Raw genomic sequence first — 72,089 nt, 5'->3', positions numbered from 1 at the left:
ACACACTATAGTCTGTAATGATGTGCAAACTAGAGATGCGCGGTTTGCGGGCACAACCGCGGATTATCCGCGGATCGGGCGGATGAAATTTAAAAAAATTTGATTTTATCGTCGGGTGGTTAAAAATTTTTTTTTTATTTTAAATAGATTCAGGCGGGTGGCAGTTAAACCAATTCGGAAATATATATACATACCGTATTTTCCGCACTATAAGCCGCACCTAAAAACCACAAATTTTCTCAAAAGCTGACAGTGCGGCTAATAACCCGGTGCGCCTTATATATGGATTAATATTAATATTCATTTTCATAAAGTTTAGGTCTCGCAACTACGGTAAACAGCCGCCATCTTTTTTCCCCGTAGAAGAGGAAGCGCTTCTTCTATGGTAAGCAACCGCCAAGGTAAGCACCCGCCCCCATAGAACAGGAAGCGCTTCTTCTTCTACTGTAAGCAACCACCCGCCCCTGTAGAAGAAGAAGCCCCCGGATATTGCGTTTCATTTCATTTGTGTGTTTACATCTGTAAAGACCACAAAATGGCTCCTATTAAGAGACACGCGTACAACGCAGAATTCAAACTCAAGGCAATAAGTCACGCAGTAGAACACGGAAATAGAGCAGCAGCGAGAGAATTGAACATAAATGAATCAATGGTGCGTAGGTAGAGGAAGCAACAAGATGACCTGCGCCACTAAGACAGGGAGACAGCGCCGGACGACATACGCCAACATCTGCCAGTGGATTGTAAATGCCTGGCGGATATATCGGTCTCAACTGTGGTCCGAGCTTTCCGGAAGGCAGGATTCACGGAACTGCTGGACAACAACAGCGACATTGACTCTGATGACTTAGACGAGACGGAGCCGGCCATTTTGGATGCCGTATTCGCCCAACTTTTTAATTCAGACACTGAAGAAGAATTCAAGGGATTTATGGATGAGGAATAATTTCAGAAAGTGAGCTTTAAATCTTTATTTTGTGTGTTGTGTGACATTAACGTTCGAGCAACGTTGAGTTATTGATGTTACTATTGCTCTGCACTAATTTGAGTGTTACTATTTTTGTGATTGCACATTTGCACATTACATTTTGGGGGTGAACAGAGTTGTTAGAACGCTGGTTTGTAATATATTATTAAAGTTTGACTGACCTATCTGACTGTTTTTTTGACATTCCCTTTAGCGCAGCGTAGGCGCGGCTTATAACCCGGGGCGGCTTATAGATGGACAAAGTTTTGAAATATGCCATTCATTGAAGGTGCGGCTATTAACCTGGGGCGGCTTATAGTGCGGAAAATACGGTAGTTAAATGTTGTAACCCACATACGAAAAACGAGCAGGCACCTGCAGCATATGCCACAACAGAAGAAAGAAAAAAAAGAGATGGACACTTTTACGGAGCGGAGAAGGGACGCCTCGCCGGGGTCCGGGACCGAGGCCCCTTCCCCCGAGAGGGCCCCACCGGGAGCCGTAGCTGAGGCGATCCGCGAGAAGGGCCCGACGCACGCCACCCCTGTTGCCGGGGGCGCGTAACAGGGGTCACTCCGCGCGCAGTGCGCTCACGAAAGGGGTGGGGCTCACCCTGGTTGATATAGACAGCAGCTAGGACGGAGGCCATGGAAGTTGGAACCCGCTAAGGAGTGTGTAACAACCCACCTGCCGAATCAACTAGCCCTGAAAATGGATGGCGCTGGAGCGTCGGGCCCATATACCCGGCCGTCGCCGGCAGCGAGACGCGCTTGGAGGTGCGCTCAGCGCGGCTTCCATATGATTGCGCACTGGTGTGCGTCTGGGTCGTGACAGCGTGTCACGCGAATGTCTGTGCTGCATTGGATCAGTCTCCTTTCTTTAACAGGCAAAAGCTTTATAACCTCACTAATGCCTTGCATTGTCTATATTAGATATATAACAACGGGCGGATGCGGTTCTGATCAAATGTTAGATCGGGTGGATTGCGGATGGTTGACGACTTTCTGATGCGGTTGCGGATGAAATAATTGCCTATCCGCGCATCTCTAGTGCAAACATTTATTTTTATTTAGCAAATGTTTTAAAGGGGAACATTATCACAATTTCAGAATTGTTAAAACCATTAAAAATCAGTTCCCAGTGGCTTATTATATTTTTCGAAGTTTTTTTTCAAAATTTTACCCATCACGCAATATCCCTAAAAAAAGCTTCAAAGTGCCTGATTTTAACCACCCGTCCATTTTCCTGTGACGTCACATAGTGAAGCCAACACAAACAAACATGGCGGAAAGAACAGCAAGCTATAGCGACATTAGCTCGGATTCAGACTCGGATTTCAGCGGCTTAAGCGATTCAACAGATTACGCATGTATTGAAATGGATGGTTGTAGTGTGGAGGCAGGTAGCGAAAACGAAATTGAAGAAACTGAAGCTATTGAGCCATATCGGTTTGAACCGTATGCAAGCGAAACCGACGAAAACGAGGACGAATTCGGCAATCGCCTTCTAACGATTGGTATGTGTTTGTTTGGCATTAAAGGAAACTAACAACTATGAACTAGGTTTACAGCATATGAAATACATTTGGCAACAACATGCACTTTGAGAGTGCAGACAGCCCAATTTTCATCAATTAATATATTCTGTAGACATACCCTCATGTCAGCAGGCCAGGGAAGCTAGGGTCGATATTCTTCTCTTGATCATCTTCGGGACGGTGTGAGCCAAGACATCCAGGGGGTTTAGCTCGCTCGTCTGCGGGAACAAACTGCCGCCATTGCTTGCCGTGCTACCGAGGTCCTTTGTCCCTGAATTGCTCACACACTCCGGCAGATTCAATGGGGGTCTGGCGGCAGATTTCTTTGACTTTATCGTTGGAAATGCATCTGCTTTGAGTGTCGCAGGATATCCACACATTCTTGCCATCTCTGTCGTAGCATAGCTTTCGTCGGTAAAGTGTGCGGAACAAACGTCCAATTTCTTGCCACTTTCGCATCTTTGGGCCACTGGTGCAACTTGAATCCGTCCCTGTTCGTGTTGTTACACCCTCCGACAACACACCGACGAGGCATGATGTCTCCAAGGTACGGAAAACAGTCGAAAAAACAGAAAATAACAGAGCTAATTTGACTCGGTGTTTGAGAAAATGGCGGATTGCTTCCCGATGCGACGTCACATTGTGACGTCATCGCTCCGAGAGCGAATAATAGAAAGGCGTTTAATTCGCCAAAATTCACCCATTTAGAGTTCGGAAATCGGTTAAAAAATATATGGTCTTTTTTCTGCAACATCAAGGTATATTTTGACGCTTACATAGGTCTGGTGATAATGTTCCCCTTTAAATCTAAAAAACAGCCTTTGCTCAATATCTTATGCACCTTTGGCAGCAATTACAGCCGCAAGTCTTTTTGAATGCGATGCCATAAGGTTGGCACACATCACTTTGCGGCACCTCTCAAGCTCCGTCATGTTGGATGGGAAGCGTAGGTTTTTATCCATTTTGTCGTTGTACATCGAACTCTTTTTGGCGTGAATGCCAGACATCATGTTTTAAGGAAACCAGACACTGCTCATCACAAGACCAATACCATCCCTACAGTGAAGCATGGTGGTGACAGCATCATGCTGTGGGGCTGTATTTCAGCGGCAGGACCTGGGAGACTATTGAAGATAGTAGGAAAGATGAATGCAGCAATGTACAGAGACATGCTGGATGGAAACCTGCTGCAGAACGCTCTTGAACTAAGACTGGGGCGATGGTTCATCTTTTGGCAGGAGTACGACCTTCACACAGCCAAGATATCATAGGAATGGTTTCAGGACAACTCTCTCAATGTCTTTAATCTGATTGAATATCTCTGGAAAGATCTGAAAATGGCTATGCACCAATGCTTCCCATCCAACCTGATGGAGCTAGAAAGAGGTGTGCCTAGCTTGTGGCATCGTATTCAAAAAGTCTTGAGGCTGTAATTGCTGCCAAAGGTGCATCAACAAAGTATTGAGCAAAATGCTGTGTATACATGTGTTTTTTTTATGTCAAATAAAATGGCAAAATTAAAAAAAACAAAACATTGCATTGTCAATAAAGGGTATTGTGAGTTTATTCCATTTTGGAGCAAGATGAACATAAAAAATGGTAAATGTGAGGCGCTGTGAATACCCTTGAGCACTGCTCTGTCAGCATTTTCAAAGCCAACCATTTGTAAGGGTCCACCTTTCAAAATGCGCTAGCTCGATGCTAATTTGTGTGTATGCTACTGAATAGCATTAATGGTTATACATGGCAATGTCAACACCTCCAAATATGGTGATCAAACCTACAACTAAGACTGACAGTTAAACAGCTGGCGTGTAATAAAATACTTGGAGTTCAACAGAAGAATGGCACATTTGACCTAATAAATGACATAATGACCTACTCAGTGGTCTTGTGGTTGGAGTGACCTACCTGAGATCGGTAGGTTGTGAGTTCATACCAAAGACTAAAAATGGGGCTCATTACCTCCGTTTGGCATTCAGCATCAAGGGTTGGAATTAGGGTTAAATCACCAAAATTAATCCCGAGCGTGGCCAATGCTGCTGCTCACTGCTCCCATCACCTCCCAGGGGGTTGAACAAGGTAGGGTCAAATGCAGAGTAATTTCACCACACCTAGTGTGTGAGTGACTATCAGTGGTACTTTAACTTTAATGGTAAACACTACCTGACTACGATATTACACCAAGGACAAACTGGAATGAATGCATACTCACTGATATCTTAACACATCTACTCAAATATTAAAACATTAAAATTAAGTTTTGCAGACAAAGGTAACACAATTTAATTTTTTAATACATTGAAAAATATTAATGAAATTTAAGTGATTTTACACTATCTGATCAATTACATTTGTACTACCTTTTGAGTGGGTTTTGATATTGGAAGGTGCACCAGTTGTATAACCACAATACATCTGAAGGCCCATTAGATTTATAAAGTATTGCACAAGTGTGAAAGCCTACAGTAAATGATTTAAAGCCATGAACGGGGAGGTCCTAATGTGGCAGGGGCATGTTCCCGTGTTACTAACCCTGTTGTAGCTGCAGCAGTAGCTCACTGATGGGTCGGCAGGTTCGAAGTCACCTGGCGGTTTGATAAGCGCGTATGGCGCTGCTCGGGACCGGCCGTGCCGCCGGTGTCAGCGCTGGGAAAGTGACTAATGAGCAGCCAATGCTCAAAGCCCCTTTAGTAGAGAGAGGAGCAAAAAGGGACGCGAGCGATTCCAGAAATAAACGGTCGGAGGGATTAGTCACAATGTCCTGTTTGTCTGGAGGGCAGGGAAAAGTTAAATGAACATTTTGAGTCAGAGCAGCAGCGCTCAGTTAATAAACTTAACTTGAATGCAGAGTGTCTTTATTAGAGGGTAGGGTTCCCAGTAAATTAGTTTTGTTGTCATTGGTTTATGATTGTGTGGCAATACAAATGTCAACATTAAAATCAAACGGTGCTGCAAATACTTGGAGTATTACTAGTGCTATGTTGTTTTTGTTCTGAACTGCTACACACCAAAAGGTGATTTGTTAAAACATGCACCCAGACTGTTACTTAGGCCAGTGGTTCTCAACCTTTTTTCAGTGATGTATCCCCTGTGAATTGTTTTTAAATTCAAGTACCCCCTAATCAGAGAAAAGCATTTTTGGTTGAAAAAAGAGATAAAGAAGTAAAATACAGCACTATGTCATCAGTTTCTGATTTATTAAATTGTATAACAGTGCAAAATATTGCTCATTTGTAGTGGTCTTTCTTGAACTATTTGGGGAAAAAAAGTTTTTTTTAATTTATATTTATAAAGGATTTTTGAATTGTTGCTATTTTTTAGAATATTGTGAAAAAATCTCACGTACCCCTTGGCATACCTTCAAGTACCCTTGAAGGCTATTTCATTTATGACAAATATAGTTTGTCAGCCCCGTGACTTGGACTAACTTGAAATTGGTATTGGTCAGTTAATATGGTATACTTGACATTTCTAAAAGATCATTGAATCATTCAGTTTTTGATCACATTTATAATCGGACAATAACATGTGATGGCGGTGTAGCAATCAATTGTCTCTATGAAGGAGTGCAATTGTTCCATCTCGGTGGGTATTTTTGTAGTTGGTTTGTTAGTGAGCGCAGTTAAACTAACTCTTCATAGAAGGTAGAACTTTTGGTGAAGATTGGTTGAATTTTTTTTTTTTTTTTTTTTCATGCTGATTTAATGTTTCAGGATACAGTGCATCTGAAAAGTATTCACAGCACTTCACTTTTTCCACATTTTGTTACGGCCTTATTGAACAATTGTACACCCAATAGCACATAATTTCAATGTGAAATTTAGTTTTTAAAAACGAAACAAAAAAAAATCCCATGTACAGGGTTTCCCCCTGCACGTAATTGATCGTGGTGTGGCGCCACTGCTAAATAGAAGCCACCACGCCTCTAAAAATGAGTGTCTTTTATATGGAAACATAGTAATATATTGTATGAATAGATAGCCTATTTACGTACCAGTGATGCACAGACAATGTGACCACTGAAAAACTTCAATCAACTAAGTAGGACGGACACAAGTGTCGTGGTAAGACGAGGCGGATTTGCTACACCTTCGTTCTAACACACCAGGTTTATAGAGCAGTGGCAATTGCTAAAGACTGCAAGGGAAGTCCAGATTTCCCTAAAACATAAAAGTGGTCAAATATGTTCTTTTGTGTTTGCATTGCATTGACTAAATGCTTTAGGATGCATTCATCTTTTGTTTAGAATCAGCTACTTTGGCCACAGCGGGCACAGCTTTTTTTTCATTGATGTGGTAGCAAACTGGACGATCATTGGATAAACGCTCGACTTTGTCCCACCCACGGATGCTGAGCGCATGAATAAGAGTGTACGATTGGATGACCTGTCTGGGATGAATCCCTTTTTGATTGAATGAGGGAATCAGCAATCTGGAAAAATAAAACACTGCCAAAGCATTTTTCAACTTTTATTCAGTTGTTCCTGTTATGGAGAAATTTGTATTTTTTTTTAAGTGAAGTTTTCCTTGTAAAATCTAGCATGTTAATACCTTATGTTATTGTCATGTTTAAAGAGTAGCTGAAATGGCTTCCCCTACAGCTGCCACTGTTACATTGCACAATGAGAACAATTATAAAAAAATATGTAAATCATTTTTAGCATTCAAAAAAATCAATATGCATTAGCAACTATGCAAATTATGTGATGACATCATATTGACAATGTGATGCCCCCTCCGCCACATGTATATTGGCAAGCTGGGGGGGAAAAACCCTGAAGTATTCACAGCCTTTGCTCAATACTTGTTGATGCACCTTTGGCAGCAATTACAGCCTCGAGTCTTTTTAAATATATTGCCACAAGCTTGGCACACCTATCTTGGGGCAGTTTTGCCCGTTTCTCTTTGCAGCACCTCTCAAGCTCCCATCAGGTTGGATGGGAAGCGTTGGTTCAAGTATGGGCTCTGGCCGAGCCACTAAAGGACTGTTGGAGTTGTCCTGAATCCTGAAAAAATTTCCATCCAGGATGTCTCTGTACATTTCTGCATTCCTCTTTCCCTCTATCCTGACGAGTCTCCCACTTCCTGCCACTGGAAAAACATCCCCACAGCATGATGTTGCCACCACCATGCTCCACTTTAGGGATGGTATTGGCCTGGTGATCAGTGGTGCCTGGTTTCCTCCAACCGGGCATTTTCACCAAACAGTTTAATCTTTGTCTCATCAGATCATAGAATGTAGTTTCTCATTGTATTGAGTCTTTCTGGTGCATTTTAGCAAACTTTTACAAAGGGATTAGCTTCCGTCTGGCCGCCATACTACGAATGCGGTCACTCTGACAGTGACCATCAAGTTCTTGGTCAACTCCCTGTAGGGGGATCGTGATTAATTTGACTTTGATCACGATGATCAGCTGTTGGCATATTTCCTTGATCAAACATGGAAATGTCTGTTAGAAGTTACAACAGTAGTAAACGGTAGGGAAGCAACAATGCTTGGTATAATCCTGCACGGAACGATCCACCTTTATTGTTCCTGTTTGTATGCGCGACCATCTCGTTTCACTGTCGCGAAAGTCAAGTCTCCTCATGACGTAACATTAGACCGCGTTGTGCCTCGTCCCCTTACACAGCTGGAAGTGCAGCCCAGAAGAACAAAATAAAGAAATATTACTCTCACTAGCATCGAACTTGAAACACAACATTTAAAAGGAGCAAAAACTTAAGTTACACTATCTGCTGAAGCTCACCAGTAATCCTGCCCCGAATGCGAACATGCAGGCACTCACAGAACATCTGTGACTCTTCTGATCCCAACTGGGAGAATCAACACACATACTAATTTAGTCAAAGGCATTTTTATATCTAAATTTTTTTATCAGACTTTTTATTTGGGTCTGCAAAGATTCCACCCCTCTGATATAACCTCACTTTGTTCTTTTTCTTTGTGGATAAAATAAAACCTTGTTCCGGCCAATCATTAAACTTGTTTTGTGTTGGTACACGTTATTTTACAGTACCTCAAATTCAAACTGCACTTTAATGTATTTCCATTCAATATAAGTTACAGAATTTGAGTTTTAAAAACTCCAAAATCTGGGTCGCCGTGTGCTGTTTGCCAAAGCACTGGTGAGAAGCACTGATGTATACAAGTAATTAAAGAATACAAATAATTTACCATTTGAAAAGTGTTGTTTAGTAAATGTTAACTTGAAATAAAAGTAGTATTCTCTACAGCAATTATACTTTTACTGCTGAATGTTTGATCACAAGCAAAAATACAAAACTTTGGGAGGAAAAAATAAGTTATCTTTACACCCACAAAACGTACCGAAAAGGAAACAAAACAATGGCTCTAGAACAGTGGTTCTTAACCTTGTTGGAGGTACCGAACCCCACCAGTTTCATATGCGTATTCACCTAACCCTTCTTTAGTGAAAAATAAAGACAAATTCAAGACAAAGTTATGTTTTTGGTAACACTTTAGTATGGGGAACATATTCTAAGTAACAAATACTTAATTTATAGTTATTTGGTTAGGGTTTGGGTCAGGGTTAGAGGGTTAAGGTTATAATAAGACTATGCCGAATAAGGCATTAATAAGTACTTAATGACTAGTTAAGAGCCAATATGTTACTAATTTGCATGTTAATAAGCAACTAATTAATGGTGAATATGTTCCCCATACTAAAGTGTTACCATGTTTTTTACTGGTGCATGAACATCACCTTGTTCAAAGAACAAAACCAACACAGTGCATAAACTCACAACAAATTACACACCTGCAAATCAGTGTGACTTCTGCTGTTGCCGTATCCATAATACGCCGATAGGGAGAAGTTTGTATTTACACGATGAGTCGGGTGTGTTTTGACCTCCGCCGAACCCCTGAGCCCGACTCACCGAACCCAGGTTAAGAACCACTGCTCTAGAACCAAAGTACAGACCGTAGTGTGGGTTACTTGTACTGTGGCACCTCTAGTAGGCACGATTGTTTGTATGTATGTACCGTATTTTTCGGAGTATAAGTCGCACCTGGCAAAAATGCATAATAAAGAAGGAAAAAAACATATATAAATCGCACTAGAGCCCAGCCAAACTATGAAAAAAACTGCGACTTATAGTCCGAAAAATACGGTATGTATGTATGCAAACATACAAAATGACAATTGTCAGCTGTTATCATTTTTTCCCTCAATCAAACATGGCGGAAATGTCTGTTACAAGTTACTGCAGTAGTAAACAGTAGGGATTCGGTATATTCCTGCACAGGACTATCTGTTTTAATTAAAAATAAATAAATTGTGAGAATAGTCAAGGTCGGATGATATAAAAAAACATTTATCGTGATAATTTTTTTTGCCATATCGCCCTGACTAAAGCCCTTCGCCCCAGATCGCTCAGGAAGTGTCCTGGTGGTTCCAAACTTCTTCCATTTACAGACCTTCAAAGCAGCAGACATTTTTTCTGTGCCCTTCCCCAGATTTGGGCCTCAAGACAGTCCTGTCTTGGTGGTCTACAGACTATTCCTTTGACTTTGTGCATTGTTTGTGCTCTGCCATCCAGTATCAAGTGTGGGTCCTGTTTATATACCGTATTTTCCGCACTATAAGGCGCACCGGATTATTAGCCGCACCTTCTATGAATTACATATTTCATAATTTTGTCCACCAATAAGCCGCCCCGGACTATAAGCCGCGCCTACGCTGCGCTAAAGTGAATGTCAAAAAAACGCTGCGCTAAAGTGAATGTCAAAAAAACAGTCAGATAGTTCAGTCAAACTTTAATAATATATTGAAAACCAGCGTTCTAACAACTCTGTCCCAAAATGTACGCAAATGTGCAATCACAAACATAGTAAAATTCAAAATGGTGTAGAGCAATAAATAGCAACATAATGTTGCTCGAACGTTAATGTCACAACACACAAAATAAACATAGCGCTCACCTTCTGAAGTTATTCTTCATTCGTAAATCCTTCGAATTCTTCGTCTTCGGTGTCCGAATTGAAAAGTTGCGCAAGCGTGGGATCCAAAAATGGCCGGCTCCGCCTCGTCGAAGTCATCGGATTCAGTGTCGCTGTTGTTGTGCAGCAGTTCTGTGAATCCTGCCTTCCGGAAAGCTCGGACCACAGTTGTGACCGAAACTATCTGCCCAGGCATTTACGATCCACTGGCAGATGTTGGCGTATGTCGACCGGCGCTATCTGCCCGTCTTAGTGAAGGTGTGTTCGCCTTCGGAGCTGTGTGAAAAAAGCCACCCGGCCTCTTCGCGTAAACTTCCCTTAACCACTCGCTCATCTTTTCTTCATCCATCCATCCCTTCGAGTTAGCTTTTATGATGACGCCGGCTGGAAAGGTCTCTTTTGGCAAGGTCTTCCTTTTGAATATCACCATGGGAGGAAGTTAGCATGGCAAGCTAGAACCACAGTGAAGGATGACTTCTCATTCCCTGTGGTGCGAATATTCACCGTACGTGCTCCCGTTCCACAGTGCAGTTCACAGGAATATCAGTTGCTGTGAAATACGGTAGTAATCCGTGTGCGGATGGAGAGATTGCGTCTTTTTATGAACCGGATCCTTGTCGCGTAGTAGGAGCCATTTTGTGGTCTTTACAGATGTAAACAGGAAATGAAACGTACGGTGATATCCGCGCGTTTTTTCTTCTTCTTCCGGGGGCGGGTGAAGCGCTTCCTGTTCTATGGGGGCGGGTGAAGCGCTTCCTGTTCTATGGGGGCGGGTGCTTTCCTTGGCGGTTGCTTGCGTAGAAGAAGAAGCGCTTCCTGTTCTACCGGGAAAAAAGATGGCGGCTGTTTACCGAAGTTGCGAGACCGAAACTTTATGAAAATGAATCGTAATAAAGCGCACCGGGTTATAAGGCGCACTGTCAGCTTTTGAGAAAAATTGTGGTTTTTAGGTGCGCCTTATAGTGCGGAAAATACGGTAGACAGGTGTGTCTTGTCCAACCAACTCAATTTACCACAGGTGGACTCTTAAGCTGTAGGAACATCTCAAGGATGATCACTTTGTGCACCTAATATCACTCAAGGCTGTGATTACTTATTTACTTGTGATTTAAAATTTTTAATAAATTAGCAAAAACTTTTTTCTTCAGTCATTATGGGGTATTATAAATAATTGAGGACCAATATCAATTCCATTTTGGAATAAGGCTAACATAACAAATTGGGGGGAAAAGTGAAGCACTGTGAATAGATGGTGAGTTTTAGATTCAGATTTACATCTGATTGAAATGTTGACATCTGACCTTAAAGCTGATTGAATGCACAAATGGAGCTAATATTGAAAAGCTGCCGTCTGCCTGAATGAATTACATGTGTTTTCACCAACATGAGACTTGCTGTAATAAATCAAGGTCTCCTCATCCTTTTTTTTTTGTCGCAGTGACACGTTGCTCAGGAGCAGCGCAGGAGGCGGCCCCTTGTAAAGCCGTGGCTCGGGGCCCAGTTCTGGAGCCGCCGACAGTCCGGGCCGACCGCCAAGTGGACCCACAGGAGCCAGCTGATGTAGCGCAGGAAGAGAAGATTAGGCGAGCAGGACAAAGCTCTCAGCTGGCTCACCCTGGAACCTCTGAAGACTAATAATGAACTATTTCCCTTTTTTTTTTCCCCCTACTGATTTCTACCACCAAAGAGGCTGGAAATGTAGAAGTTCCACTTTGATGTGGTGTAAAATGAGCTCTCTTGTTATATAGGAAGCCGTGAAATAGTTTTTAATTCCAATGCAGTCAAACGAAGGGCGGGCGTGGCGTTTGAATTCCAAGTGTTTAATTGTTTAACATTCCATGTGAGTGCGCCTCGTCGCCACGTGAAATTAGACCTCGGCCTGGGAGAGTTTAAGCAGGCCTGCGGTGTGCAAATCAGCATCTCGGCAGACATCTCAGCCGCCCTGAGCATTGCACATGCTAATGCTGGGCCCCATTTGCATGTCCGATCCCCCCCCGACCGCCCCCTCCCCTCACACTTTTCAAAACCAACAGCACATTGCTCTCTTTGCGGCCAAGTATGCTAATGTAGCAAAGTGAAGATGCATGTGAGGGAGCAGGACAAAACACTCCATTTATAATTCATTCTTTTGATATTAGCACTGATGCTGATGCTACGTAAAAGGCTGAAACTCCTATTTCCTGAAGTGCTACTCTGACAAAACAAGTATGATTGTTTTAGATTACATTCCAAAGGAAGTGGCTCTCGGGATACGAACCATCGAAGATCTGCGGTCTTGAATGGTACCACAAGACTGCAATCAGTTTGTGGCAATGGCATCTTCTGGGGGAGGTATGTTGTGATATAATGGTTGAATTTGCATAATTAGCCTAAAAAAATTGGAACAAAAAACATGTCGACCAAAATTGAATGGATACGTTTTTCTTCGTCATTTTTATTCTTTCTGTAGCGTGAGATTTCTGGGATTTCTGATGGTCTGTGAGGGCGGCTGCGTGAAAAGAGGACAGGGAGTCTGCTGATGTTTCGTAGCCTATTCCGTTTTTCCCAATAAAGAGATTGATCGACTACCTCCTCGTCATCTTTACAATGTCCGGGTTGTCCGACGTTTCAGTGTTTTATATAGCGGTAACACAAATTAGCTCTTTATTCACTGGGACACCAGGTGTGTCATTATGTTAATGAGCTAAAACAATTGCAAATATATTTACTGAAATTTAAAGAGATTGACTGACTACATCCTCGTCATCGTTACAATGTCCGGGTTGTCCGACGTTTCAGTGTTTTATATAGCGGTAACACAAATTAGCTCTTTATTCACTGGGACACCAGGTGTGTCAATATGTTAATGAGCTAAAACAATCTTGCAAATATATTTACTGAAATTGAATTCAAATAAGTTGTTGCTTTGCTGGAAAATTAATGATGTATTTTAGTATTCTAGGTCAATTGTATCATTAAAATGTGCCATCAGCCAATTTAAAAAGACCCCTAAATGTAACATTTACTACAGTACGAGGTAATGAGAAACTCCCTGTTGACATGTGGCAAGTACTTTCAAATAAACTACTTAGAAGGCCACATTTCCAAAACTAAGGGCTGGGAGTCGGATGTCTTCCTTTGCCATTCGTGTCATTTTGTATATCCCGAAGAACAGGCGTCCTCTACAGTAGACATTTGAGTTTTGCCTATTTTGTCGAAGTTACTATTTTTAAGGACCTTATGCAAAAAAAAAAACTAGTCAAGATCATTTCCATGGCAACTAGTCTTATTTTTTTTAAGAATCTGCTGCAAAATTATAAAAAAAAAATTCTGAACTAGCAGTGCCACCAGTTCAATAGCCCGTATAATTACAGAACTCCTCCAGGTTCTGTAACTTCTTCCCTCAGGCCATAAGACTCTTAAACGCATCATAATAATCCTCTCAAAGACGTATTAACTCGCTGGACTATAAAGACCTTATAACATACATCCGTAAACGAGGATGCATATGCAAAAGTGCTATTATCTGTACAGTAATCTATTTATATCTGCACCTTATCGCTCTTTTATCCTGCACTACAGTAAGCTAATGCAAAGAAATTCCGTTCTTATCTGTACTGTAAAGGTCAAATTTGTATGACAAAGGAAGTCTTAAGTTTAAAGTCTCTAAGTCTAATGATATATAGAGGACCTAAGATGGAGCCTTGAGGAACACCACTAGCATAACTAGGGGACGACGTGGCGCTATTTTGGGAGAGTGGCCGTGCCAGCAACCTGAGGGTTCCTGGTTCGATCCCCACCTTCTACCAACCACGTTGTGTCCTTGAGGAAGACACCCTTGCTCCTGATGGGTCGTGGTTATTGTGTGAATGTGGAAATAGTGTCAAAGCGCTTTTGAGTACCTTGAAGGTAGAAAAGCGCTATACAAGTATAACCCATTTACCATTTATAACTATAATAGTTGAACAAATGACTACTGACTGCATCTGAAGGAAACAAGCTACAGTTCCATTAGTCAAATTATGGGGAAAATAACTACCGTATTTATAAGTATAAGTCGCTCCAGCCGAAAATGCATAATAAAGAAGGGAAAAAACATATATAAGTCGCACTGGAGTATAAGTCGAGTTTTTTGGGGAAATGTATTTGATAAAACCCAACACCAAGAATAGACATTTGAAAGGCAGTTTAAAATAAATAAAGAATAGTGAACAACAGGCTGAATAAGTGTACGTTATATGAGGCATAAATAACCAACTGGTATGTTAACGTAACATATTATGGTAAGAGTCATTCAAATAACTATAACATATAGAACATGCTATACGTTTACCAAACAATCTGTCACTCCTAATCGCTAAATCCCATGAAATCTTATACGTCTAGTCCAGTGTTTTTCAACCTTTTTTGAGCCAAGGCACATTTTGTTCATAAAAAAAAATACGAAGGCACACCACCGGCAGAAAAGGTTAAAAAATGAAACTCCACCAGGTTGTCATGCCTTATTTTGAGTTTGTTGTTGTTTCCTGTGTGTAGTGCTTTAGTTCCTGTCTTGCGCTGTTAATTTGGTGACCCTTCCTGTTTTGTTGGTGTTCTCCCGTAGCAGCTTCACGCCTTCCTTTGAGTTCCGTTGCCCGCACCTGCTTTGTTTTGGCAATCAAGACTATTTAAGTTGTGCGTACGCTATCCTTCTTTGTGGGGACCATGTTGATTGTCATGTCATGTACGGGATGTACTTTGTGGACGCCGTCTCCGCTCCACACGCTGTAAGTTTTTGCTGTCGTCCAGCATTCTGTTTTTTACTTTGTAGCCAGTTCAGTTTTACTTTTGTTTTGCATAGCCATCTCTATGCTTCAGTGCCTTTTCCTAGCGGGACTTGCCTTTTGTTCATTTTTGGTTTAAGCATTACATACCAAAAAAGGTTGAAAAACACTGCACTAGACAAGGGCACATTGTTATAATTATTGATTTGCAAAAAATATTTTTTGGACCAATTAGGTGAAGTTGCATAATTTCCCACAGCACACCAGACAATATCTCACGGCACACTGGTTGAAAAACACTGGTCTAGTCTCTTACGTGAATGAGCTAAATAATATTATTTGATATTTTACGGTAATGTGTTAATAATTTCACACATAAGTCGCTCCTGAGTATAAGTCGCACCCCCGGCCAAACTGAAAAAACTGCGACTTAAGTCCGAAAAATACGGTATATGTTTCACTTCTGCAGCTCATTGCACATAATTGTGGTGCGTTCAAGGTCTCCGGATTAAAGTTGGAAACAAAGGCGCACTATGTCGCACTCCCGGCCAATCTATGAAAAAACTGCGACTTACAGTCCGAAAAATACGGTCCCTAAAAGAAGAGGACTTAAAAAGGCGCCTTGAGGAACACCCCAGTTCTATAAATCTACAAGTTGACAGTGGTCTAAGTTCCTCTGTAGCAGAAGCACCACAGTGCTTTTAGGGATTTACCACAAAAATTTTGCTCCGCCGTGTTTTGAACTGAACTAAGCCCTGCCATGTATAGCGTGCCAAAATATACACGACCATCGGGTTAGGCCGCGGTAATAAAACGTGGAATTGTCCGATCTATCGAACGTCGTTTGTCAAAAATAATGATCCCTGCCCGTCCTGTAATGTAATGAAAGATAAGTGATGCAAGCCGCCTGCTTTTTGTTTCCAATCGATCCAAGTGTCGGGCGCAAGGGAGGAGCATAAAGTAAATGTTGCTCGTTGAAGGATCAATAAAGTCGGACGCGAGCCTTTTGTCTTCCCTGCTTCCTGCCGCGCTCGGCATGGCAGCAAGTGGGAGAGGAGCAAGGTGGAAGACAGCAGGCTCGGAGATGTGGAGGTGGATGTGTTGGAAGTGGGCGAGTGGAGAAGGGGCCGACAGCTGGATGGCATCTTCTGCTCCTCGCACCTTCGCGCCGTCGGAGGAACATCGCATCCTGGAGCCGGGCCACTGTTGATGCCGCCGTTGTCAAGGGCGACGTGCACAGAACCCTTCCATTATCTCTTTTTAAGATCGAGGCATACAGACGAGGAAGCCAAATGGGGTCTCGCAGGGTCATTGATTTGTTCAAAGCAAATTAACATAAGTCCTGAAAAAATATTCTCGAGTTTTCCAATAAATGATGACCCCGGTCCCCTGTGCAGTGTAGACTAAGGCTGGGACTATTTGGGCGCCACACGATTCGATTCAAAATCTATACATTTTTTTTAATAACATTGTCAGTTCTATGATAAACTACATTCCTCCATAAAATAGATTGGCAGCTCTGATCAATTTCTATATTAATTAAAATAAAACTGGGTTTGTTTAATACAATTCTACCCAAATATTTACTAATGTGGCTAGACGGGACAGAATTTAGGTAAAATCTGTTTTATTTTTTAAGAATTGTTACAAATAAGAATCATTATTCATTCCAAAAATATCTTTAATTTTTTTGACACCCCTTCTGTATACACCAAGTTTAGTAGTCATGGAGAGGATTTGCAAAAATTACAAAATCATGTAGAACAATGGTGCCTTAATAATAATAAATGTGTATTATATACAGTACAGGCCAAAAGTTTGGACACCTCATTCAATGCATTTTCTTTATTTTCATGACTATTTACATTGTAGATTGTCACTGAAGGCATCAAAACTATGAAGGAACACATGTGGAGTTATGTACTTAACAAAATAACTGAAAACATGTTATATAGTCTAGTTTCTTCAAAATAGCCACCCTTTGCGCTGATTACCGTTTTGCCCACTCTTGGCATTCTCTCGATGAGCTTCAAGAGGGTTTTCACTTCACAGGTGTCATAGTTTTGATGCCTTCAGTGACGATCTACAATGTAAATAGTCATGAAAATAAAGAAAACGCATTGAAATGAGAATTATATACTAGGGATGGGAATCTTGCAACAACTCACTATTCCATTCTGATTCTTGGGTTGAAGATTTGATTAAAAATAAACAAGTCTTGGTTCAAACAGGTTCTTGCTAAATATTATTTGGTATAAAAATTATTTAAAAACAGCTCCTCTTGGCTATATATGACGGACTTTATACACGCAGCGAGTAAGTGTGGAGATGGCCTAAAAATGCATTCTTAAAATATTTATTATTGGGAATAGGTAAGAATTGTGATTCGAATGTGAAGGTTTTTTTTTTCCAGCTCCAATCTTAATAATTAAAATTTAAGTATAATAACATTTTAAATATGAGAAAAAGAGACACATTATTGTGTAAATTGCGATGTAATAATAACAGCCATATTTAGCACCTTGTATTGTTTAATCCTGTTAATTAAATTTTGTTATATGTTATTGTCCCGGCATGATGAGGTGGCGACTTGTCCAGGGTGCACCCCGCCTTCCGCCCGTGTGCAGCTGGGATAGGCTCCCGCGACCCCCCCGTAAGGGACAAAAGGTAGAAAATGATTGGATGGATGGATGTTTGCAACTCTACGAGTTCGATTTTTTAAATATTATTAATCGATTTTGGATGCAAAAAAAAAAATACAATCGCGTTTCGGATGGACATTTATTTTTTTGAGCTCCCCCTACTTTACACAATTTATAATTCTACAAAATGTTATTGTACAAAAAACTGATGGACTTTTGAAATATTTTGCGCATCAAAAAATGCATAAAGTAATACAATATATGCTACATATCTGAACCAGAGCTTAGTGTTATAGCTAACAAAGAAAATTAGTGTAACATCTCGTAATTATGGCTGCAGCTAACAATTATCGATTAGTTTATTCGAATAATCGCGTAATTGGATATCACCCACTTTGTAGTCTTAATATACGGAGCCCCTAAAGGGACATGGGGGAATTTTATTTTTTTTAATTAATTTTTTTATTTTATTTTATTTTTTAGATATTTTTCTCGTGCGCACGAGATACATATCTAAAAATAAAATAATAATAAATAAAAAAAATCCCCCATGTCCCTTTAGGGGCTCTGTATTAGTACGTATTTTAGAGAAAATAGTGAAAATCCAAAATGTTTTTTTTCTGTGTGCCATACTTTATCAATTATTATTAATTTCACTCATTAAACCAGTGATTCTCAAACTGGTGCTCCATCCAGTAGTGCACCCAAATATTTGATTCATTATTCAGGTACGGTGTTCCCATATTCAAACACAGTGTTACCGTTCAAACGGTGTGTAAATGCTACAGTGGCCAAAAATATTAGATACACTTGTTATATAAAATTGTTTTTGATGAATACTTAAGCCTACTACGCGACTGTGTTTTAATGTTGGTCATTGTGGTGGTACTTGGAGGGCCAAGTGTTTTCAGGGGTGGTACTTGGTGAAAAAAGTTTAAGAACCACTGCGTTAAACTATTAATCAAAAGAACAAAATATAAATCAATAGCGTTTTTTTTAAATCCGATTAATCTTTGAAGCCCTACTGGTAATAAATAATTTTGCAATGACATAGTTTTTATTTGTATTTTTTTTAGAAAATACGCATTATTGGTCCAAACATAACCCAATGCCTCAACACCAATACACATATAAACATACATACAGAGGACATGTTTTGTGTCCAATCACCGCAGAGAAATCCTGTTAAATGTGATCGCCCTCCCACATGTGCCCGTGTTGATTTCTCCCCAATCCCCTGAGTGCGGATCAATACGATCAATACGCCTGACTGAAGCCAACCTTTGCTTTATTGTGCAGCTTACACACTACATGCACAGTGCAGGGGTGGGGATGTTGATAAGGCCAGGCAGCGACTGTGAGGCATCCTCTTTGTCTATTGCCATTAAACATAATGAACTCCTTAAAAAAAAAAATCAAAAAATCATTGAATTAAATATTCACACAAAATGTTACTGTTCAAACTGTGTGTGATGTGACAGTGTCCCGAAAAATATCAAATATATGTGTTAAATAAAACCCTTAACTTGTCTTTAATGAATATTTAGGCCGACTATGCTACTGTACACTGTTGGTGGCAGTTTTTTCCGGAAAAAGTTTGAGAACCACTGTTTTATTATAGTCCAAACATGTTTTTGTTTTTTTGTCCAAATAAAAATAAATACTTAAATTTTATTATAGTCCAAACATGTTTTTTTTTTTTTTTGTTCAAATAAAAATAAATACTTAAATTTTATTATAGTCCAAACATGTTTTTTTTTTTTTTGTTCAAATAAAAATAAATACTTACATTTTATTATAGTCCAAACATGTTTTTTTTTTTTTTTTTCTTTCAAAGAAAAATAAATACTGAGGTGGCGACTTGTCCAGGGTGTACACCGCCTTCCGCCCGATTGTAGCTGAGATAGGCTCCAGCGCCCCCCGCGACCCCAAAGGGAATAAGCGGTAGAAAATGGATGGATGGATAAAAATAAATACTTAAATATCATCTTAGCTCATGATTTTGAAGCAAGTTGCCATTTATTGTACACACTGTAGAAAGAACCGTGAAAACAGTGGGGCTGTTTTTCCATTTGTATTTACAGTATTTATTGTAAAAAACAAAAAAAGTTTGGCAACTGAACTGTAAAACTGTACAGTGTACGTAAAATAATAATAATAAAAAATTATACAATTTCTTGAATTAGTGATTGTACTGTTAAAAAAAATGATTACTCCCTATGTCTATATATTTTTTTTGTTTAATTATTATTTACTATCTAGAACAGGGGTCCCCAAAATCCGGCCCGCGGGAAGTCCCAAGTTAAAAATTTATTTTTTATTTATTTTTTATTATTTTTTTAAATTTGTCCTTACTACGGTAGTCCTTTTTCTACCGTCTCCTAGCCACTCATGCAATTCATATTTTCTGAAAATGCATTTGACCATCGATAACGTGACATGCAGCAAGTGCGCTCTTTAAGTCAATTAGTGCGCGAGGAATATATATGTATGAATACATATATATATATATATATATATATATATATATATATATATATATATATATATATATATATATATATATATATATATATATATATATATATATATATACACATATAGACACATATACATGTATACACATATTAGGGACGGCGTGGCGCAGTGGGAGAATGGCCGTGCACGACCCGAGGGTCCCTGGTTCAATCCCCACCTAGTACCTCGTCATGTCCGTTGTGTCCTGAGCAAAACACTTCACCCTTGCTCCTGATGGGTGCTGGTTAGCGCCTTGCATGGCAGCTCCCTCCATCAGTGTGTGAATGTGTGTGTGAATGGGTAAATGTGGAAGTAGTGTCAAAGCACTTTGAGTACCTTAAAGGTAGAAAAGCGCTATACAAGTACAACCCATTTATCATTTATTTATTTATATACATATATATACATATATACACATATATACACATACATATATACATATACATAGACATATACATATATACACACACATATATACACACACATATATACACGTTTACATATCCATATACACACACACACATTTACATATAATTAATATATATATATATATATATATATATATATATATATATATATATATATATATATATATATATATATATATATATATATATATAGTGCGGCCCCCAGCCAAATTGTTTTTCCCCAATGCAGCCCCGGAGTCAAAAAGTTTGGGGACCCCTGAACTAGAAAATGGATGGATGGATGTTTATATATATATATTTTTTATTTCTGATTATTATTATTATTTTTTTAATATATTTTTTTTCTTTTTCTTAATTTATTTGATTAATTTTTTAAATAATATTATTTAGTTTTCTTGCTGTTTCTTTCTTTTGGGGTGTGGGGGTGGCATCACTGGGATATAAACAAAAACATATTTTGACATTTAGGGCAGACAACAAATATATAATGTATGTAAATATGATGTAATGGATAGGAATGTCTGATGCTGGATATGTCAATAAAAATTAAATGAAAAAAATATGAGACTATTTGTATATATATATTTCTGTATTGGAGACAGCTCCATTAGGAGGTATTTTAGACTTGACACTTTTCCCTTTAAAATTAGTATAAATACATATTAACAATATTTTTCAAGCATTAAAAAGATATAAACACGCATTTATTCGTTACAATCACGATCATTGTAAATAAATTAAAATGATACGAACAATGTCTCATACTACAACTCCCAGAATGCCTTGCGCTACGCAGCTGTTGCAGATAGTCACCCCTTTCTCAATAATGCCCGGTGGAGTCAAGCCAAAATGAGGTAATTTTATTACACGTTGTACAAAAGTTATCGTTTAAAATTAATGTCGTATAACAGGCAATGTTTACATTTTAATGCCTTTCTAAAACGTTAGCCAACGCGGGCTCGTTTGCTCGCTTATCGTTTTGCTAGCTCGCTAACCAACATCAATCGGGTTTACGCCTGTGCCAATTTAGCGCTTATTGACCTACTAAAGGTGATTTAAAGTATTGTTTTTCTCTGTTGTTATTCGTTTGTTTTAATTACCCCGGGGCATATTAACTATTCTCGATATTAGTTCAGCAAATTAAGATTGTGAATTCAACTCCTCTCTAATTGAATTAAGTCTTGGTGATGCTAACATTGATTGAGTTCTCTTGTCAGTGGTGGATTTTTTTTTTAATATCATAAATATGATGCAATAATTGCTGCATTAATGTTTTAATTTGACTTCAAAACCACTCTATGTTTGAGATGGGAGTTATGGCTCTTTTGAAGAGAGATATTTTGTGGAGCCATTCATTTAAAAGAGCCGTGCGAAAGACTGGCTTGTTATTATCAATCAATCAATTAATCAAAGTTTACTTATATAGCCCTAAATCACGAGTGTCTCAAAGGGCTGCACAAGCCACAACGACATCCTCGGCTCAGATCCCACATCAGGGCAAGGAAAAACTCAACCCAATGGGATGATAACGAGAAACCTTGAGGGGGACGGCAGATGTGGGGACCGGTGCAATGGACGTCGAGTGGATCTAGCATAATAGTGTGAGACTCCAGTCCATAGTGGATCTAACATAATTGTGTGAGAGTCCAGTCCATAGTGGATCTAGTTAATAGAATGAAAGTCCAGTCCATAGTGGATCTAACATAATAGTGTGAAGAGTCCAGTCCATAGTGGATCTAACATAATAGTGTGAGAGTCCAGTCCATAGTGGATCTAGTTAATAGAGTGAGAGTCCAGTCCATAGTGGATCTAGTTAATAGTGTGAGAGTCCAGTCCATAGTGGATCTAACATAATAGTGTGAGAGTCCAGTCCATAGTGGATCTAACATAATAGTGTGAGAGTCCAGTCCATAGTGGATCTAGTTGATAGAGTGGGAGTCCAGTCCATAGTGGATCTAACATAATAGTGTGAGAGTCCAGTCCATAGTGGATCTAACATAATAGTGTGAGAGTCCAGTCCATAGTGGATCTAGTTAATAGTGTGAGAGTCCAGTCCATAGTAGATCTAACATAATAGTGTGAGAGTCCAGTCCATAGTGGATCTAACATAATAGAGTGAGTGTCCAGTCCATAGTGGATCTAACATAATAGTGTGAGAGTCCAGTCCATAGTAGATCTAACATAATAGTGTGAGAGTCCAGTCCATAGTGGATCTAACATAATAGTGTGAGAGTCCAGTCCATAGTGGATCTAACATAATAGTGTGAGAGTCCAGTCCATAGTGGATCTAACATAATAGTGTGAGAGTCCAGTCCATAGTGGATCTAACATAATAGTGTGAAGAGTCCAGTCCATAGTGGATCTAACATAATAGTGTGAGAGTCCAGTCCATAGTGGATCTAGTTAATAGAATGAAAGTCCAGTCCATAGTGGATCTAACATAATAGAGTGAGAGTCCAGTCCATAGTGGATCTAGTTAATAGTGTGAGAGTCCAGTCCATAGTGGATCTAACATAATAGTGTGAGAGTCCAGTCCATAGTGGATCTAACATAATAGTGTGAGAGTCCAGTCCATAGTGGAGCTAGTTAATAGAGTGAGAGTCCAGTCCATAGTGGATCTACCATAATAGTGTGAGAGTCCAGTCCATAGTGGATCTAACATAATAGTGTGAGAGTCCAGTCCATAGTGGATCTAGTTAATAGTGTGAGAGTCCAGTCCATAGTAGATCTAACATAATAGTGTGAGAGTCCAGTCCATAGTGGATCTAACATAATAGAGTGAGAGTCCAATCCATAGTGGATCTAACATAATAGTGTGAGAGTCCAGTCCATAGTAGATCTAACATAATAGTGTGAGAGTCCAGTCCATAGTGGATCTAACATAATAGTGTGAGAGTCCAGTCCATAGTGGATCTAACATAATTGTGTGAGAGTCCAGTCCATAGTGGATCTAGTTAATAGAATGAAAGTCCAGTCCATAGTGGATCAAACATAATAGTGTGAAGAGTCCAGTCCATAGTGGATCTAACATAATAGTGTGAGAGTCCAGTCCATAGTGGATCTAGTTAATAGAATGAAAGTCCAGTCCACAGTGGATCTAACATAATAGAGTGAGAGTCCAGTCCATAGTGGATCTAGTTAATAGTGTGAGAGTCCAGTCCATAGTGGATCTAACATAATAGTGTGAGAGTCCAGTCCATCGTGGATCTAACATAATAGTGTGAGAGTCCAGTCCATAGTGGATCTAGTTAATAGAGTGAGAGTCCAGTCCATAGTGGATCTAACATAATAGTGTGAGAGTCCAGTCCATAGTGGATCTAGTTAATAGTGTGAGAGTCCAGTCCATAGTAGATCTAACATAATAGTGTGAGAGTCCAGTCCATAGTGGATCTAACATAATAGTGTGAGAGTCCAGTCCATAGTGGATCTAACATAATAGTGTGAGAGTCCAGTCCATAGTGGATCTAACATAATAGTGTGAGAGTCCAGTCCATAGTGGATCTAACATAATAGTGTGAAGAGTCCAGTCCATAGTGGATCTAACATAATAGTGTGAGAGTCCAGTCCATAGTGGATCTAGTTAATAGAATGAAAGTCCAGTCCATAGTGGATCTAACATAATAGAGTGAGAGTCCAGTCCATAGTGGATCTAGTTAATAGTGTGAGAGTCCAGTCCATAGTGGATCTAACATAATAGTGTGAGAGTCCAGTCCATAGTGGATCTAACATAATAGTGTGAGAGTCCAGTCCATAGTGGATCTAGTTAATAGAGTGAGAGTCCAGTCCATAGTGGATCTACCATAATAGTGTGAGAGTCCAGTCCATAGTGGATCTAACATAATAGTGTGAGAGTCCAGTCCATAGTGGATCTAGTTAATAGTGTGAGAGTCCAGTCCATAGTAGATCTAACACAATAGTGTGAGAGTCCAGTCCATAGTGGATCTAACATAATAGAGTGAGAGTCCAGTCCATAGTGGATCTAACATAATAGTGTGAGAGTCCAGTCCATAGTAGATCTAACATAATAGTGTGAGAGTCCAGTCCATAGTGGATCTAACATAATAGTGTGAGAGTCCAGTCCATAGTGGATCTAACATAATTGTGTGAGAGTCCAGTCCATAGTGGATCTAGTTAATAGAATGAAAGTCCAGTCCATAGTGGATCAAACATAATAGTGTGAAGAGTCCAGTCCATAGTGGATCTAACATAATAGTGTGAGAGTCCAGTCCATAGTGGATCTAGTTAATAGAATGAAAGTCCAGTCCACAGTGGATCTAACATAATAGAGTGAGAGTCCAGTCCATAGTGGATCTAGTTAATAGTGTGAGAGTCCAGTCCATAGTGGATCTAACATAATAGTGTGAGAGTCCAGTCCATCGTGGATCTAACATAATAGTGTGAGAGTCCAGTCCATAGTGGATCTAGTTAATAGAGTGAGAGTCCAGTCCATAGTGGATCTAACATAATAGTGTGAGAGTCCAGTCCATAGTGGATCTAGTTAATAGTGTGAGAGTCCAGTCCATAGTAGATCTAACATAATAGTGTGAGAGTCCAGTCCATAGTGGATCTAACATAATAGAGTGAGAGTCCAGTCCATAGTGGATCTAACATAATAGTGTGAGAGTCCAGTCCATAGTAGATCTAACATAATAGTGTGAGAGTCCAGTCCATAGTGGATCTAACATAATAGTGTGAGAGTCCAGTCCATAGTGGATCTAACATAATAGTGTGAGAGTCCAGTCCATAGTGGATCTAACATAATAGTGTGAGAGTTCAGTCCATAGTGGTTCTAACATAATAGAGTGAGAGTCCAGTCCATAGTGGATTAAACATTATAGTGTGAGAGTCCAGCCCATAGTGGATCTAACATAATAGTGTGAGAGTCCAGTCCATAGTGGATCTAACATAATAGTGTGAGAGTCCAGTCCATAGTGGATCTAGTTAATAGTGTGAGAGTCCAGTCCATAGTAGATCTAACATAATAGTGTGAGAGTCCAGTCCATAGTGGATCTAACATAATAGTGTGAGAGTCCAGTCCATAGTGGATCTAACATAATAGTGTGAGAGTCCAGTCCATAGTGGATCTAGTTAATAGTGTGAGAGTCCAGTCCATAGTAGATCTAACATAATAGTGTGAGAGTCCAGTCCATAGTGAATCTAACATAATAGAGTGAGAGTCCAGTCCATAGTGGATCTAACATAATAGTGTGAGAGTCCAGTCCATAGTAGATCTAACATAATAGTGTGAGAGTCCAGTCCATAGTGGATCTAACATAATAGTGTGAGAGTCCAGTCCATAGTGGATCTAACATAATAGTGTGAGAGTCCAGTCCATAGTGGATCTAACATAATAGTGTGAGAGTCCAGTCCATAGTGGATCTAACATAATAGTGTGAGAGTTCAGTCCATAGTGGTTCTAACATAATAGAGTGAGAGTCCAGTCCATAGTGGATTAAACATTATAGTGTGAGAGTCCAGCCCATAGTGGATCTAACATAATAGTGTGAGAGTCCAGTCCATAGTGGATCTAACATAATAGTGTGAGAGTCCAGTCCATAGTGGATCTAACATAATAGTGTGAGAGTCCAGTCTATAGTGGATCTAACATAATAGTGTGAGAGTCCAGTCCATAGTGGATCTAACATAATAGTGTGAGAGTTCAGTCCATAGTGGTTCTAACATAATAGAGTGAGAGTCCAGTCCATAGTGGATTAAACATTATAGTGTGAGAGTCCAGCCCATAGTGGATCTAACATAATAGTGTGAGAGTCCAGTCCATAGTGGATCTAACATAATAGTGTGAGAGTCCAGTCCATAGTGGATCTAACATAATAGTGTGAGAGTCCAGTCCATAGTGGATCTAACATAATAGTGTGAGAGTCCAGTCCATAGTGGATCTAACATAATAGTGTGAGAGTCCAGTCCATAGTGGATCTAACATAATAGTGAGAGAGTCCAGTCCATAGTGGATCTAACATAATAGTGTGAGAGTCCAGTCCACAAGTACAAGTTTCATTGTACTTGTGCAATGACAATAAAGACCTATCTATCTATCTATCTATCTATCTATCTATCTATCTATCTATCTATCTATCTATCTATCTATCTATCTATCTATCTATCTATCTATCTTACATAATAGTGTGAGAGTCCAGTCCATAGTGGATCTAACATAATAGTGTGAGAGTCCAGTCCATAGTGGATCTAACATAATAGAGTGAGAGTCCAGTCCATACTGGATCTAACATAATAGTGTGAGAGTCCAGTCCATAGGGGATCTAGTTAATAGTGTGAGAGTCCAGTCCATAGTAGATCTAACATAATAGTGTGAGAGTCCAGTCCATAGTGGATCTAACATAATAGAGTAAGAGTCCAGTCCATAGTGGATCTAACATAATAGTGTGAGAGTCCAGTCCATAGTAGATCTAACATAATAGTGTGAGAGTCCAGTCCATAGTGGATCTAACATAATAGTGTGAGAGTCCAGTCCATAGTGGATCTAGTTAATAGTGTGAGAGTCCAGTCCATAGTGGATCTAACATAATAGTGTGAGAGTCCAGTCCATAGTGGTTCTAACATAATAGAGTGAGAGTCCAGTCCATAGTGGATTAAACATTATAGTGTGAGAGTCCAGCCCATAGTGGATCTAACATAATAGTGTGAGAGTCCAGTCCATAGTGGATCTAACATAATAGTGTGAGAGTCCAGTCCATAGTGGATCTAACATAATAGTGTGAGAGTCAAGTCCATAGTGGGGCCAGCAGGAGATCATCTTGAGTGGAGACAAGTCAGCAGCGCAGAGACGTCCCCAACTGATGCACAGATGAGTGGTCCACCCCGGGTCCCCACTTTGAACAGCTAGCGCTTCATCTGTGGTCATCTAATCTGTACCCCCCCCTCTCCTTCGTGGAGAGCAGAAAAGAGACGGCAGATCAACTGGCTTCAAAGGGGGGGGGGTCTATTTAAAGGCGTATAGAGTATACAAATGAGTTTTAAGATGGAACTTTAATGCTTCTACTAAGGTAGCATCTCTAACTGTTACCAGGAGGGCATTCCAGAGTACTGGAGCCCGAATAGAAAACGCTCTATAGCCCTCAGACTTTTTTTGGGCTCTGGTAATCACTAATAAGCTGGAGTTCTTTGAACGCAGATTTCTTTCCGGGACATATGGTACAATACAATCAGCAAGATAGGATGGAGCTCGACCGTGTAGTATTTTATACGTAAGTAGTAAAACCTTAAAGTCGCGTCTTAAGTGCACAGGAAGCCAGTGCAGGTGAGCCAGTATAGGCATAACATGATCAAACTTTCTTGTTCTTGTCAAAAGTCTAGCAGCCGCATTTTGTACCAACTGTAATCTTTTAATGCTAGACATAGGGAGACCCGTAAATAATACGTTACAGTAATCCAGACGAGATGTAACAAATTTGAATAAGGATCTCAGCGTCATTATAGTTATATTCTTATAGTTTTTTTTCAGCTGTGATATTTTAAAGCAACAAAACAATCAGTGATAGCCGTTATAAGATAAGAGAAGATAAGATGTAGATCAGAAGAATTTAAATTTACACAAATCTTACTGTATTGGTAAGAATTGTTCTAAAATATTGGCAATAATTCTATTTATTTTTTGTTTTTACTATAAATGTTCCTTACGGTGGTCCCATATCCCCCCATGAAATCATTATTTTGAATTTTCCCTAACCTAAATAACTTTGTTGCATTTTAATAATACAGATAAAAATATATTTAAAAGAAAAATAGGACATAATAAAAATGTAAATAGCAATTTGTACTATAACCTAGGGCTGGGCGATATGGACGAAAAAGTATATATATTTTTACTTAAACTCGATATTCGATATATATCCCGATATATTTTCCGGTGAAAGTATACATATAAAGATATTCATTTTTGAGCGAGATTCAGTGAAATTGGAGTGAATGACAACTGTACTGTAAACAGTCAGCTAACTAGTTAGTCAAGATGAGTTTTAACAGCGTAGAAAATAAACTGTATAAGTAGCACATAATTACATAACATGAATAAAATAGAAAAATATTCTTTCTACATAAAATAAATAACATTGCTGTGCAAATAATACAACATGTGTCAAACTCAGATAAAAAATAAATTTGCAGGCAGGCACTTTTTAATTCCCAGTCGACGATGTAATGGACTGTCACACACGTACGGTTCTGTGGTCCTACTAGACCACATGTCTATGGTAAGCGCCAAATAAGGGACTTGACTTAATTGTGCGACTATGTTCTTCCTCACTTCGGCATACATTTTTGGCAGGTTTCTCGTGCAAAATATGCAACTCGGGAACAGTTTTGATTTGGGCTTACATAGTGAACAACTCAAATGAATGTTTTATCCAGACGCATACATTTGTCCAAATGTGGCCAAGTGGACGCATTGTGGGTTTCCTGGACGTGGTCTACATTTTTAATATATAAATCGCCCGCTTGAATATTCCCTCTTTCTTTTCTACGACTCTCTGGTCGTCATTTGGGATGTCTTTTGTGATTTCCCTTCCTGGTTCCATGACCCGCCCTATCTTGCCTCTGATTAGCCTGTTCCTAATGTTTTGCCTTAATCTCAACCAATCGTGACTCATCATAGTAAACAACCAACTAGGGCTGGGCGATATATCGATATACGCGATATATCGCGGGTTTGTCTCTGTGCGATATAGAAAATGACTATATCGCGATATCGAGTATACGTTCTCACGCAGTTGCTTTTAGCTGCGGGCATTACACTACAGGCTCTCCTCGCTCTTTCCTGTGTCTCCTTCTCACAGAGATATAAAACATGAGCATCGTCTTACACACGTCACATGCTGTCACGTCATACGTCACATACGTATACGCCCTCCCCGAGCAGAGAGGTAGCAGCATGGCTAACGTTAGCTGTGATGCTAGCGGAGTGGTGTGAGTGCTAATACAAGAGAAAGAAGGTGCGAATCTGGTAACAAATGAAGGAATAATTAATTCCCCCAAAAAACAGCAGGGGGTCCATCGTCTGACGGTGGTTTGGCTTCAAGCGGGAATATGTCAAACAGACAACCGTAATTTGTCAAGTGTGGGGCAAAAGCGTTGCTATAAAAAGTAGCATTACTGCTGTAACAAACAGTTCAGGGTGTCCCAAGTTACCGGAGTGTGTTAGGTAAGGAGGAGGAGTTTTGTCCCTCCAGAGTTGTTGCCGTAGGGCTGTGATGTAGGGTGTGTGTGGTTGTGGAAGGAGGTGTGTGATGTTGACATTAAAGAAGCGGTGGCTACCGAACCTGCTCTAATGTCTCCCGTTTATTATTTTATTAGATAAGTACACTGTATAGGCGAACCCAGGACACTCGGCTACACTGCTAATATGTAGCATCATTTGAAAAGTCACCCGCTAGACAATGAAGAGGGCTTACTCCGCACGTCAATATCTCGGTTCGGTGCCACACACCCACTCCATCAAAATGCCGAGGCAAACATTTCCAGATCAACACCGTATGAAAAAAATAGTGATTTTTTTAGTTGTGATTTCCTTTTCTGCATGAAAGTTTAAAATGAGCATATATTAATGCAGTATGAAGAAGAATGTTTTAATGTAGACACAGAATCATCATACTGCTGTGATTATATACATCAAGTGTTCATTCAAGGCAAAGGCAAAATATCGAGATATATATCGTGTATCGCGATATGGCCTTAAAATATCGCGATATTAAAAAAAGGCAATATCGCCCAGCCCTACAACCAACCAATCATGGATGTTCTTATATGTGCTTGCAAGTCTTGGAAGGAAGAAGGGGAGGGCTATAGTAGGTAGTGGGAAGCGGGGGAGACCAAGGAATACAACAAATAGGCGGTCTTTGGTCATTTTAACGTGAAATAAATGATATCGATATTACGATATTTTCTTAATTCATATCTTGTTTAAAAATATATCGATATATCCTACAAACCCGATAAATCGCCGAGCCCTACTATAACCGATAGTGTGTACGTTTAACCTACATCACAACAATGAACCATAAAAATCAATCCAAATTTTAAAAAGTAACTAAATAAAACAAAACAATAGAAAATCACAACAATTATTCAGTCCAGTTGCCTGTCTGTATTTGCATGTGCATAAAAACAACTACCAAACTAACGCAAATCGGTTTTCGTCGTTCACCTGAAACAATTGTTCAAAAGACTTGATTTTTTCTCCCTATATGTCACATCTACTCTGTCACATCTTGGAATTGCTCACCTTTGCTCTGTATTTTGCATAAAAATGCAAAATTTAACCTTTTTCCTTTCTTTCTTTTAGCATCAAAGTCAGTAAAGGGTGGTGGCAAAGAGGCAAAAGGTGACCAAAACCATATAACAGGAAATTCATCACTTATTGCAAGGTATGGGGGGAAAAAGTGTAACATAACGCTCTGTCCTGGCTGTTTAGTACAATATGACTAAAACACCAGTAATATAAAACATGTTTTAATAATTTTGTCTAGGTATAGGATCTTATTGGCTAACTAAGCTTGATTTAACGTGATTTCCCTATGCTATTTCTTATGCATGATGATGACAAATTGCATTGATGTTTAGAAGCATAATTCGTTTTTCTTGATATCGTGTGGATCTGCTGCATGGTGCTTTAAAATGACTGCATATGAAACCATCCAGTATGGTTCCTCCTTGTAAAAAATGTTTAGATGGTAAAGTTTACTTTGAGACATTTGGCGTGAAGACTTGTCTCTGCGTGCGCTGACCACCGTTAGACCCGCAGACTGCAGCCGCTCAACGCCCACGCAAAGCCTCATTTAGTTTCTTCTGGAGAAATAAAAACATTTCAACTCTTTCTCCGCCGGTTCCTCCTGTTTCTGGTCTCTCTAATTTACGCCTCTCTTCTTCTCCCGGCTTTCCTTGTTAGCGCCGTTTGGGTCCCTCACCTCTCATTAGCCTTTTCCCCGCATGACTGCAGGCACCTGTCCCCGGGTTCCCCTGCGGACATCTCGGCTTCTCCTGAAATCAATGTTCATGTTAAATCTTGTCTGAGAGGTGTAGGTGGACTTACGGTCAGGAGACGTGACAGTGGACCACAACTCTTGCCAGCTATTGACCATCCATGCTGATCCACAGCCCATCCCTCGCACCCCCCATCTTTTCTCTCCTGCTTTGGCCTTTTATGGCCTCCATGCACTCCCCTTTGGCTTTTTTCTTTCACTTTATTTCCGCCTTTCTCCCTCCCTGCTGGGATGAGAGCTTAAGAGCAAATCTCACACAAACCTGTTTCGGCCCAAATAAAGGGTCTTGTGCGGAACGCTTGTCATCGGGTTGTTACGGAGAGTTGCTGTTTCCACCCCCCTTTTACTTTAGAAGCTTCTTTGTTGCCGTTGTCAAACGACACTCAGAAAGATCTGCACCGCTTTGCTGTCAAAATAATAGCTTTGAACACGTTTCGACTGACAGAATTACACAGTAAATGTCAGGTGCATTATAGCAAATGTCATTGTGTTCCAATTTCCTGGCCCTTTCTCCGAAAAATGCGCTGCATGCAAGGTTTAGTCTTTAAATCACAATCGTGGGACAAGTTGACAAGCGTCAAAATCCTTGTTTGTGTCATTTCTTTGGATCCTGTGGTTTAACGTTTTGCTGGACTACATTTGTCCATGACAGCAGGACAAAAAGGTGCCATTTTGGGCATACAGAACAAAAATATAAATTAACACTTGTTTTTGCTCCCATTTTTCACGAGTTGAACTCAAGGATCTCAAACTTTTACTATTTACACAAAATACAAGTTCCTCTCAAATATTGTTCACAAATCTGTCTAGATCTGTGTTAGTGAGCATTTCTTCTTTGCCAAGATAACCCATCCCTCCTCACAAATGTGGCATATCAAGATGCTGAACAGCATGATTATTGCACAGGTGTGCCTTAGGCTGCCCACAATGAAATATGCAGTTTTATCACACAGCACAATGCCACAGATGTTGCAAGTTTTGAGGGAGCGTGCAGTCGGCATGCTGACTTCAGGGATGTCCACCAGAGCTGTTTAACGTGAAATGGATGTTTAGTTCTCTACCATAAGCCGTCTTCAAAGGCGTTGCAGAGAATTGGCAGCACATCCACCCGGCCTCCCAACCGCAGACCACGTGTAACCACACCAGCCCAGGACCTCAACATCCAGCAGGTGCACTTCCATGACCGTATGAAACCAACCACCCGGACAGCTGCTGCTACAATTGGTTTGCATTTGCAAAGATTTCTGCACAAACTGTGAGAAACCGTCTTAGAGAAGCTCATCTACATGCTCCTCGTCTTCATTGGAGTCTCGACCTGAATGCAGTTCGTCATAGTAACCGACTTGAGTGGACAAATGCTCACATTCGATGGCGTTAAGCACGTTGGAGAAGTGTTGTCTTCACGGATGAATCCCAGTTTTCACTTTTCAGGGCGGATGGCAGACAGCGTGTGTGGAGTCGTGTGGTAGAGCGGTTTGCCAATGTCAACCTTGTAAATCGAGTGGCCCATGGTGGGGATGGGGTTATGGTATGGGGTGGCTAAGTGCATTTTATTGATGGCATTTAAAATGCACAGAGATACCATGACAATATCCTGAAAATGCACGGCCCCACGTTGCAAGGATATGTACACAATTCCTGGAAGCTGAAAACATTACAGTTCTTGCATGGCCAGCATACTCACCGGACAGGACATCCATTGAGCATGTTTAGAATGCTGTGGATCGACGTATACAACAGTGTGTTCCAGTTCCTGCCAATATCCAGCAACTTGGCACAACCATTTACCAACATTCCACAGGCCACAATCAACAACCTGATCAACTCTATGCCAATGAGATGTGTTGCACTGCGTGAGGCAAATGGTGGTTACACCAGATACAGACTGCTTTTTTAACCCCCCCCCCCGATCCCAATAAAGTAAAACTTCACATTTCAGAGTGGCCTTTTATTGTGGGCAGCTTAAGGCCATGTCTACACCAAGTCGTTTAACCCCTTAAATTAATAATTATTTAGCCTAAGCCCCGTTTCAGCCACACTAAACAAGCGTTTAAGGTCCCCCTCCTCGGACAAATTTTTACACGGGTAAGTCAGCCGTATATTTCTTGAATCTCTGGCACTTAGCTTTGTATGGACTCATTGATCGTTTACAAACTGAGTTCGGAGAGGAATTGATGCCAGAAAGACCACGTCCACACAGAAAGTGACATCAGAAAGAACGCGCCACAGCCAGCTTCATAATAAAGCGGGTTCGTAACTCTGCGCTAACCACTGGAAATATGAAGGCCAGTCATACAGTCATCTCCTTCCAACTGTACAGACGCTTGTGGAAATCACACATGAATACCTTAAGAGAAAGCGATTGAAGCTATTTTGGATACAACACTTCTCAGACGACAAGAGAACTTTCGAATGTCCGGCCGGGTTAGCTGTGATTCTACTTAGCGAAAAACTTTGTTCATTTGTCGAAGGAGAGACAACGAGAATGCGAGCGCCCGTGGATGTGATTTAAAAAAAAAAGGTAGCGTGTGCTTTGTATTACCTGGCCGTCGAGGAAAACGGCGAATGCATTTGGACTGGCAAAGCAGACTGTATCAGTTATTCTCCGCCATGTATGTCGCGGACTCGACGTCTAGGTCCAGAGTATATAAAGTCAGCAAAAAGGAATGGACAATGAAGGTGAAGGCAAAAGAGTGAAGAGTGAGGAGTGTCCTGGTATCCAGATATCTAGATCCATAGATTGATTAATGTTAAATGTTCTTTTAATGTTTACGTGTATAATAAAAATGTGATTAATTTCTGATGGCTCAGGTGTGATTCACTACAATAGGGCCCCACAGCACACTGGATTCCAGTTAATTGAAATACCACAACACTGGATATTGTTCAGATAAGTTACTTTTAAGAACTTGCACACAAAGCAACAGTGGAGGTGACTATGACGTGTACATGTAAACGGGGCTTAAGGCACATCTGAGCAAAAATTATGCTGTTTAATCAGCATCTTGATATGTCACACCTCTGACCAATCTATTTTTTTTCCTGTTTCCTTTCCTTTTTTTTTTTTCTGAGCAATCTAAATCTATGTGCACAAACTGATGAAGCCTACTCGGATGAGCGGCAAAACACCTTCGAACACAAACCAAATATTTGAGAGGAGTGTGTCTTTTGTGTAAATAGTAAAAGTTTGACAATTTTGAGGTCAACTCATGAAAAATGGGAACAAAAGCAAAAGTGTTGCGTTTATATTTTTGTTAAGTATAGTTTACCTTCCTGTTTTGAGATTGTTATGAAAAACCTACGGTGGGAGTAGGCAGTGACGTGCGGTGAGGTTCATGGCTGGTGAGGCACTGACTTCATCACAGTCAGATTTACAAACATATGAACCCTAAAGAGCATCTTATTCACCATTTGATTGGCAGCAGTTAACGGGTTATGTTTAAAAGCTCATACCAGCATTCTTCCCTGCTTGGCACTCAGCATCAAGGGTTGGAATTGGGGGTTAAATCACCAAAAATTATTCCCAGGCGCGGCGCCGCTGCTGCCCACTGCTCCCCTCACCTCCCAGGGGGTGAACAAGGGGATGGGTCAAATGCAGAGGACAACTTTCATTACATCTAGTGTGTGTGTGACAATCATTGGTACTTTAACTTAACTTTAACTTTACACATACAAACTGTAGCACACAAAAAAGCACATTTAATAAAAATTTTTTTTATTATGGTCTTACCTTTACTTATAAATGAAGTCCATGCGCCGCTGTTGTGCTGGATTAATGCACCCCCTGACGGGAGTGTTATATCAACTAAAGCCCTCACTTAAACTTTCCACGTGCAAGATTGAATCTATTTAAAAAAGTGTAACCGAGGGTTTATAAATGTCGCCTATACTGTAGGAAACTACAAAATAACAAACACGGAGGCTCCAGTTTACACGAGGACTACTTTATTTACCTTCTTTCAAAAACCTACGCCCAACTCCGTGTCATCACTTTCGCTCTTAGCGCCTTCAAAATAAGAGCTCAAGGCACATACTGTATAACAGCGCATAACAGGAACTTAACATCACAAAGAGGAAAGCCCATAAAAATAGGTTACAAAAGTTATTTAATAAGAAGCCAAAAAGTGCAAAAACAATAATGTTCGTGTTGGAGGAGTTGTGAATTAGGTACACCTGCAGTCTGCAGGTGTACCTAATGTTGTGGCCCTGCAGTCATTCACAACTCCTCCAACACGAACATTATTGTTTTTGCACTTTTTGGCTTCTTATGAAATAACTTTTTTAAATAGATTCAATCTTGCACGTGGAAAGTTTAAGTGTGGGCTTTAGTTGATATAACACTCCCGTCAGGGGTTCATTCTACGGCGGGGGTGCAGGAGGCGGATTACTGCGAGCCTCAGCCAGTGCGTCTTTTGCAGCCGTTTTATGATTGCTCAGCACAAGAAATACGTTACACACATACAGTTGTTGACAAAATACACTGTACATTATATACCTCAGCTAACTAAACTATGGAAATGTATAATATAGTTCATATAGCAATACGGTCTCACTGCACAGCAGGCCAGCAGTTAGCCGAGTCAGCAATCCGTGTTGAGGCACAACGCAGTGACGTGCCTCAACTGGCTGTTGTTCACCGCACCGTCTATTCTCAGTATTTGAACGGCAAATGTGAAAATTCAGCGATTTTAAATAAAAATAATCTAAAACTGGTGAAGTTAAATGGAAAATAACTTTATAGTATAATCACTGGATACATATAATAATTTAGTACAAAAAATATCTTTTTACATTTTTTTCTTTCCATGATGGCAGCTGAGGACCCGCCTCACCTGCCTCTAGTGACTGCACGTCACTGGGAGTAGGGATGGGTGATATAGTAGGGGGTATTAAAAAAAAGAAGAAAATGTTCGAATGAATCGTGATTCTTATTTGTAACGATTCATAATCGATAAAAAAAATATATATATCTATATATTTTTAATAAAAAATAAATACAATTGTGAATCGGTCTTCTCCATACACTCAGGCAAATCATATTGTTGATGTAGATGCCCATATCTGCTGTACAGATTTTATTTAGAATAGACAATTGTGGAATACTTCTCTTGTTGCATTATTTGTATTTGACTTTATTAAATGTTTGGGTCGATTTTTATTAATCAAAACTAGTTTTCTTTTAAGTAATACAAACATTTATCACAGCTGGTTATCTATTTTATGGAGGAATGTACTTAATCATAGAACTGGCACTCGGTGTGATTAACATGTATCAATTTTGAATCGAGAATCAATTCTGAATCAAATCCTTACCCGCAATATTCGAATCCCAATCATGTGGTGCCCAAAGATTCACAGCACTATGATATGGTCTAAAATGTATATCTCAATATATATTGTAGCCTTTTGCAATAAGGATATATATTACCATATACTATTTGGCAATAGGGCTGCACAAATGAATCGATGTAATCAATTCATTCCATTAGAAAAAAGATTATGTGGCTTTGATTAATTGTTTGAGTGTAACTAATATAAATTTATTAAATCTGGACCGCATAAAAGAAGGTGAAACAAGTTAAATAGAAAGTTAAAGAAAGTAAATGGTAAAATATAAGGTAATTAAAAGATCAATGATAGTAAAAAGGGAAAGTAGAAGGTTAAAAAAGGTCAACAGTAAGTAAAAGAAGGTAAAACAAGATAAATGAAACGTAAAAAGAAGGTAGAAGATGGTAAAAAAAGGTGTGGAGCAAGTTAAAACAGGTAAATAGAGGGGAAAGGGAAATTAAAATAGAGCAGGGCTTCTTAACCTTTTTGACCTCGGGCCCCAACTTTTCCACTACAGGCAGGCCCGGCACCCATTCAAATGTTAACACTGAATTAGTAATCTTACTCTTCATTTTAATCGTATTCAAAAAATATATTTAACGTACTTACGGTTAAACAGGATAAACCTTGTCATATGATATGAAAGCATGTTAATCACAAATATTAGCACAAGAAGGGACTCATGACTCATGAGTACAAGCGGTAGAGTGTCCGCCCTGAGATCGGTAGGTTGGGAGTTCATAGTCATACCAAAGACTATAAAAATGGGACGCATTACCTCCCTGCTTGGCACTCAGCATCAAGGGTTGGAATTGGGGGTTAAATCACCAAAAATGATTCCCGGGCGCGGCACCGCTGCTGCCCACTGCTCCCCTTACCTCCCAGGGGGTGATTAAGGGTGATGGGTCAAATGCAGAGGACAAATTTCACCACACCTAGTGTGTGAGTGACAATCATTGGTACTTTACCTTTAACTTTAAAATGGATGGATGGATGATATTGTCATTGCTGCCACAAGTGGTGGAAAAGTGTATTACAACCGAGTACCACTGCGACCTATACGAACCACAGCTGAGATACTGCACTAACGCGCTTCTTCTTCTATCGTGTGTCTTTAGATTTTCAGCTCTGTTGAGGCGAGCCAGGTCAACGTGTCATCGTCCAGGTCAATCAGACCATGTTCGCCATTCGGTGGCCGGTGTTTGGGGCAACTAGTTACTATATGCTCTACTGTCTGGACTGGGTCCCCACACTCGCAGGAGGCATCTGCCGCAAGTCCCCACCTCTTCATTGCTGCTCCGTTGCGTCCGACGCCGGTCCTCAAGCGGTTGAGGGTTGTCCACTGCTTCCGGGGCAGTTCTTGGCCGGAGACGTCTGTGAGGTGGTGCAGCCTAGATGGTTCTGCTAACTTCCACTGTTCTCTCCATCTCGTCTTGACCGCGGTGGCCTTGGAAGTATCAGCTGAAGTTGTGCTGAGCAGCTCGTGGGCTTGCATGGCAAAGGGGCGCCTTGACTTTAGGCGCACGCGTCGTGGTGTTTCTGTGACGATCTTATGGAGGAAGTGGGATTCGCTGGTCTGTGCCTTTCGGGAGAGGGCCAGTGTGGCTGCTTCTCGTCTGATGTTTGCCGGGGCGATGCCAGCGAGGATGGGCAGTTGGTTTCCTGGGGTCCTTCGCAGGCACCCGGAAACGGTCCGCAGGGTGCTGTTGAGGGCGACATCCGACTTCTTTACATGGGCGCTACGGCACCAAACCGGGGCACCGTACTCGGCGGCTGAGAACACCAGGGCCAGCGTGGACATGTGCAGTGTCTTCGTCGTAGCTCCCCATGTGGTGCCGGCTAGCCGCCGTATTAGGGCGGCACGGGCACTTGTCTTTGCCTTGGCACTGTGCAGGTTTGAATCAATCAATCAATCAATGTTTATTTATATAGCCCTAAATCACAAGTGTCTCAAAGGGCTGCACAAGCCACAACGACATCCTCGGTACAGAGCCCACATAAGGGCAAGGAAAACTCACCCCAGTGGGACGTCGATGTGAATGACTATAAGAAACCTTGGAGAGGACCGCATATGGCATATGTGGGTAACCCCCCCCCCCAGGGAGACCGAATGCAATGGATGTCGAGTGGGTGTAACATAATATTGTGAGAGTACAGTCCATAGTGGATCCAGCATAACAGTAAGAGTCCAGTCCACAGTGGGGTCAGCAGGAAACCATCCCGAGCGGAGACGGGTCAGCAGCGCAGAGATGTTCCCAACCGATACACAGGCGAGCGGTCCACTCCGGGTCCCGACCCCGGACAGCCAGCACCCCATCCATGGCCACCGGACCTGAGTGTCTCCCCCTCCACAAGGGATAGGGGGGAGCAGAGGAGAGAAGAAAAGAAACGGCAGACCAACTGGTCTAAAAAGGGGGTCTATTCAAAGGCTAGAGTATACAAATGAGTTTTAAGATGGGACTTAAATCCTTCTACTGAGGTAGCATCTCTAATTGTTACCGGGAGGGCATTCCATAGTACTGGAGCCCGAATAGAAAACGCTCTATAGCCCGCAGACTTTTTTTGGGCTCTGGGAATCACTAATAAGCCAGAGTTCTTTGAACGCAGATTTCTTGCCGGGACATATGGTACAATGCAATCAGCAAGATAGGATGGAGCTAGACCGTGTAGTATTTTATACGTAAGTAGTAAAACCTTAAAGTCACATCTTAAGTGCACAGGAAGCCAGTGCAGGTGAGCCAGTATAGGCGTAATATGATCAAACTTTCTTGTTCTTGTCAAAAGTCTAGCAGCCGCATTTTGTACCAATTGTAATCTTTTAATGCTAGACATAGGGAGACCCGAAAAGAATACGTTACAGTAGTCGAGACGAGACGTAACGAACGCATGAATAATGATCTCAGCGTCGCGAGTGGACAAAAATGGAACAAATTTTAGCAATATTACGGAGATGAAAGAAGGCCGTTTTAGTAACACTCTTAATGTGTGATTCAAACGAGAGAGTTGGGTCGAAGATAATACCCAGATTCTTTGCCGAGTCGCTTTGTGTAATTGTTTGGTTGTCAAATGTTAAGGTGGTATCATTAAACAAATGTCGGTGTTTAGCAGGACCGATAATCAGCATTTCCGTTTTCTTAGTGTTGAGTTGCAAGAAGTTAGCGGACATCCATTGTTTAATTTCATTAAGACACGCCTCCAGCTGACTACAATCCGGCGTGTTGGTCAGCTTTAGGGGCATGTAGAGTTGGGTGTCATCAGCATAACAATGAAAACTAACACCGTATTTGCGTATGATGTCGCCTAGCGGCAGCATGTAAGTACTAAAGAGTGCAGGGCCAAGAACCGAACCCTGAGGAACTCCGCACGTTACCTTAACATAGTCCGAGGTCACATTATTATGGGAGACGCACTGCATCCTGTCAGTAAGATAAGAGTTAAACCACGACAAGGCTAAGTCTGACATACCAATACGTGTTTTGATACGCTCTAATAAAATTTTATGATCGACGGTATCGAAAGCAGCGCTAAGATCAAGAAGCAGCAACATAGATGATGCATCAGAATCCATCGTTAGCAGTAGATCATTAGTCATTTTTGCGAGGGGTGTCTCCGTAGAGTGATTTGCCCTGAAACCGGATTGAAAAGGTTCACAGAGATTGTTAGACACTAAGTGTTCATTTAGCTGCTGTGCGACAATTTTTTCGAGGATTTTCGAGATAAACGGAAGGTGGGACACCGGCCGGTAGTTTACCATGAGGTCAGGATCAAGGTTAGGTCTTTTGAGCAGAGGATGAATAACCGCTTTTTTGAATGCTAGTGGAACAGTGCCAGAGGAAAGTGATAAGTTTATAATATTTAGCACTGATGGACCTAATAATACAAAAAGCTCCTTGATAAGTTTCCCAGGAAATGGGTCAAGTAAACATGTTGTTTGTTTTGTCCCATTAACACATCTTAACAATTTCTCTAATGTTATTTCATCAAAGAGAGAGAAACTATTTTGTATTGCAGTATCCGTCGTAGATACAGTCGTATCTGTGTTAATAGAACCCAGTTGTAGCTGCGATGCATTGTCTTTAATCTCCTTTCTAATGAGTTCAATTTTCTTATTAAAGAAATTCATAAAATCATCTGCCGAGTGGGTGGAGCTACTGGGAGGAGTCCCTTGTTGGGTTAGCGATGCTACTGTACTAAACAAAAATTTAGGATCATTTTTGTTGAGGTGGATGATATTTGAGTAATATTTAGCTTTAGCTAAGGTAAGCATGTGTTTATAAGTTATTAAACTATCACTCCATGCTTGATGGAAAACCTCAAGTTTAGTAACACGCCATTTGCGTTCCAGCTTTCTACACGATAATTTATGGGCTCTAGTTTATTCTGTAAACCATGGGGTGCGCCTTTTAGGAGCTCTTTTTAGCTTTAGCGGTGCTATACTATCAATGGTGTCGCGCAGGGCGTCGTTAAAGTTGTTAGTGAGGTTATCAATAGAGCCGACATAATTTGGGAATGGTGCCATTACCGAAGGCAGTACTCCAGCAAGAGTCATCGTTGTGGCAGCATTAATGTTGCGGCTGCTATAGTAGTTATTATTATTAGTAGTTTGTTGACAATGAGTCAGAACTTCAAATTTTATAAGGTAATGATCGGACATTACTTTAGTATACGGTAGTATCGTAACTTTGGAGGTGGTGACACCCCTGACAAGCACTAGATCTATCGTATTACCGTTGCGATGCGTAGGTTCATTTATTATTTGTGTAAGACCACAGCTATCAATTATAGTCTGGAGCGCCATGCACTGAGGGTCCGATGGGGTATTCATATGGATATTAAAGTCCCCCATTATGATTATATTGTCGGCGTGCGTCACTAAATCAGCAACAAACTCTGAAAATTCACTGATGAAGTCCGAATAGGGTCTTGGGGGGCGGTAGATAACAGCCAGGTGGAGAGGCAGCGGTGTGACAAACATCATAGTAAGCACCTCAAACGAGTTATATTTATTATTTAGGTTCGGGGTAAGGTTAAAGTTTTTGTTGTATATGAGTGCGACTCCCCCACCCCTTTTAATGGGACGGGCAATATGCGCTCCCGCATAGCCAGGAGGAGACGCCTCACCCAGCGCAAAGAAATCGTCTGGTTTGAGCCAGGTCTCGGCGAGACCAATGACGTCAAGATTATTGTCTCTATTGACCTCATTAACTAATAACGTTTTGGAAGATAATGATCTTATGTTTAAGAAGCCCATATTATAGGTAGTGGGCTGTTTTGAGGAGTTTTTGTTGAAATTATCCGTAGTAGCAATATTAATAATGTTGCGTTTATTATGCGTAGTGCACTTTAAATAATTTCGACCATATCTAGGAATTGATATGACGGAGATTTTCCGATTGTTTGCTTGATGTTGTGATAAACTGAACGCATCATAACTTGCTACCTCAGTAGAACGCATATCTACCTCTGACACAGTCATCACAGAAAAAACATTTTTTGAGTTGTGTATTGTTCTAAAATAGTTGCTATGTGTGCAGGGATTATCCAGCCTGGCGCTTACGTGTCTTCCGTTGACGGTCCCCGCTGGCACTTAACTCCGCTGCTTCAGAGGCCGCTGGATGTAGCCAGCGAAGTATCCCCATGCTAGCGAGGAGGTCGAAAGTACACGCATCTTTCAGCCTATAACGGCCCGATCTATCCACATCCAGAATCGTCTGTCGGTCGTATGTGATCACGAAGTGACCACACTGTGAGCCAGCCATGAAATAGACAGAATTGACGGGTATTTTTGCCAAATCGCTCTACACTTCCAAGAGCGTCTGCAAGCCGCTGCCATCAGGGCGCCGCCATTTTGTATAGAATGTCAGTGTTCTGTCAAGCTTCACACCGAGGTACGTGGGAATGGGCTGGGACTGTAACCGGGCATTAGGGCTGCAACAACTAATCGATTAAAATCGATTATAAACATATTTGGCGATTAATTTAGTCATTGATTTGTTGGATCTATGCGCATGCGCTGAGGCTACGTTTTTTTTTTTTTTTTAAATTTAAAAACTTTTTTTTTTTTAACCTTTATTTATAAACTGCAACATTTACAAACAGCTGAGAAACAATAATCAAAATAATAGGGGTGTAACGGTACGTGTATTTGTATCGAACCGTTTCGGTACGGGGGTTTCGGTTCGGTGCGGAGGTGCACCGAACGAGTTTCCACACGGACATATTACCGTATTTTCCGCACTATAAGGCGCACCGGATTATTAGCCGCACCTTCTATGAATTACATATTTCATAATTTTGTCCACCAATAAGCCGCCCCGGACTATAAGCCGCGCCTACGCTGCGCTAAAGTGAATGTCAAAAAAACGCTGCGCTAAAGTGAATGTCAAAAAAACAGTCAGATAGTTCAGTCAAACTTTAATAATATATTGAAAACCAGCGTTCTAACAACTCTGTCCCAAAATGTACGCAAATGTGCAATCACAAACATAGTAAAATTCAAAATGGTGTAGAGCAATAAATAGCAACATAATGTTGCTCGAACGTTAATGTCACAACACACAAAATAAACATAGCGCTCACCTTCTGAAGTTATTCTTCATTCGTAAATCCTTCGAATTCTTCGTCTTCGGTGTCCGAATTGAAAAGTTGCGCAAGCGTGGGATCCAAAAATGGCCGGCTCCGCCTCGTCGAAGTCATCGGATTCAGTGTCGCTGTTGTTGTGCAGCAGTTCTGTGAATCCTGCCTTCCGGAAAGCTCGGACCACAGTTGTGACCGAAACTATCTGCCCAGGCATTTACGATCCACTGGCAGATGTTGGCGTATGTCGACCGGCGCTATCTGCCCGTCTTAGTGAAGGTGTGTTCGCCTTCGGAGCTGTGTGAAAAAAGCCACCCGGCCTCTTCGCGTAAACTTCCCTTAACCACTCGCTCATCTTTTCTTCATCCATCCATCCCTTCGAGTTAGCTTTTATGATGACGCCGGCTGGAAAGGTCTCTTTTGGCAAGGTCTTCCTTTTGAATATCATCATGGGTGGAAGTTAGCATGGCAAGCTAGAACCACAGTGAAGGATGACTTCTCATTCCCTGTGGTGCGAATATTCACCGTACGTGCTCCCGTTCCACAGTGCGGTTCACAGGAATATCAGCTGTGAAATACGGTAGTAATCCGTGTGCGGATGGAGAGATTGCGTCTTTTTATGAACCGGATCGCTTAGTAGGAGCCATTTTGTGGTCTTTACAGATGTAAACAGGAAATGAAACGTACGGTGATATCCGCGCGTTTTTTCTTCTTCTTCCGGGGGCGGGTGAAGCGCTTCCTGTTCTATGGGGGCGGGTGCTTTCCTTGGCGGTTGCTTGCGTAGAAGAAGAAGCGCTTCCTGTTCTACCGGGAAAAAAGATGGCGGCTGTTTACCGAAGTTGCGAGACCGAAACTTTATGAAAATGAATCGTAATAAAGCGCACCGGGTTATAAGGCGCACTGTCAGCTTTTGAGAAAAATTGTGGTTTTTAGGTGCGCCTTATAGTGCGGAAAATACGGTAAGTAGCATACTGCACGTTGTGTAAACAATACTCAAAATGCCGGACATTTGAGGCATTTAAGAAACTCCGCCCTGACAGCTCCGCAAAAGAGGACATGTCCGGTGAAAAGAGGACGTATGGTCAGGCTATCCTAGCCCGTTAGCCCTAGCATGCTAGCAAAAGAGGACATGTCCGGTGAAACCGGTCGCTACTAGACCATACGTTCACCGGACATGTCCTCTTTTGCGGGGCTGTCCGGGCGGTGTTTCTTAAATGCCTCAAATGTCCGGCATTTTGAGTTAGAGTTGCGTGTATTTTCAATGTACGTTCAGGATTAAAAAGGATAAAAACAAAACAAATTGTGCGCGCAGCAGCATTGGTGAGGGAAGGGGAGCGACAGAGAGAGTTGTGATAAATGCGCATGCATCGTCAGGCTCTGCTTTTTATCGATAGATTTATCATATTTAATTTTTTATTATCTGTAGCAGGGGTGTCAAAAGTGTGCATTTTTGTAACATTTTCCTTGTTTTATTTGGCAAGTTGAAAGAACATGGCGCCAGTATGCTGTTTTTTTCTCCAATAAAATACTGGAAAGGATAGAAATGTAGTTAGTCTCTTTTAGCCGATTATTAATCGATTAATCTAAGTAATAATCGACAGATTAATTGATTATCAAATTAATCGTTAGTTGCATTATCCACCATGATGTTCATCTCACGGGCTGCTTCCATGTTGTTGAGATGGAACATTGAAGATGTTGTTTTATCCATGCTGAGCTTGAGACGCCATTTCCTCAGGTATGAGGACAGGGTGTTCAGGTCCTCAGAGAGGCCCTGTTCTGCTGCTTCCCAGGATGGCTTACTAAGTAGGATGGCCAGATCATCTGCATAGCCATACTTCTTTGACTGAGTTGCAGGCAGGTCATGGATATAAATGCACTAAGGCGCTCACGGCCCAACAATAAGCCGCGGCCCTGTGGTTAAGAAAAACTGAAATAAGTTAAATAGAAGGTAAAAATGAGGGGGAAAGAGTAAAACTATATAAAGGGTAAAATAAGGTATATAGAAGGTAAAAATGAATTAATAAATTATTAATAAATAAATGGTAAACAATGGTAAATAAAAGGAAGGCAAAAGAAGGTAAAACAAATTACATAGGGTTAAATGCAAATAGAAGGCGAGATAAGGTAAATATTAGAGATGTCCGATAAATGCGTTAAAATGTAATATCAGAAATTATCGGTATCGGTTTTTTATTATCGGTATCGGTTTTTATTTTATTTTATTTATTTTTGTTTTTTTATTAAATCAACATAAAAAACACAAGATACACTTACAATTAGTTCACCAACCCAAAAAACCTTCCTCCCCCAATTACACTCATTCACACAAAACGGTTGTTTCTTTCTGTTATTAATATTCTGGTTCCTACATTATATATCAATACAGTCTGCAAGGGATACAGTCCGTAAGCACACATGATTGTGCGTGCTGCTGGTCCACTAATAGTACTAACCTTTAACAGTTAATTTGACTAATTTTCATTAATTACTAGTTTCTATGTAACTGTTTTTATATTGTTTTACTTTCTTTTTTATTCAAGAAAATGTTTTTAATTTATGTACCTTATTTTATTATTTTTGAAAAAAAGTACCTTATCTTCACCATACCTGGTTGTCCAAATTAGGCATAATAATGTGTTAATTCCACGACTGCATATATCGGTTGATATCGGTATCGGTTGATATCGGTAATTAAAGAGTTGGACAATATCGGAATATCGGATATTGGCAAAAAGCTATTATCGGACATCTCTAGTAAATACAATTGGAGGCAGTTAATTTTAATTTAAATTAAAACATTTCATTTACCTTTATTTAACCAGGAAAAAAATCCCATTGAGATTAAAAACCTTTTTTTCAAGGGAGTCCTGGCCAAGAGGCAGCAAAGTTACCCGTAAAATGACATTCCCATTACAACTTAAAATGACAGGATGGACATCAAGTAAAACAGTTACAGATGACTGAGGCTCCTTCAAATGCTCTGTTTTAGATTTAAAAGCATTTAAGGATAACAATTCAGTCATCTTCCAGTCTCTTTGTAACATGTTCCTAGCCCAAAGAGCTGCATGGACAAAAGCTTTTTTCCCAGCTCAGTGTGAGCAAAAGGGACAGAGAGCAACAGCTGATCGTTGGATCTCAGTGCATAGGAGTTCGTACTTCTCTGTGAAATCAATGTACAAATGTAATCGGGTAATAGTCCCAGAAGAGCCTTGCAAATAAAAATGTACCAAAGACACTGTCTCCTAGTGGACAGAGAAGGCCATCCCACCCGAGAGTACAAGTCACAGTGGTGTGTCATGGCTCTACAGTTTGTGATAAACCTCAAAGAAGCATGGTAAACACAGTCCACCATCTGAAGACAGGAATGAGTAGCATTCATATAAAAATGATCACCATAATATAGCACAGATAAAAATGTGGTAGAGATTAGGCGCTTTCTTTCTTTTTTTCTTTAGTTTATTTGGAACATGAACACACTTACATCATAATACATCACACAATTTCATATCATTTCATTTACATCATGCCCGAAAAGGAGTAGGAAGAAGCAAAGCTTATTTAATCCTACCCCTTTCTCACTTCAAGCGTTTACAAATATATAGAGTCATTTACTGACCTTTTATATAATAAAATAACATCTATGAATTAGTATACAACAGTTTTGTAATATGTAATTAATTAATTAATTCAGTCATTATTAACATACTGAGATACTTTCAACCTTATTTTCAATAAGGTTGAAAGTATTTCTCATAATTCTTCTTTTTTGTACTCTGTAAGCACTATTATTTTGAACAACCTCTTAAACTGGATCATATCAGTACAATTTTTAACTTCTTTACTTAATCCATTCCATAATTTAATTCCACATACTGATATGCTAAAAGTTCTAAGTGTTGTACGTGCATATAAATGTTTTAAATTATTTTTTCCTCTAAGGTTATATTTCTCCTCTTTAGTTGAGAAGAATTGTTGTACATTCTTTGGTAGCAGGTTATAGTTTGCTTTGTACATCATTTTAGCTGTTTGCAATTTTACCAAATCACCAAACTTTAATATTTCTGACTTAATAAATAAAGGGTTTGTGTGTTCTCTATATCCAACATTATGTATTATTCTAACTGATCTTTTTTGTAACACGGTTAGCGAATGTAGCGCACATTTGTAGTTATTTCCCCATATTTCTGCACAATAACTCAGATATGGTAACACTAGCGAGCAGTAGAGAATATGCAGTGATTTTTGGCCCAGGACATATTTTGCTTTATTCATTATTGAAATGTTTTTTGCCACCTTATGTTGTATGTTTTGTATATGAGATTTCCAGTTCATTTGATCATCTATTAATACTCCCAAAAATCTAGTTTCTTTTACCCTTTCTATGTCTACTTCGTCTATTTGTATTTGTGTATGATGCTCTTTTCTACTATTACCAAATAGCATTATTTTAGTTTTACTGAGATTCAAAGATAGTCTGTTTTTGTCAAACCATCTTTTTAATTTGTTCATTTCTTCTGTTATTATTTGTATTATCTTCTGTGTGCTCTCTCCTGAACAGAAAGCAGTTGTGTCGTCTGCAAATAAAACCAACTTTAAGTCCTTCGTAACCTTACAAATGTCGTTTATATAAAGATTGAACAATCTTGGTCCCAGTATTGACCCCTGGGGTACACCACAGGATATATCTAGCCGTGTTGACATATTTTCACCCATCTTTACATATTGCTTCCTGTTGGTTAAATAACTTCTTACCCAATTCAATACCAAACCTCTGATGCCATATCGTTCTAATTTTCGTATTAAAATATCATGATTAATTGTGTCAAATGCTTTTGTTAAGTCCATGAATATTGCGGCCGCACATTCTTTACCATCTATTGCATTGGTAATTTCCTCTGTTATTTTGGTTAGTGCTATTGATGTTGAGATATTTGCTCGGAATCCATATTGGTTCTCCACAAGCGTCCCACTTTTGTTAATAAATAAATCTAATCGACTATTGAATAATTTTTCCAAGATTTTGGAGAATTGTGGAAGTAATGAAACTGGTCTGTAGTTAGTAAACTGGTGTACGTCTCCATTCTTATAAATTGGTACGACTTTTGCAATTTTCATTATATCAGGGAATTTACCGGTTAAAAATGATACATTGGTGATATATGTCAGAGGTTCTGAAATGTCTTGTATAACCTTTTTTATCGTTACCATATCTATTCCATGACAGTCGGTTGAGGTCTTGGATTTACAATTTTTTACAATTTTGATTATTTCTTCTTTTGTTACACTTTTAAGAAACATGGTATTGGGATTTCTGTCTATGAGCTCACTCAAGGCCTCAACTGACCCATCATCTGCATTTGGAATTCTTTGATCCAGATTTTTTCCGATATTAACAAAATAATCATTGAAACGTTCCGCTATTTGGTTCATATTGTCATTTTTTGTATTTCCATCTAGAAAGTACTGGGGGTAATCTTTCTTAGCACCATTTTTAATTATGCTATTTGGGATGCCCCATGTTGCTCTCATGTTGTTTTTGTTCTTGTTTAATAATTGACTGTAGTATTCCTTCTTACATGTTCGTAGTATACCAATTAGTTTGTTTTTATATTTCTTATACTTATTTTCTGCCTCTATAGATCTCTGTGTTATAAATATTCGATACAATGTGTTTTTTTTGTGACAAGCATTTTTCAGTCCTTTTGTCATCCATGGTTGGTTGTTTTTCTTTTGCTTCTTACTACGTTCTTTCCATGGGCAATGTTTATCATAGAGTGTAAGAAAGGTGTTAACAAAATTCCCATATGCATCATCTACATCATCTTCATTATATACGTTGTCCCAAATTTGTTTCCTCAGATCATTCCTGAAGGAAATCATTCCTTCCTCTGTGCATAGTCTTTGAAATGTCTTTTTGTCAATATTCTTCTTCCTGTAGTTCCCATCATAAATAGTAAAGACTGGCAGATGGTCGCTGATGTCGGTTGTTAACAGTCCACTTGTGTTATTTTCAAAGACATTAGTGAAGATATTGTCAATAAGTGTAGCACTGTGACTTGCAATTCTGGTTGGCCTTGTGATTTGGGGATACAAACTCATACTATACATTGTATCTGTGAAATCATTAATGGACTTTTGCTTGTTGGGGTTCAAGAGATCAATGTTGAAGTCTCCACATAAAAAAAGTACTTTTTGACTGATTCCAATGAAAGTTCCCTTAATCCAGTCTTCAAATCCTTCAATACTTGAGTTGGGTGCCCTATATATACAACTGATCAATACATTTCTACTTCTACCTCATGACATATCTCAATGGTTATACACTCTAAAACATTGTCAATAGCCAGTGACATGTTTTTTACCACCTTGTAATGGAAGTCCTTCATCACATATACAGCAACTCCGCCTCCATTCTTATTTACTCTATTAATATAATTGAGTTCATATCCTTCTAGTCCAAAGTCCATTCCTTTTTTTGGATCCATCCATGTCTCTCTTTAACACCAAAAGAAAAACATCTCTTATTATGGAAGTAACACCCCAATTTAAGTTTTAGTTTCTTCACCAATTGATCAATAAAAGGTTTAAAAGTGAGAGAGTCATCAATTAAAACACCAAGGTATTAATATTCATGCACCACTTCTATGATGTTCCCTTGGACACTACCGGGGGAGTTTGAGGCACCTTCCTATGTTAGGAAAACAGCATAATATTTGTCTTGTCAGCTTTGAGAACCAGTTTTAAGTCAATAAGCATACTGTTCAACAGATGATCCAGAGCAATAAATAATTGTATCTTCAGCATAAAAATGCATATTAGCATAAGATAAATGTTGTTCGAGATCATTGATGTATAAAATAAACAAGAGGGGCCCCAATACAGAGGCACCCCTTTATGAACAGTGACATATTCTGAACAAAGGCCCTCATATTTCATACACTGGGTGCTGTTTTCCAAATAATTTGAAAACCAAGTGACCATATGTTTGGACAGTCCAAAGAGAAACAGCCTGCGTTTTAAAATAGCGTGGTCTACTGCAGTGTTTTTCAACCTTTTTTGAGCCAAGGCACATTTTTTGCATTGAAAAAATGTGGAGGCACACCACCAGCAGAAATCATTAAAAAAACAAAACTCAGTTGACAGTAAAAAGTTGTTGTCACAATTATTGGATATGACTTTAAAGCATAACCAAGCATTCATAATATAGCTCTTTTCTCAAAGTAGGTGTACTGTCATGACTTATGAGTTTTTTGCTGTTTTCCTGTGTGTAGTATTTTAGTTCTTGTCTTGTGCTCCTATTTTGGTGGCGTTTTCTCTTTTTTTTTGGTATTTTCCTGTAGCAGTTTCATGTCTTCCTTTGAGCAATATTTCCCGCATCTACTTTGTTTTAGCAATCAAGAATATTTCACTTGGGGCACTCACCTTTTGTTTATTTTTGGTTTAAGCATTAGACACCTTTTTACCTGCACCCTGCCTCCCGCTGTTTCCCACATCTACAAAGCAATTAGCTGCCTGCTGATATGGAAGAGTATTACACGGTTACTCTGCCGAGCTCTAGACAGCACCGACACTCAACAACAAGACATTATTTGCGGATTATAATTACTGGTTTGCAAAAAATATTTTTAACCCAATTAGGTGAAATGACAATCTCCCACGGCACACCAGACAATATCTCACGGTACACTAGTGTGCCGCGGCACAGTGGTTGAAAAACACTGGTCTACTGTGTCAAACGCTTTGGAGAGATCAATAAAAAGTGAGGCACAGTACTGTTTTTTTATCAAGCGCTACAATTATGTCATTTACCACCTTCATTGTAGCAGTGATGGTGCTGTGCCGTTTCCTGAAACTTGATTGATATTTACAATTAATTTTATTTGATGAGAGGAACTCTTTCAGCTGATCACAAAAAATGAGATTCCAGAATTTTTGATAAGACACATAAATTTGATATTGGCCTATAATTAGAAACTGCTGGATCAGATTTCCAAACAGATGGAATGTCTTTGTTTTTAACTGACAGATTAAAAAAAAATGAAAGTGGCTCTGCTATAAAATCAGCTGCCAGCTTTAAAAAATAAGGCTCAATTAAGTCAGGTCCGAGGGACTTTTTGTGGTCTAATGTTTTTAGGGCTTTATGCCCTTCAAGACAAGTAAAAGGAGCAAAATTAAAAGGATCTCCAGAAAACACGGGGAAGTCTGCACAAGGATTCCCTAAAGTTGAGGAAGGCAAACAAAGGTAAAACAAATTAAACAGGGTTAAAGGCAAATAGAAGATGAAATAAGGTAAATACAAGGTGGAGGCAGTTAAAAAAAAAAGCTAAATTGAAGATAAATAAAGGTTAGAAAAGGTAAAACAAAGGTAAAATAAGGTAAACCTAGTTAAATAGAAAGTAAAATATTGTATACGGTAAATATAATGTAAATATAAGGGAAAGGAAAGTCAAACAAGGCAAAAGAAGGTAAAACAAGATAAAAAAGGGGAAATAAGGAAAATGTTAGGTAAATGATAAAAGAGAAAGTAACTAGAAGGTGAAAGAAGGTAAAACTAGTTTAAATAGAAGGTAAAATATGTTAAAAGATAAATAGAATTAAAAAAAAAAGGTAAAGGAAAGTCAAACAGTAAAATAAGGTAACATAAAAGGTACAAAAAGGCAAAAGAAAGTAAAACAAGATGAATAAAAGGTAAACAACGGTATAAGGAATAGACAATGAATCGATTTTGAATCGGAATAAATAAGAATCGTAATTCAGATGTGAATTGATTTATCTGATTTAAAAGTTAATCCATTGAGAGCACTAATGTTAATGTATTTCAGTATTGATTTATTGCGTATCTCGTAGGGGGCTATATAAATCCAAAGCGTTATCACAATTTTAGATCATTTGTTTTTATTTGAATATATATTTATATTTTAGGATTATATTTTAATAATAGTACTAATTATATAATTATTTGAATTATTATTTTTAAATAAAACAATGATGATAAGATTAAGTGTTAACGGCAAAGTCATCCCTATATAGAATTAATATGAAGAGGCTCGCCTGCCAGGCGCACACGCAATAAATTATTTACTTGTTCATTGTAGAGATGCTAATTTCTTTTTTTTTTACATTTTTATTTTAATTTCATTTGAAATTTATTTAATGGCATTTTACAGTGGCTTACTTTATTTTACGCTTGTATGATAAACTGTTACCTAAAGATAAGATAAGGCATAAATCATTGGGGAAGTTAAGGTAATAAAGGTTCCATGTTTGTGACATGTATGAACAGTATTTCCTGTGGGAAACATTTCTGTTAGTTTGCATACACGCTGTGCACGAAATGCGTCTAACAATACAATCATGTTAAACACTTCATTTTCATTTTCAGAGGGTTTGCATGCAAACACTGACTAATTAGCATTTAAAGGCACGTCACAACATAACCACAGGAACCTGTGCTGTGCACAACCTTGACGACTTGGCAGTTTTTAGAAGAAAGCAACTCCGTTGAGAACTGTTCGACTCTTTGAGGTATTTTGAGTAACTGGGACACTAGTTGAAGTTTTTATTTAGATACCCTCCGACACGCTCATTAGGTTACACTCGTGTCTATTTGTATTGCGAGCTGTACAGTATATCAGTATATCTGCAGAGAAGTGTTCTTTTAAAACAATCTTTATATTGTTGTGGTGCTCATACTGAAAGCTGTTTATAGTATTTGAGGTTATCTAATTCAGGGGCACTGTTAGAATTTCTGATCCAGCTCTTGTATTAGACACTCGACTTGAGTCATACAACAAACAGCCCGACAAGCTTTCAGTGCCAGTAATTGCAGTAATGGGCTGGTCTCAGATCAGTGCATGCACAGTACAAATTGCTCGTTAATGTCCTTTATGTGCATCTACTATGTTAGTCAGAGTCCTGAAGGCGTGACAGATTAGAGATTAATTACTCCCTCGCCCTTCAATCCCAACAAAACGGAAATATGCTCGTCATAGATCCTTTATATGCCAGGGGTGTTTTTAAGGACATTCTGCAAAAAACTAAGGCCATCCATTCATCCATCCATTTTCTACTGCTTGTCCCATTCCATATTTATTTTTTAAGACAATAACGATAACTTTCTGCTTCTCAAGATCTAATTTACTTATTTGGAATGATTCTTAATCGATTAAAATTTTTTTTTTTTTAAAGTTAAAAAATATTTATATATACAAAATACATATATATATATATATATATATATATATATATATATATATATATATATATATATATATATATATATATATATATATGTATGTATATATATGTATGTATATGTATATGTATATATGTATTAAGGCTGAAACGACGCGTCGACATAGTCGACGTCATCGGTTACGTAAATACGTCGACGCGGTTTTTGTGCGTCGATGCGTCGCATATTTACGTCACACTACTGTCATGGAGGAGCGCAAAGCAGACGATGCAAGCGGTGCGAGCGAGGGGAAAAAAGCACGGCAAAAGTCGTCAAAAGTGTGGGAGTATTTCAATAAACGGCCTAATAATGTTGTTGTATGCACACTGTGTCGAGCGGAAATGGCCTATCATAGCAGCACAACGGCTATGAACGAACATTTGAAAAGAAAACCGACAGCGTTCTTGCCATCACCATCAACTAGTCAATCGTCCGCTTGAGTATACGTTGTCATCATTACACAAAAACATGAATGTGTCATTTGTATCTGCGTTGTGAATTCATGAACTAAAGCACCGTTTCGCCCTGAGAGGCGCATTTGGCGTGCCTGTTCAGTGTTTACAAAGACGCGCTCCTCTTTAACACTGTGGAGAGGCGGGGCCGGCGAGTGAGCGGCGAGGCGGGGAGCGACGCCACAATCGTGCTATGGCGTCACATTAGTGCCAAAAATCCGAGCGCATAAAAACTGTTATCGCGCGCTGATTCTCCACTTCGTGCGCGCGCGCGACACCCGTTTGCGCGCGCGTGGTGCCTTTTTGCGCGCGCGCGACGCCTTTCTGTGCACTCTCTGTGTACTCCTGACATCTCTCCTCGCGCTGTCATGTTTCTTTTTGGCACTTTGGGGGCGGGTATGCTTAGACGGCCTCTTCTTTCTGATTGGTCAGGTGAAAAATGCTGATTAATGCTCAGAGCCAATCAGAAGTATAGCAGGGCGGGTCATCGTCAATATGTATCAAGATTTACGGAGGAAGAAGTGGATAAAAAAATGTTGCGCGCTGATGAAGGTTATTTCATAGCACATAAACACAATACAGGCTAATACAAAATGTGACCCAAATAAATAATAAGACAACAAACACCATAATCACATCTTTCAGCCAGAACTGGTCCACCAGCAATAACATCCAACCATAACATTATTTTATATTTTCACTTCTTCTTGAACATTTGTTTTCTAATTTATGGAATTTCAGCCATAACATTAATGAAATCATCTTTGAATTTTGTTTTTAAAATGTTAAAAATAGCTTTTAATAATGTATTCTGAAACAGTTTAAAATAATCAGAGAACTGACTAACACTGACCCTACACAACTATGTTGCACAATTAATTCTTTTTTTTTTTAAAGCGAAAGAGGTAATTTCAACAGGTACAGCATCCTATGTCATATCTACATGTAATAAGATTTGTAACAAGGCAAACCGTTTGTAAATTGGTCGAAAATCGAGCAAGTTATGGTAATTTAATTAGTACATGTACCATTGACATCAATGTAATGATTGAGGCTAGATGTCCGAGGTAAGATGGCTACAACGTTGCTACACTGGAGAATGATTGGTCATATGAAAAATGCTCACAGCCAATCAGAAAGGAGGGGCCATCTAAGCATACCCGCCCCCAGAAGTGCCAAAAAGAAACATGACAGCGCGAGGAGAGATGTCAGGAGTACACAGAGAGCGCGCAGAAAGGCATCGCGCGCGCAAAAAGGCACCACGCGCGCGCAAAATGGTGTCGCGCGTGCACACGAAGTGGAGAATTAGCGCGCGATAACAGTTTTTATGCGCTCGGATTTTTGGCACTAATGTGACGCCATAGAGGAGAGCCAGAGACAGAGGACGACGAGCGGGCGAGGAAGAGGAGCTGAAAAGCGAGGAAAGAAAGAGAAAAGAGTTGGAAGAGAAAAGACTTTGTGTAAAATTAAAAGATTGTAAACCTGGCAAAGCCGTCTGGCGTTCAGTCTGTCGGTCCTGAAAGAACCCCACGGCACAAGACGTGTCACAAACGCTAACGTTAATTAGTTGTGCAAATACCTTTTACAACATTAACAGTTACATATACTATGTACAAACCAACAATTAACTTTCACTTTAATCATACTATCATTGTTGTGTTATTAAGCAAAATAAGCAATACTTTTACTTTTGTTGAAATGTTTACACTGTACACTTTTTTGTATTGGATGTTTATCTTTATTTTTGCACATTTTAGCAAATAAGCAATACTTCTACTTTTGTTGAAATGTTTACACTGTTGTTACAGAATATTTCCGTTTGCACTTTTTTGTATTGGATGTTTATCTTTATTTTTGCACATTTTAAAGCAAAATAAGCAATACTTTTACTTTTGAAATGCTTATACTATTGCAGAATATTAAGATTTGCACTGGATGTTTACTTTTATATTTGCACATTAAAAAGCAAATAAGCTACTTTTAATTTTGTCAAATGTTAAAAGTTTTAAATGTTTACATTGTTACAGAATATTTTGTCATGTTGTTGTCAATGTTGACTGAGTGGCCATACCTTTTTTTTTGTAAATAAAAGGCATGCCTTTTGAAAAAACTGGCCTACATTTATTTTTTCATCTTCATTTTAAATTAAAAAAATAATCGGTAAAAGGAAAAATAATCTGTAGATTAATCGAAAAAAATAATCTATAGATTAACCGATTAATCGAAAAAAAATAATCTATAGATTAATCGATAGAAAAATAATCGTTAGCTGCAGCCCTAATATGTATGTATATGTATATATATATATATATATATATATATATATATAAATATATATGTATATTTCCGTGTTTGTGTGAATGTATGTGTGTGTGTGCGTGCGTGTGTGTGTGAGTGTGTGTATATATATATATATATATGTGTGTGTATATATATATATATATATATATATATATATATATATATATATATATATATATATATGTGTGTGTGTGTGTATATATGTATGTATATGTATGTATATGTACAGTACAGACCAATAGTTTGGACACACCTTCTCATTCAATGCATTTTCTTTATTTTCATGACTCTTTACAGTGTCGATTGTCAATGAAGGCATCAAAACTATGAATGAACATGTGGAGTTACGTACTTAACAAAAAAAGGTGAAATAACTGAAAACATGTTTTATATTCTAGTTTCTTCAAAATAGCCACCCTTTGCTCTGATTATTTTTTCGCACACCCTTGGCATTCTCTCGATCAGTGTGACCTGTATGGCTGTTGACCAATTATGCTTTGCATTCACTTGTGTGTGTGAAAAGCCGCAGATATTATGTAACTGGGCCGGCACGCAAAGGAAGTGCCTTTAAGGTTTATTGGTGCTCTGTACTTCTCCCTACGTCCGTGTACACAGCAGCATTTTAAAAAGTCATACATTTTACTTTTTGAAACGGATACCGATAATTTGAAACCGATACTGATAATTTCCGATATTACATTTTAAAGCATTTATCGGATGATAATATCGGCAGTCCGATGTTATCGGACATCCCTAGTAAACACCAATAATTTCATTCGGGCCAGTAAACATTTTTACTTAATAAACTTTGTAACTGTGAAAAATATAGTAAATTGTCAAACAAATGTGTTCTGTGTAAATTACATAAGCTAGCCGATGGCGTTCTTGTTATATATTTTTTTTGCTTTTTAAAGATGCTGTCATATTCCGTTACCCGGGTCATGGCATGATTTATGTTTGGTAATGTTTCTGTTTTAGTCTGTTTCCTGGGTGCACCCTCTTTCCCTGTTTTCTGTTGGTTTCCATGGGCACTGATTCTCCTCACCTGTCTTAGTTTAGCAATTAGTGTTCCCACCAGGTGTTTTGGTTAATCACTCCGCTTTATAGTTTCCTGTCACCCAGCAATAGTTGCTGGGTCAATGTTTGCAATAGGCAACAGTTACGTTTTCCCGTTTTTTTCTCCTCGCTCGAGTGATTTTTGTACAGTCTTGCTTTCCTCGTTTTTTTTCACCTTTGGTGACATTTTGGCTTTGTTTAGCTCCACGCTTGCTAGCGTCCTCAGTTTGTGTTTTTGATCCTGCCTTAAAATAATTAAAAACCTTAATCTTACCTGCACGCTGCTCTTGCTTGTCTTCTGCCTTGGAGGGAACGCTACCAGCGAAGCTATGCGACCACGACGTAACAGATGCATAAATAATCGATTTATAATGAATCATAGCCCTTGAATTATAATTGTAATCGAATTGTGAAGGTGCCCAAACATTCCCACTTTAAAAAGAAAACAAAAACCCTGTAAATCTTACAGTAAATTCTGGCACCTGGCACTGAATTGCCAGTTTAATTCCTGCAAAATCTACAGATTTTTAAAAAAATTTTTACAGTGTGCGTGAAAAAAATTAATAAAATGCAGAGGAAATTGTGTGATATTATGAAGAAAATCCTTTTTTAATTTACATTTACATTTGTATATTACTCAGTGCAGCCATAACTGCGTGGCCCTCAAAGAAAATGAGTTGTCACCCCAGCTATCGGCTGCAGCTGAGCGACACTTTCTTCATTCTCGACTGCACTTAGATACGCTGCAGGCTGAAATGTCAACACTTATCCGTTTGTCCTTGTAGCGTAAGCCTCTAGAATGTAGCCTCACTCAGAGAAAATGAGTGATGTTGCAAAGCACTGCATAGTCTAATCTGACGTCTTTTTCTTGCAGGTGTCAATATTGCAACGTACACTAGCAGGGGCGAGGCACTTGCACCAAAGCAACTGACGCTTCCTCCGACAGAGCTGCATCAAAAGAGAGGATGAATCTCAGCACGGCAGGAGCACACTCATACGCACACAGCGCAGGAGGAAACAGGAAGCAGTGAGAAAAGACGGTAAAGAAATGGCTTCTTTGCACCGAACATAAAGATGTGCTGTTTCTTCTTCTTCTCCTTGCAATCGTGCCCTTCAAGTCAGCCACGCTCAGTCAGGGCAAATCGCACCAGCTGCTGGGCCTCAACGCCCGCGCCTCTGTGCTGGCTGACTGGTATAGCGAGGCAGCGCTCGTCACCAGGGACATCATTAGGCTTCAATCGGCAGAAACTGGAGTACAATGCAAGAGAGGGGAAATTAGAATGGAGTCCGCTATGGTCTCATTTCAAAAAGAGGCTCTCCCTCTCCGTATGTGTGCTGTCTTTTTGCACTCATATACAACACAGCAAATACGGGTGGCCAAAAAGTGGTAGATAGTGGAATACTGTACATAAGCATATACCTCTAGCTAGAGATGTCCGATAATGGCTTTTTTGCCGATATTCCGATATTGTCCAGCTCGGAATTTCCGATTCCGATATCAACCGATACCGATATACAGTATACAGTTGTGGAATTAACACATTATTATGCCTAATTTTGTTGTGATGCCCCGCTGGATGCATTAAACAATGTAACAAGGTTTTCCAAAATGAGAGAACAACTTCAATTCAAGTTATGGAAAAAAGTGCCAACATGGCACTGCCATATTTATTATTGATATGCAGTAGAGGACGGCGTGGCGAAGTTGGGAGAGTGGCCGTGCCAGCAATCTGAGGGTTACTGGTTCAATCCCCACCTTCTACCATCCTAGTCACGTCCGTTGTGTCCTTGAGCAAGACACTTCACCCTTGCTCCTGATGGGCCTGGTTAGCGCTGTGCAGGGCAGCTCCAGCCATCAGTGTGTGAATGTGTGAATATGTGTGTGTGAATGTGGAAAATAGTGACAAAGCGCTTTGAGTTCCTTAAAAAGGTAGAAAAGCGCGATACAAGTACGACCCATTTACCACTTACCATTGAAGTCACAAAGTGCATTATTTTTTTTAACATGCCTCAAAACAGCAGCTTGGAATTTGGGACATGCTCTCCCTGAGATAATCCTGATACCCACTACAACTATGGGAAATACTATACTTTGACTTTCACAAAGTGCATTATTTTTTGTTTTTTTTAAACATGCCTCAAAACAACAGCTACAAAAACAATGAAGGCACACAGCATCAGTCCAGAGTATACTAGAGTAATAAAGTAAACAATAACATAGTCCTCCTTTAGTGCAAGACTGCCTGGCATACTGTATAACAGGAAATTATAAAGTGGGCTCAATCTGCCCTGCTCTAACGTATTTGTATGAGTAACACAAATGTGCTGCAAGCTAGTGGTGAGTGCTTGAAGTGGCCTAGCAGTCAGCCAGAGCTTCTGAAATGCTGCGTTGAGACAGGGCAGCTCCGTTCACTGCAAGCTGCAAAGTGTGCGCCATGCAGGGCAGACTAGCCACACCAAACTCCATCGTAGCTTTTGCCATATTGCGTGCGTTGTCCCTGACCACAATGATGGCTTTCGCCCTGGGGTGTTTTTTGTTGTATTTTTGTTTTTTCGCGGTGGAGTCTTTAAGCGACAGCTGTGTGGTACTACTTTTTGTCGGTGTTTGCTTTTCATCCATCTTCCGCTTGTATTCATCGTGTATCTCCTTATGATTCTTGAAGAGGTGGGAGATCAAATTGCTCGTATTAAAGAAAGACTTTCTTCCTCGCAAAACCAACTTTTTGCAGTCATTGCAAAGTGCCAGTTTTCTATCCGTCAGACACACTTTAAAATAATCCCAAACCATAGACATGGTGTCGTTAGTCAGTCACAGAGGGAGCTCGCTTGTTAGCCACGGCTACAGCACCGGCAACAACACACTCTTGTTGTTGTTATGCTATGCTCGCGGCGGTTTGATGAGGTTGTCAAGAGTCGCCAGTAAACCTCTCATGCTACAGTTGTGCTGCAACTCCTGTGTTGTGTGTGGGAGAGGGGAGGGGCTGCTGACTGGGAGACGCAACGTTCGTGTTTTACGGATATGTGCCGCTGCGTACAGCGGCGTTTTAAAAAGTCATTAATTTTACTTTTTGAAACCGATACCGATAATTTCCGATATTACATTTTAATACATTTATCGGCCGATATATCGGCCATCTCTACCTCTAACTTTACTCCAGTCCTGTAGGTGGCAGTAGTGTCAATTTTAATTAATTGAGCAGGAAAAACACTATGAATTGAATTCAATTTTCTTTTTTTTCTTCTTCTTTGGCCCATAATAATTGAACGTTTGATCGTTTGAGCGATGCACGGGGGTGCGTGTGACCCCTGGGACATCAGTATCATGCAGTATCATACTCAGGGCTGGTTCTAGGCAGGCATGTATGAGGGGGCAGTCAGAAATGTGAAGGGGCATCATGTGTACATGCTGCTCCATCGTGCTCCAGCACTTATTTTCTGTGCTAATACAGTAGTAAAATTCATGAAATTTGGTTGTTAGCTACAGTAAAGGCCTAAATTACTAAGATTTGAATACCAAGTTCTAAACAGCGTGTGCAATTTATAAAATAGCGTGTACTTTTTAGTGGACGTGTTGCGTGTGATTAACTAAGGCCTTGTCCACACGAACACAGATACCTAATAAACGCATACTTATCTCTGCGTTTGGGCCTCTTGTCCACACGCAGACGCATACTTTTGTCTTTAAAAACGCAGACTTGTGCAAACGCTCGCCAAAGTGTAGAGTTCCAAAACTCTCCGCTTAGCGTATGTGTGTACACGGCACAAACGGAGACTTGTGATGACGTCACGGTAGGGCTGGGCGATATGGCCTTTTATTAATATCTCGATATTTTTAGGCCATGTCACGATTCACGATATACATTTCGATATTTTGCCTTAGCCTTGAATGAACACTTGATGCATATAATCACAGCAGTATGGTGATTCTATGTGTCTACATTAAAACATTCTTGTTCATACTGCATTAATATATGCTCATTTTAAACTTTCATGCAGAGAGGGAAATCACAACTAAGTCAATTTAGCAAAACTGTATTTATTAAACAGTTATTAAGCAGTGGCACAACCATTCATGTCATTTCCAAAACAGAAAGTGCAAGATTGTCAGAGACTTTTTAAAACAAGCTATTTGTGCACTTTTGTGCATGATGTCACTAAGATGACATTTCAAAACAACACTAAATTAAAGTGTACATTTTGTACAGAACGCCACTACAATAGTTAAAAACAAATAAAGTGCACTTTTGTGCATGATGTCACACAAGATATTTCAATAACTGTCAAATAAAAATGAGCTGCATAATTAGAAATGTCCTTCGCTCTGCGGTAGGTTCCTGCGGACGTTATCTCCTTCTGTTGTTGACTATTTTTTTCATAAGGTGTTGATCTGGAAATAGTTGCTTGGGCATTTTGTTGGTGTGGCACCGAACGGAGATGTTGACATGCGGAGTTTCAAGCACTCTTCATTCTCTAGCAGGTGACTTTTCAAATGATGCTACATTAGCAGTGGTGCTACTTTTTGTAGCAACGCCTTTGCCGCATAAATGTTGAACATATTCCCGCTTTAAGCCAAACCACCGCCAGACGATGGATCCTGTGCTGTTTTTCTTGGGAATTAATTCTTCCTCCATTTGTTATCAGATTCGCACCTTCTCTCTCTTGTGTTACCACTCGCACCGCTCCACTAGCATCACAGCTAAAGTTACCTTGTCGCTTCCTGTCTGCTCCGCGGGAGCGTGTGACGCTGCACACGTGACGTGTGTAAGAAGGTGCGCTTGTTTTAAGTCTCTGCTGCGGGCAGTGTAATGCCCGCAGCTAAAAGCAACTGCGTGAGAATGTGTACTCGAATATCACGATATAGTCATTTTCTATATCGCACAGAGACAAACCCGCGATATATCGAGTATGTCGATATATCGCCCAGCCCTACGTCACGTTTGTGCGCTGTCATTTCCAAGATCAACAACACTGCCTTGCTGGCTTTAAACACACTATAAGAAGACTTAATGTATGTTTGAATGTAAACATGCTCTTTTCACTCAACATTAATAAAAAAGACACATCACTGCGACACTCCCGCCAGTCAGCTGTTTTAATATGATCGCTGTGGAACCTCCACCTGATGGGACAACTTTGACAAGCAAGACTTTTTGCTCTGTGTCATTAGAAAGGTGCAACATTATCTTATGTTTTTAGTCCTTGTTTAACGACAAATCAAGAAGTTAACTTACGTGTCTTGCCTCCATTTTTGTAGATGGAGCCGGGCGCGACCGTGCTCGCGCATAAAAAGCTGACCAAGCAACTAAAAAAAACAATGTAGCGTCCTCCTTGTAGTGTGTACTGATGTTAAAGACAATATACATATCACTATATCCATGATTAAATACTTTATAATTCCCTTAAACATGCAAAATGGTTATCGTTAGTGCGCGCTGATTTTAGAAATGATGTACCCTCCACTGCACATGTAATACATCACCATATTGCTGAAGACGTTATAATTCTCTGAGTGTTGGGTTTCAGCAGCACAGGCGTGCATTCGCTCTTTAATATTGTTCCCAGGATTCTGTGTACGAACAGGCTGCTTTTAAAGATAATGTACATGTCATTGTACGTCTAGTATATCAAAATAAACATAATTGGATGTGTAATGCCACCAAGTCAGCTATTGCTGCTTTTTTCAGGCTTCTGATTGGTCAAAAAGTGCATGACAGCAGGTGTATGTTTGTGTGTAGACATAGACAGCTTTGAAACTACACTTGTGTGGATGGAGATTGTTTTAACCCCAAATGTTTGTTTTTGAAACTCTCTGTGTTCATGTGGACCAAGCCAAAGACTGCGTGTACAATTGGAAAGTGGTGTAGACCGCTTTATTTGAATGAGGATTTTGCTTATATACGGGGCATCACAGCAGAGACACTCTCATTTACTGCACATTTATGGTGCCATGCTCCTCCCTGTGATGTTTTATGTTTTCAAACATCCATCCATCCATCCATTTCCTACCGCTTATTCCCTTTTGGGAGCCTATCTCAGCTACAATCGGGCGGAAGGCGGGGTACACCCTGGACAAGTCGCCACCTCATCACAGGGCCAACACAGATAGATGTAGGAGATATTTACCTCTTTTATGGGCATTTTACACACAATCCTGCAGTGCATCTATAATGACACCATTTTTTTGTTCTCTTTTTCAATTTTTTTTTTACTGCTGAAGGCGCATGGGAGAGAGGCTGCTCCATACGCAAAAATGCATACTTCAAGAAGTTTTTTTTCACGTAAGGAGTATTTTAATGATTGATATTCTTTGTGAAAAAAAACTAAAGTCATTATACAAATACTAAAGGACACCAAAACGCATCAATTAGTATTTAATCATTCCCTTAAAAAGGAACTGCACTTTTTTGGGGGATTTTGCCTATCGTTCACAATCATTATGTATGACAAATCGAATTAAAAAAAATGCGTTCTAAATATTAAATAAACGTAGATAAAAGTCTGCTTAAAGCGGAGCCAATCAGAGCTCCACTATTCCGCCCAGAAAATCCAAAATCCAAGCGCCAACAATAATCCAATTACATTTCGTGACTTGAATATTGGCCCTAGTGTGTGAATGTGAGTGTGAATGTTGTCTGTCTATCTGTGTTGGCCCTGGGATGAGGTGCCGACTTGTCCTTACGCCCATGTGCAGCTGGGATAGGCTCCAGCACCCCACGCGACCCCCTAAGGGACAAGCGGTAGAAAATGGATGGATGGATGGATGGACTTGATTACCCAAATATTAATGACATTGTTAATATAAGCGCTAACGTAGACAAACTATTTATAGCAGTGCTATGATCGCTTCCGTGTGTCCCTATGTTTACATCATCGAGTGGTCTGCTGCTCCCTCGCTTCTTTGCTCACTGTAAGTTTATTGTAGATCATAAATCGTGCCTCTCTCCTGAAAAATAGATGGCTGAGGATATATTCTGACAAGTTGGGACACTTTGACAGCCATTTAGGACCGAGGACTGGCGAGAACGACACGAAAAACGCTTGTTCCCCCCACCTCATTTCTTTGCAAGGATTATGAGGCTTTCTTCATCTAAATGGGAATACCGTATTTTCCGCACTATAAGGCGCACCGGATTATTAGCCGCACCTTCAATGAATGACATATTTCATAACTTTGTCCACCAATAAGCCGCCCCGGATTATAAGCCGCGCCTACGCTGCGCTAAAGGGAATGTCAAAAAAACAGTCAGATAGTTCAGTCAAACTTTAATAATATATTGAAAACCAGCGTTCTAACAACTCTGTCCCAAAATGTACGCAAATGTGCAATCACAAACATAGTAAAATTCAAAATGGTGTAGAGCAATAGCAACATAATGTTGCTCGAACGTTAATGTCACAACACACAAAATAAACATAGCGCTCACCTTCTGAAGTTATTCTTCATTCGTAAATCCTTCGAATTCTTCGTCTTCGGTGTCCGAATTGAAAAGTTGCGCAAGCGTGGTATCCAAAATGGCCGGTTCCGTCTCGTCGAAGTCATCGGAGTCAGTGTCGCTGTTGTTCTGTGAATCCTGCCTTCCGGAAAGCTCGGACCACAGTTGTGACCGAAATATCTGCCCAGGCATTTACGATCCACTGGCAAATGTTGGCGTATGTCGTCCGGCGCTGTCTGCCCGTCTTAGTGAAGGTGTGTTCGCCTTCGGAGCTGTGTGAAAAAAGCCACCCGGCCTCTTCGCGTAAACTTCCCTTAACCACTCGCTCATCTTTTCTTCATCCATCCATCCCTTCGAGTTAGCTTTTATGATGACGCCGGCTTTAAAGGTCTCTTTTGGCAAGGTCTTCCTTTTGAATATCACCATGGGTGGAAGTTAGCATGGCAAGCTAGAACCACAGTGAAGGATGACTTCTCATTCCCTGTGGTGCGAATATTCACCGTACGTGCTCCCGTTCCACAGGAATATCAGTTGCTGTGAAATACGGTAGTAATCCGTGTGCGGATGGAGAGATTGCATCTTTTTATGAACCGGATCCTTGTCGCTTAGTAGGAGCCATTTTGTGGTCTTTACAGATGTAAACAGGAAATGAAACGTACGGTGATATCCGCGCGTTTTTTCTTCTTCTTCCGGGGGCGGGTGGTTGCTTACAGTAGAAGAAGAAGCGCTTCCTGTTCTATGGGGGCGGGTGCTTTCCTTGGCGGTTGCTTGCGTAGAAGAAGAAGCGCTTCCTGTTCTACCGGGAAAAAAGATGGCGGCTGTTTACCGAAGTTGCGAGATCGAAACTTTATGAAAATGAATCGTAATAAAGCGCACCGGGTTATAAGGCGCACTGTCAGCATTTGAGAAAATTTGTGGTTTTTAGGTGCGCCTTATAGTGCGGAAAATACGGTATATGAACATCCTTGTCGTCGGCATCCTAATGACAGCCGACATTGTACAGTAAGTGATGTTTTATTATGTTTGTTGGCTCTCATGAAGTCTACAGTGAGTAATAATCAGGGATGAAGAAAAAAAAGGAAATGTGGTGTTTTTTTTAATTAATGCACCGTGTATGCTTAAAATGATCAAAATACGTAAATATTAAATGTTATTATAAAAGTGCCTGTTACTACATTACATATATACTTACACCAATGTATATAAAACCTCACTGGAGGTGTTAACATGTTTTTTAGGGGCTCCATAGGCAGAATTAAAACGCTTCCAAAGGCTCCATTGTAATTGGACTTTTGATCGCATTTATTTGATATTTAAAATGCATAAAAAAATAAAACTCTCATAATGATTGTGAACGATAGGTAACATTTGAAAAAAGTGCCGTTGCCCTTTAAGTCCTGTAGTAGCTATAAAAGGATATTGCTGAATAGATGATAGATGATAGATGGGGCGGTATAGCTCGGTTGGTAGAGCGTCCGTGCCAGCAACTTGAGGGTTGCAGGTTCGATCCCCGCTTCCGCCATCCTAGTCACTGCCGTTGTGTGCTTGGGCAAGACACTTTACCCACCTGCTCCCAGTGCCACCCACACTGGTTTAAATGTAACTTAGATATTGGGTTTCACAATGTAAAGCGCTTTGAGTCACTTGAGAAAAAGCGCTATATAAATGTAATTCACTTCACTTCACTTCACATACGTCTATTTATTTTGGACTATCCAAATATGTTGAAACGTACACGTATAACGGAGGATTCTTGTCCATCGTCTGTCTGTGCAGCACAAGCACTGATCCTGCAGCCACGTGTGAAACTGTCAGTTTGCACAATTACTAAATAAAACACAAAATAGTGCTCGTAAAACAGTGATAAGTGTTAATAAATCACATTGTGCGTGCTAAATAATTATATTTGCATTTTCTCCTCCCAGTATTGTGGGTGTTTTGTTGATCAGCATATATTTTGCATATTAATGAAGACCGGGATGCAAAATGGTTTTGATGGTAAAGGTTTAAAAAAAAAAATTCGGAGACGTCCGGCGGGCCGGGTTAAAAAGCCTAAAAGGTCGCCTACAGCCCACGGGCCGTAATTTGCCTATGCCTGTTCTAGTCGGTCAACATTTTTTATAGTTTAAATAGGGATACTTTATTTAATGTTCTGGTCAATTGATACACTTTATATATTTTTTAGAGACAAAAAAACAATGTAAATAATTTGTTGTTATTTGATCTATATTTCTTTCTTTCTTGTTGTCTAATGCAGTGTTTTTCAACCACTGTGCCGTGAGATACAGTCTGGTGTGCCGTGGGAGATTATGTAGTTTCACCTATTTGGGTTAAAAATATTTTTTGCTAAACCAGTAGTTATAATCCGTAAATAGTGTGCCGTTGTTGAGTGTCTGTACTGTCTAGAGCTCGGCAGAGTAACCGTGTAATACTCTTCCATATCAGTAGGTGGTAGCAAGTAGATCATTGATTTGTAGATGTCGGGAACGACAACGATAGTTTGTTATGATCCCAATATGCAGACGACAGCGGAAGGCATCGTGCAGGTAAAAAGGTATCTACTGCTTAAACCAAAAATAAACCAAAGGCGAGTGCTGCTAAGAAAAGGCATTGAGGCTTAGGGAAGGCTGTGCAAAACAAAACTAAAACTGAACTGGCTGCAAAGTAAACAAAAACATTTTGTTTTTGCTGGACGACAGCAAAGACTTGGAGCGTGTGGAGCAGAGACGGCGTCCACAAAGTACTTTCGAACATGACATGACAATCAACAAAGAAGGATAGCGTCCGCACAAATTAAATATTCTTGATTGCTAAAACAAAGCAGGTGAGGGGAATAGCGCTTAAAGGAAGACATGAAACTGCTCCAGGAAAATACAAACAAAACGGGAAAAAGCCACTAAAATAGGAGCGCAAGACAAGAACTAAAACACTACACACAGGAAAAGACCAAAAAACTCAAAATAAGTCAGGAGGTGATGTGACAGGTCGTGACAGTACACCTACTTTGAGACAAGAGCTATTGTGATGAATGATTGGTTATGGTTTGAATTCATATCCAACATGGGCGAGAACAACCTTTTACTGTCAATATCGGCTGCTGAGTTTAATTTTTTAATGTTTTCTGCTGGTGGTGTGCCTCCGGATTTTTTTCAATGAAAAAATTGTGCCTTGGCTCAAAAAAGGTTGCAAAACACTGCTCTAATGTAATGCAGAGGTGTTTTTTTGATTGATTGATTGAGAAGTGTATTGACATCTTAAATAGTTGAATCCATGTAATGCTTTAAAAAGGCAAATGGATGGCACAAAAAGCCAAAAGGCTTGTTTCCATTGTGGTCCATTAGTGTACTTATAACAATTTTATAGATGGAGAGAGGGAGCGTGGGCGTCGAATGTTTTAGGGTTAGGGTTAGGGTTAACGAGGGGCGCCATAACGGAAAAAAAAGAAAAACTGCATTTTTAAAAAATATTTTTCCTATTATCTACAGTTCCTATCTGAGACAAGAACACACGTCGTTCCTTTTTTTGAGTTCTAACAAGTGAAAAACTGCTTGTCGGATGGGATATATATTAATTCCGCTTATAAAGCGTTCTAAAAAACATCTACAAACCTCCAAGAAGGCTCCATTTACATGCGGTGACCTGCATTTTAACCAAGTTATGGCAACATTGTTATTGTAGGAGCTAACACAATACCCTTTCCCCGACCACTGGCGAGTAGCCGGCTACTAGCTGCTAATAATAGATTGTATAATAGACTGTATTTATATTATTCACATGTGAATAATGCTGTATAATAGACTGTATTTATATTATTCACATGTGAATAATGCTGTATAATAGACTGTATTTGTTATTCACATGTGAATAATGCTGTATGATAGACTGTATTTATATTATTCACATGTGAATAATGCTGTATAATAGACTGTATGTATGTTATTCACATGTGAATAATGCTGTATCATAGACTGTATTTATATTATTCACATGTGAATATTGCTGTATAATAGACTGTATTTATATTATTCACATGTGAATAATGCTGTATAATAGACTGTATTTATATTATTCACATGTGAATAATGCTGTATAATAGACTGTATTTATATTATTCACATGTGAATAATGCTGTATAATAGACTGTATGTATGTTATTCACATGTGAATAATGCTGTATAATAGACTGTATTTATATTATTCGCATGTGAATCAATCATAATGCTGTATAATAGACTGTATTTATATTATTCACATGTGAATAATGCTGTATAATAGACTGTATTTATTTTATTCACATGTGAATAATGCTGTATAATAGACTGTATTTATATTATTCACATGTGAATAATGCTATATAATAGACTGTATGTATGTTATTCACATGTGAATAATGCTGTATAATAGACTGTATTTATATTATTCACATGTGAATCAATCATAATGCTGTATAATAGACTGTATGTATGTTATTCACATGTGAATAATGCTGTATAATAGACTGTATTTATATTATTCGCATGTGAATCAATCATAATGCTGTATAATAGACTGTATTTATATTATTCACATGTGAATAATGCTGTATAATAGACTGTATTTATTTTATTCACATGTGAATAATGCTGTATAATAGACTGTATTTATATTATTCACATGTGAATAATGCTATATAATAGACTGTATGTATGTTATTCACATGTGAATAATGCTGTATAATAGACTGTATTTATATTATTCACATGTGAATAATGCTGTATAATAGACTGTATTTATATTATTCACATGTAAAAAAATACCTTATTGTTTATTGTGAGCGAACTGTGCTGCTGCTGCTGTATTGCCTTTCCGTCAGGACAAGTTCAGCTCATGAATCATGGAACTCACCTGTATAGTAGAAGGTTGTTGCACCTCGGCGAGAAGTTCGCCTACTTTGAAAATCCACACTCTACCAACTTGATATTATACGGCTGTCGACAAATGGAACACGGCATAAGACCATAGCATGTTTTGTATGAGGGCCGAGGATTTTTCTGAATTTTAGCAGCTCAAGGAGAGCACAAGTGCTGAAACATACAACCCTCCCACGAGTTAGCATCCAAGTCGGTGCGAACATTGTAAGTCACTGTTTTATGTTGTTATTTGGAACGTTTAGCAACAGTGCTACATGGTAACGCTGCAAGGCTCTCACGAAGTTGGCCATTACTCACTCACTACCCAATATGCCTCCTGGCAAGTAGCAGCAACATAAGCTCTCCACTGCTATTCTCTGGATTGAACTGGTGGAGATTCTTTATTTCATTTTCCACAGTCCTTTCACCAAGTGTTCTTTTCACCTTCCTTCTAGAGTCCAATGAAGCGCTGTTCTGGTTTGTCATCAGCTTTCTTTCTCAAGATGTACTCAATCCACCTCCATCTTAGTTTCATTAGTCTACCTTCCATACTGTCCTGATGGCATCGCTCATATACAAAACCCAAAACCAGTGAAGTTGGCACGTTGTGTAATTCGTAAATAAAAACAGAATACAATGATTTGCAAATCCTTTTCAACTTATATTCAATTAAACAGACTGATATTTAATGTTCGAACTGAGAAACTTACTTTTTTTTTTGCAAATATTCATTAACTTAGAATTTAATGGAAGCAACACATGGCAAAAAGTTGGCACGGTGGAATTTTTACAACTGTGTTACATGGCTTTTCCTTTTAATAACACTCAGTAAACGTTTGGGAACTGAGGAGAGCAATTTTTGAAGCTTTTCAGGTGAAATTCTTTCCATTTCTTGCCTGATGTACAGCTTAAGTCAGGGGTCAGGAACCTTTTTGGCTGAGAGCCATGAAAGCCAAATATTTTAAAATGTATTTCCGTGAGAGCCATATAATATTTTTTAACACTGAATACAACTATATGCGTGCATTTTTAAGTAAGACCAACATTTTTTAAGTATAATAAGTCTCTTATTCTTTTTAATAACATTGTTATTCTGAAGCTAGCCAATAATAAATAAAATACTTCTTACCATTAATGCGACTTCTTGAGAATGATTTATATTTTGAACGTCATTTTTAACACTGTGATTACCAGCTGAATTATTAATTACTTATCGTGTTAAGCAATGTCAGCTAAGATTTATCTGAGAGCCAGATGCAGTCATCAAAAGAGCCACATCTGGCTCTAGAGCCATAGGTTCCCTACCGCTGGCTTAAGTTGTTCAACAGTCTGGGGTCTCTGTTGTGGTATTTTAGGCTTCATATTGCGCCACACATTTTCAATGGGAGACAGGTCTGGACTACAGGCAGGCTAGTCTAGTACCCGCACTCTTTTACTATGAAGCCACGCTGTTGTAACATGTGGCTTGGCATCGTCTTGCTGAAATAAGTAGGGGCATCCACGATAACGTAGCTTGGATGGCAACATATGTTGCTCCAAAACCTGTATGTACCTTTCAGCATTAATGGCGCCTTCACAGATGTGTAAGTTACCCATGCCTTGGGCACTAATACACCCCCATACCATCACAGATGCTGACTTTTGAACTTTGCGCCTAAAACAATCCGGATGGTTCTTTTCCTCTTTGTTCTGGAGGACACGACGTCCACAGTTTCCAAAAACAATTTAAAATATGGACTCGTCAGACCACCGAAGACTTTTCCACTTTGCATCAGTCCATCTTAGATGAGCTCGGGCCTAGCAAAGCCGGCGGCGTTCCTGGGTGTTGTTGATAAATTGCTTTGGCTTTGCATAGTAGAGCTTTAACTTGCACTTACAGATGTAGCGACAAGCTGTAGTTACTGACAGTGGTTTTCTGAAGTGTTCCTGAGCCCATGTGGTGATATCCTATACACACTGTTGTCGCTTTTTGATGCAGTGCCGCCTGAGGGATCGAAGGTCCGT

The 72,089-nt window shown here is 39.6% G+C and overlaps 1 long non-coding RNA gene across 1 annotated transcript; it reads left to right on the top strand.

Moving 5' to 3' along the window:
• The first annotated feature begins 21,577 nt into the window (after positions 1-21,577).
• On the top strand, positions 21,578-58,765 carry LOC133577183 (uncharacterized). The gene is made up of 3 exons (XR_009811706.2): positions 21,578-21,655; positions 31,117-31,198; positions 58,638-58,765. It is a non-coding gene; the product is annotated as an uncharacterized lncRNA (long non-coding RNA).
• Positions 58,766-72,089: the final 13,324 nt, after the last annotated feature.

Source organism: Nerophis lumbriciformis, linkage group LG37 (assembly GCF_033978685.3).
Source record: "Nerophis lumbriciformis linkage group LG37, RoL_Nlum_v2.1, whole genome shotgun sequence".
Lineage (NCBI taxonomy): Eukaryota > Metazoa > Chordata > Actinopteri > Syngnathiformes > Syngnathidae > Nerophis > Nerophis lumbriciformis.
The sequence above is the reverse complement of the archived record's forward strand: the minus strand, read 5'-3'. Positions and strand labels throughout refer to the sequence as shown.